This window comes from Rhinoderma darwinii, chromosome 4 (genome assembly GCF_050947455.1).
Source record: "Rhinoderma darwinii isolate aRhiDar2 chromosome 4, aRhiDar2.hap1, whole genome shotgun sequence".
Classification (NCBI taxonomy): Eukaryota; Metazoa; Chordata; class Amphibia; order Anura; family Rhinodermatidae; genus Rhinoderma; species Rhinoderma darwinii.
In genome coordinates this window covers 48,685,393-48,757,481 of record NC_134690.1, presented here as the reverse complement: position 1 = coordinate 48,757,481, position 72,089 = coordinate 48,685,393, and the positions used below count along the sequence as shown (strand labels likewise).

The following is a 72,089-nucleotide window of genomic DNA, read 5'->3' as shown; positions in this document are numbered from 1 at the left end:
AGAGTCTTAGGGAGGCCTCTCAGGTTTCTTCCAGCAGTGCCGCATGCCGCAGGACTTCTGGAAGCGAGGCAGTTGAAGAGCGGAATGCTGGTATAAAAATTATCCAGGTAGAGGTGGTAACCCTGGTCCAGCAGTGGTTGCACCAAATCCCACACAATTTTTGCATTAACTCCAAGTAAAGGGGTGGGCATTATGGGGGTTGAATACTGGTGTCCTTCCCTTTATATATCCTAAATTTGTAGGTATACCCTGATGCACTCTCGCAGCTTATACATCTTCACGCCATACCTTGCCCTCCTACCCGGCAGGTACTGGCGGAATTGAAGCCTCCCTTTAAAATCTACCAAGGACTCATCAATAGAAATACACTTCTCAGGGGTGAATGCTTGGGAGAAACGGTCTAATAGGGGTCTCCGTTTATACAAACGGTCAAAACTGGGGTCATCTCGGGGTGGGCACAGCTCATTATCAGTATAATGTAAGAAGCGAAGTATTGCCTAATTTATTTATTTTTTAGGTTACAGTTCAGTTCTGAAGTTGCTTTGAGGGGCCCATATATTAGAAACCCCTATCAAACACTCCAATTTAGAAACTAGACCCCTCAAAGTATTCACAACAGCATTTAGAAAGTTTATTAACTCTTTAGGTGTTTCACAGAAATTTAGAGCAAAGTAGAGGTGAAATTTAAATTTTGAAGCACCGGCCTCCGAAGCAAAGGAGCACCTAGTGGATTTTGAGGCCTCCTTTTTATTAGGCACCATGTCCGGTTTGAAGAGGTCTTGTGGTGCCAAAACAGTGGAAAACCCCCAAAAGTGACACCATTTTGGAAACTAGACCCCTTGAGGAATTCATTGTAGTTTTCTTGGGGTGCATGTAACTTTTTGATCAGTTTTTATTCTATTTTTAGGTGGTGTGGTGACTAAAAAACAGCAATTCTACTATTGTTTTTTTATTCTATTTTTTTTTACAGCGTTCACCGTGCGCTATAAATGACATATTCACTTTATTCTGCGGGGCGATACGATTACGTCGATACCAGATGTTTATAGTTTTTTTTTATGTCCTATGGCGTTTGTACAATAAAATACGTTTTGTAAACAATCATTCACTTTTTGTGTTACCTTATTCTAAGAGCCATAACGTTTTTATTTCTCCATCAAGAAAGCCGTGCGAGGACTTATTTTTTGCGTAACGAACTGTAGTTTCCATCAGTATCATTTTTAGGTACATGCGACTTTTTGATCTCTTTTTATTCCATTTTTTGGGAGGTGAAGTGACCAAACAATTGTGATTCTGATACGGTTTATTATTATTTTCTTTTACGGCGTTCACCGCATGGGATAAATAACTAAATAATTTTGTAGTTCAGGCCGTTACGGACGCGGCGATACCAATTATGTATAGTTTATTTGTTTGTTTATATATTTTTATTAATAATAAATGACTGATAAGGGAAAAGGGGGATTTTTACTTTTAATACTTTCAAAACTTTTATTTTCTTATTTTTACACATCTTTTTTTAACTTTTTTTTAACTTTATTACTTTGTCCCACTAGGGGACTTGAGGGCAGGAGGCCCTGATCGCTATTCTAATACACTGCACTACATGCGTAGTGCAGTGTATTAGAGCTGTCAGCTACTCACTGACAGCAAGCATAGGCTTCCGTCGATGGCAGGGCCGGATGCCATTGTTTGGTGTCCGGTTGCCATAGTCACTATCGCCAGCCGCTATCGCGTAGCAGGCTGGCGATTGTAGCTTAACCCCTAAAAAGCCGTTATCACTATTGAACACGGCTTTTCAGGGATTAATCAGCGGGGACACAGCGATCGGTCCCCGCTGTAGGAGCTGCGGCAGCTGCTGTACGAGACAGCAGCTGTCACAGCTCCTGTATGTGTCGGGAGGACGGCCGAAATGGCCGTTACCCCCGCAAAGTACTATTCCGTCGCTGAGCGCGAACGTATTGGTTAGTGCGACGGAATAGTAAGTCGCTGAGCGCGAAGGGGTTAATGGTATATTAATTTACGTTTTTTGGAGCAGCCAGATATTACATTAAAGGCTATAGTAAAATATAAAATGCACTATATACACTACGTTTTTCTTTGTGGCTTTTTTATTTTTTTACCTTTTTGTGATTAGTGGCATTTTTTCCTAAACGCAGCATACTGTGGTGTGGCGTCACACGGAAGTATATAATTTAATGGTGCCTTTCACATGGCCGTTGTTTCAACGGACCATGTGAAGCGTCCGTGAGAAAATAGGACATGTCCTATTTTTTCACGCTTCACGCATCCAGCGCAGGGGACTGAGGCGACGAATCCGAGATGCGCAACGCTCGTGTGAATCCGGTCTTATATGCATTTTTTTGTGCCCAAGCCAGGAATGGATCCTAAGAGAGGGAAAAATATGAAGAAAAGACTGATATGTCTCATCTCTTTTGGATCCACTCCTGTGTTTGACTGAAAAACTGCAGGTATGATGCTAGCCTAAACTCCATAAAAAATGATGTCATGTTTTAACTATCGCTAGCGTTTTAACATGAAGTTTAAAATACCAGATAACAATCTATGCAGAGGCCTAAAGTCCCTTTTTACAAGTGCTCATATGGACACTTGATCCTGATTATTTCCCTGTGTAATAAGGCAACCATCAGCCGAACAAATGCTCGTTCATCGGCTGATTGTATCATTCTTGCAGCAGAAAATATTATCGTTGTCGGCAGCACTTATACCTGTGTAAACAGAGAGATGATGGTTCTGCATGGGGATGAGCGATCGTGGTAACAATCGCTCTGCCCCATACATTAATGATCATAGCTCCCTGTGAAAGGAGTGAACGAGCGCCGATGAACGAGCTGTCTCGGACCATGTAATAGGAACCTAAAGGCTATAGAAAAATGTGAACCCTTTTTTTTTGTTAATAAAACAATATATTCTGCTGTTTAGTGCAACTTTGTTATTGTTTTTTATTAAAACAATGTTTTACTTTTTGAGATACAGCTTCTATATACCCTGAAGCTGTATCTTGCGCTCAATCCCGAATGTCACACACAGCCCCCCTTGTAGTTTGTGCCACACATCCACCCTTGTAGATAGCGCTACACAGCCCCCCTGTAGATAGTGCCACACAGCACCCCCTTGTAGATAATGCCACATAGCCCCCTCCTGAAGATAGTGCCTCACAGCACCCCCTTGTAGATGGTGCTACACAGCCCATCTTGTAGATAGTGCCACAGAGCCCCCTTATACATAGTGCCACGTAGCCCAGTGCCACACAGCGCCCCCTTGTAGATAGTGATACATGTCCCCCTTTGTAGATAGTGACACACAGCCCCCCTTGTAGATAGTGACACACAGCCCTCCTTGTAGATAGTGCTACACAGCCTGCCCAGTATATAGTGCCACAAAGCCCCCCTGTAGATAATGCCACACAGCACCCCCTTGTTGATAGTGCCACACAACTCCCTTGTAGCTGGAGCCACACAGCTCCTCTTGTAGATAGTGCCATACAGCCCCCCTTGTAGATAGTGCCACACAGCCCCCCTCTTGTAGTTAGTGCCACACAGCCCCCCTCTTGTAGTTAGTGCCACATAGTCCCCCTTGTAGATATTTCCCCACAGCCCCCCTCTTGTAGATAGTGCAACGTAGTACCCATTGTAGATAGTGCCGCGGTTCCGCTTGTAGATAGTGCCACCCCCTGTAGATAGTGCCACATAGCCCCCCCCCCCGTAAAGATAGTGCCACACAGCCCCCCTCTTGTAGATAGTGCAACGTAGTCCCCCTTGTAGATAATGCCAAGTAGTCCCCCTTGTAGATAGTGCCACATAGTCTCTGTTGTAGATAGTGCCACCCCCCCTGTAGATAGTGCCACACAGAATCCCTTGTAGATAGTACCACACAGCCGCCCCCCCTGCACAGCCCCACATATAAAATAAAAATGTTACTCACCTAGCCCGGTTCCCGCAACGGACAAAGCTGCTCCACCGCCTCGAGATGTCGAGACGGGATCCTTGCGTATCCCCCGGTGTGATCCAATGACATCATCACACTGGGGCCTGCACAGGAATTCCCAGCATCTTATAGGCTGCAGACCTAATGTGGCCTGTAGCCTCTTCAATTGTATCTGCGTCCTGAGGATGCAGATATAATTGAATGTGGCAGTCGCTGGCACCGAGGGCCCTTCCCGGTGCTATCGACGCCACCGAGCATAAATGACTTAAATGTTATGTGCCGGGTCGGCACGGGTCTCCTCATGCTGCGGGCCAGTGGTACTTCATGGCCGTGGCCCTAAATTTCTACTGGGAGACCGGCCCAACCACGTGCCCCCTTGCCCTCCGGCCCAACCCACTCCTGTACCTCTCGTCTCTAATAAAGCTTGGAAAATTCCAGCTCTAGACATGTTTATCTCTGCTGTCTATCACCTATCCACCCACAAAATAACTTAATTTTAAAAAAAAGTCAAGGGAAACTTTCCGACTTCCAAGAGTAAATGTTCTAGAGACAATTTATCATGAAGATTTCAAAGTAGAGAGCCAATTATTGCTTTATTTTTGGGGGATATTTTAAAATCTATAATTGGTGAGTTTCAATAATACAAAAAGAAGTGACAAACTAATACTTAAAACACATGATTAACATGTTAACGGTGAGGGTATCTTGCTTGACTACATACAGTATAAAAGAATTTCTGAGTAATAGTTTACTATGTAACCGTGTAGTCTAAGGAAATATGGCTAAATATATATATATATACTAAGTATGCAAAAAATTTTAAGGAATGGGCAAAGGGCAAGGCAACCTACAGGGCTGTTTTAAGGTTAGTGGATGCCTCTGGACAAAGAATCGTTCGGGGCCTCCCCCCTATCCTGCGGTATTATTCATTAGCAGCCACCCCAGACTAACCCCTGTAGCAAGAATAGGGGTAAATCTTGATTAGAGCATTGGAAACTAAGCTGCTGAGTACACAGTCAGTACCGTATTCACATCTCAAGAGCCAGTAGGCACAGATTGTCAAGCGCCTAAGACTCCGCCCATCAATAGACCACCTTAGTGACTCCTTAAGGAGGGCCCGTGAGCTCTCCTGACATGTCTGTTGTAGTAAATACTTGTATTCCCCATGAAATAATAATTCTGGAGCATGTTCTCTTAGAACTCTGGATTGTGCTGTTCCTCTGTTATTCCTCTTGCAAATGAATGAATAAATGGAAAACTGGATGTTACCCTTGTCAATAGGATGTATCCTTACACAGTCTGGCTCTGTCATCAGATTGGATAGTGTCAAACTGTGTAGGGAAACTCCTCATTGACAAGGGAAATGGTAACACCCAGTTGCCAATTTATTTATACATTTCCAGGAAGGATAACAGAGGAATGGCACAATGCAGAGTTGTAGATGCTCCAGAATTGTTATATTATAGGGAATGCTAGGTATTTACATAAACAGACATATGAGCAGAGCTGAGAGGTCCTTTTTAAGTCGTGTATGGCCAGCAGAACATAGTAGAGCGCTTTCCAAAACATCTAGCCCACTCTGCAGCATTCTCCTTGTCCTTCTCTGGGTGAGTTCTGGCATCAGCTAGGGCATCAATACATTGAGTGTGGCTACTGACAATCCATGGTTTCTAAATGGCAGATGTTACAACTTTCCATTCCTCTGTACAATCATGGGTGATTAGCGTATACTCCACTTCTTCTTACTAAGGGCTTGTCCATTGTAAATGTCGGCTGCTGCTGCAGGTGCACTAGGAATCCATTGTGTTGGCCGCATCTTTATCAAGACCCATTCATGATATTAGGACAATGTCTTTAATTGCCTCTCCAATGATATAGAGAAAACTACAATAATGAATCTTTTCTTCACATCTAGGGATATGCAGAGCATGGTTGCCACGTCAAGACATCTAGTCACAGGGAAATGCCAGATTTTTCTAGTTCTCGAAAATTCCCAAATGTCGAAATATGTCCCTGTACTATCCCATAATATTATTTATACTATAGTAGTATTATTATACTATACTCTATAGTATACTGTACTATATTCCTCTCATCTTTTATTTTCCATTGAATAGTTACATAGTTCACACCTTGAGAATTAGACCAATTTTGGCCTTGAGGACCTGACATTTTTTTATTTGCCTCTTTGCATTCTAGTAGATTATAAGCCCTTGCAGGCAGGATCTTCACTTCATTTGTGCCAGTCTGTCACTGAGCAAGCTTATGCTTATTATTCATGTTGTTAAAGAGGGTTTCCAGCCCCAAAAAAATTGATGTCCTATCCTCAGCCTATCCTACCCAATAGCCATCAAGCAAATGGGAGAAAAGGCTGCAATACTGTGAATTGCCACTAAATGCGTGTCTAAAATTCACAGTGAGCAAGAAGAAATGAAGGGGAAGCAGGGCTCGTACGAGCGCTGCGGCCCCTTCAAAACAGCTGATTGGTGGGGGTCCCGGGAGTAGGAACCCGACCCATCAGCTATTGATAGCATATCCTGAGGATAGGCCATCAATTTTTATTGGCTGGAAAACACCTTTAATGTCGCTTTAAATAAATAATAATTTCAGAATCTTTCCGTTTTTAGGTTGACGTAGATGTACGAGACCTTGTTTTTTCTGTGAAAATGAACTACTTCCTTTACTTGCCATTTTTTGGTACATATTATTATAATTATTTTTTTTTTACACTGTACACCAATCATTATAAAGTATGTTATATATTTATTGTACAGGTTGTTACAGTCTTTTTTGTTGTTGTTGTTGTTGTTGTTGATATAATGTACTGAGTTTGCTCGTCATGATGCGACTACTGCCTGATAATGAGAATACTCATCATACATATGCTCTGAAGAGGTTAAAGGAACAATCCATAAAAAATAGACACACTTTTGAATTTATAAACTGCTTTATGCCACTGCTCATAACATTTCAACTTTTGGTGCATGGACAGCCAAACATGCACTAAATTCATTAAGAATTGTGTGCCTCTTAATAAATTTGGGGCATTTTACCCCAGCGGAGAATGGATTAAGACTGGCGGAGGAAATACCAATCTAAGTAAATCTGCCCTAAAATGTTATGCCTAGTGTAGGCCCTGAGAAGATGGAGCATGAGATTGAAGGAAAACCAAACATAGACGTTTTACCTCCAGGGCAGTTAATTATACCTTCCTGGGCCCCACCCAACTTCTCTTCATGGCCGACAGCCCGCAGCTTTCAGCTTCATCACTGGGTCTTCTATGTAAATAATTGATGCAGCACTACAAGCCAGGGGCGTTGCTAAGGTCTTAAACCATTAGGGGCAATAGCCCCAATACATATGTTTTGCCCCCCCAAAATAAATGTGTGTGTATGGATTGTAGGATTACAACCCCTATAGCAATGCCACTGGATATAATAAGATACAGCAGCCCAGCAGAAAGTATCACACATATGAAAGTCTTAAAGAGGTTATCCAGGGACCAAAAATTGCACTGTAATAATATATTTATGTGAAACTAAGCTATTTACTAATATACTTGAATTAAAAATTCTGTACTAAATTGTGCAGTTCAAACCTCATGAATTATACATGTGTGATACTGTCTGCTGGGCCGTGTATCTAAGACTACCACATGGTAGGGCCCATGTTTGTTACTCTCTGCTGGGCCCATATGGTAGGCTTAGATACAGGGCCCCAGCAGACAGCAATCTTATACTTACCCTCCTCGCTTCTGAGCAGTGATGGCTTTGGGCGCAGAGCGGGCCCTGATGCCATTCAACGTCACAACGTTGTTCCCCAGTCGTCCAGACCAGAACTGCGCCTGAACCCGACTCATGAGCGGGAGGGTAAATATACTGTTGGCATAGTAACAGGGGCCAGTATAGTTTATTGCATAGACCCCAGTTACTATAGTAACTGTGAATAGACATGGTGCGGTGTGCCCCCTGGCTTCGGGGCCAAGATGTAATTGCAACCGCAAACACCCATATATATGCCACTGCCCCAGGGCTGCCGACAGAAAGATTATTTAGAGCCCTGGAGAGAGGTGGTGAGCAGAGCACAGTGTTATAGGTCACTGGGGAAGCTCCTTATAGGGTACTTAAAAGTAACGGCAGAAGATGTGGCCCCATACCTTAAGTCTTGTGACGTTCTCGTCATCTAATTCATCCTGGTCCTGCCTTCCAGCTCCCATGATTCCCTGTACCTGCATTACATCCCGGGATCTGAGTTAGGATAAGTGGTTGGAGCCCAGTTATGGATATGGTTGAACTGGGGCCCGTGCATTTTAAATTATATGAAGTAAGTGGGCCACACATTTACAATTCATGTACATGGAGTCCGTTCATTTCATTTAAGTAAAAATTGATTGGCTCTAGTGCTTTCATTCAGCCTGAGTTACAGGTCCCATTTTTTATCTGTGTCGCCCAGGCCCCTGATGCCAATACCATCTGTACTACCCTAATGTTGGTCCAGAAACCCCCTTTTAGGTCTTGCGCTAGGCATTGCACAGTGTATGAGTTTCTCCTGGTGTGTTCCTTTAAAGAGGTTAGACAAGACATTTCTCAAGTTTGAAGTCTTTCAGTGAAGGTTATTATTAATTTTTTTTATTCTCGCAGAGGAAAAATTCCTTCCTGACCCCTTAAAGGCCCCAATTTCTTGTATCAAGTCATTTCCATACATTTTCTTTTTAGCCATACTGTTTAACTGATCTTAGCATACAGAACAACTTCCTATATTGATGCTAAATCTCCTTACCTTCATGTACAGCTGATGCCCCCTAGTCCTTTAAACGTTTCTTGGAACAAAATATTCCTCGTCAAGTCTTTATATAATCCAAAGTAATACATATTAATAAGATCTTTTTTCATATGCCTTTTTTTCTAGAAAACCAGTCTTTCAACCTTTCAATGCTAAATTCTTTTTGAAAACTGTTACCCAAAGAAATGCCCTATATTCAACATATAGTTTCACAGTTCAATTATATCCATGTTCTCCAAATATTAACCTCTTAACACCTTTAAATGTACTGTACATGTATGTCCGAATCTTTAAAGTGAAAGTCTATTTTCTAATTACATGTAGTTTTTAAGGTTCAACATTCTGTGCTGATTCATTTAAATTTATATAGCAGAAAGAGCTCTGTTTTACTGGTACATTGCTCCAAATCCCCTGCATATACTTAGAGTAAAATGGTAAAAATCTAACTGCCTGCAGCCACCACTAAGGGGAGCTTAAAAGCTCACTTGGTTGCCTGCACCTTTAAAATTTAGTTGAGCGATTCTTTCCTGTGTTATGCACAAAAAGTTTGAAACGCCCCTCCAGGCACCCCCCCCCCTTACTTAGGTTCATTTGGTTCAGTATATGTGTGGCCATTGCTGAAATTGAGTCAGTCCTCCATGCACTGACTTCCTGATAAGCCTGTGATAGACCTGTTGTTACGACTGCGACCACGGACCGCCGCTGCTCACCTTCTGCGAACGGCCGGGACCGCAGCCTCCTGACCATCTTCCAGCGTCTCCCGCCCTGGAGGCGCCAGCTGACATGGTCTTCCCGTCCTGGACTGTGTTGTAGGGTGCTGTCTGACATGGTCTTCCCATCCTGGACTGTGTTGTAGGGTGCTGTTTATAGTCCAGGGTGATCTGGGGATAGGTTAGGGAAACTTTAGAGAGTCCGCATGCTGGCCATTTAAGGCCGGGGACGAGCGTTCGCGCACTCTCTAAAGTTTCCTTAACCTATCCCCAGATCATCCTGGACTATAAAAAGGGCTCTGCCATTCCCCTCCTTACCTGAGCATTGTTGTAGTTTTCCCAAGTTTGTATTGCAAAGGGTCACTTAGTGTTATCCTACACCCAGTGTTTTCGTGCTCTGCTTCCTGTATCCTGTATCCCATGCTGTGTTTAGTTCGGTCTAGTGTTGGAGACGTGTTGTGCCACCCGCTGTTATACACCACGTCAGGTGTCATCTGCTGTCCCTGATATACTCCGCCACGTCTGGCACAATCTGCCACACCTGCTGGTATACAGGTCTGGTGTCATCTACCACTCCTGGTACCATCCGCCATGTCTGGCTCAACCTGTCACATCTAGCCCCATCCGTGTCAGCAGAGCCTCTGCCATTGTCTGGACTATCTGAGGTACCCTTGTGCTACGAACTCTCTGTATAAGATTTTGCATAGACTGTGACATGGCCAGCTGCCTCTCCGCTACAGCCGAGCGTCCTAGTGGGTCCACATACCCCTAGATCGTGACCAGTGGCTGCTATGGGGCCTGCGGCTTGAGGGAACCAATGCCGCCAGCCGGCACACCCCCCATATGCCCCGTGGCGCCGCCAGCAGCCGTTATGGCTGCTACAGCGGTAGCGCCGCTACTACGGGACACGTGCCGCCGAGCCCTCTCTTGCCCCGCCAATCAGCTCCTTTCAACTACGCTAGCGGCGCGATGATATCATCGCGCCGCTTACGTGCTTGAAAAGCGCTGATTGACGGGGCAAGTTATTCTGCCCCGCCAATCAGAGTCATTGAACGATGCATCGATCAGTTCCAGCAGAAGAGAGCAGGTCTGCTTTGCCATCGGACTGCGTGGGAACTGGATCATGTGAATATGTAAAGTTTCTTGTTTTTTTTCTAATAAAACTGTGAGTGGCATTATCTATAGTGAGGGCTCTATCTACAGGGGGGGTCATCTATATGTGGGCCACTATATACAGGGGGGGTCTATATGTGAGGATGTGGGGCACTATCTACAGGGTTGGTCTATATGTGGGGATGTGGGGCACTATCTACAGGGGGTCTATATGTGGGGATGTGGGCCACTATATACAGAGGGGTCTATATGTGGGTCACTATATACAGGGGTGGTCTATATGTGGGCCACTATATACAGGGGGTCTATATGTGGGGAGGTGGGCCACTATCTACAGGGGGGTCTATATGTGGGGATGTGGGCCACTATATACAGGGGGGTCTATATGTGGGCGCTATCTACAGGGGGGTCCATATGTGGGGATGTGGAGCACTATCTACAGGGGGGTCTATATGTGGGGCACTATATACAGGGGAGCTATAGGGGAGATATTTTTTAGGGCACTTTCTATAGGGGTGGGCTATATTTGGGACACTATATACAGGGGGTGGGTTACCTGTGGGACACTAGCTACAGTGTGGCTATATGGAAGGCACTGTCTACAGGGGTGGACTATATGTGGGATACTATATACAGGGGAACTATATGTGAGACACTATCTACAGAGGTGGGCTATACGTGGAGCACTATCTATAGGGGAAGCTATATGTAGGGTAGCACAGTGGCTTAGTGGTTAGCACTATTGTCTTGCAGCTCTGGAGCCCATATGTGGGCAATATCTACAGAGGGTTGTATGTGGGACACTATGTACAGGGGCTTCTATCTAGGGCACTATCTACAGAGGCTCTATTGGGGACACTATCTACAGGGGGCTATGGGGGCACTATCTACAGGGGGTACGGTGTGTGTGTGTGACAGTGTATGGTACTATTATAATCAGGGACACAGTGTATGGTGCTATTATAGTTAGCGGTGCAGTGTATGGCGCTTTATTATATTTAGAGGTGTTGGGAATTGTAACTTTGTTTATAGGTGCAGAAATGTTTTAAAAGTGAGAAGCTGAAGACATTTAAGCAGAAAACTGCAGAAATGGGTCATGGCCGGTAGAAACCCATCATAGAGGTCTGGACCGGAGGGAGAAGAAAATAACTAGAATCTGAGATGTCACCGGTGAGTCACTTAATGTAAATGTTTATTCTGCCTCTAATCAGCACTGTAGTCACTGTATGATCTGCAGCGAGATGATGGGTGGTATGATTTTATTTTTTGTGTGAAACAGCATCTCCCAGCATATCCTTACCATTGTTCGGGCCATGCTGGGAGCTGTAGTTTTACGCCGTACAAACCTATATGGCAGGGGTTGCCTTAAATTGAGCTGTATTTGTTCTGGTGCTGTATCTCTGTACTGATCTTGGTTCTGATGCTGTATGTAAGTACTGAGCTTTGTTCTGGTGATGTATATATGTACTGATCTTGGTTCTGCTGCTGTATATATGTACTGAGCTTTGTTCTGGTGCTGTATATACGTATGTGATTGGTTTTGGTGCTTTATATATGTACTGAGCTTTGTTCTGGTGCTGTATATATGTACTGAGCTTGGTTCTAGTGCTTTATTTATGTACTAAGCTTGGTTCTGGTACTGTATATATGTATGAGCTTGGTTCTGGAGCTGTAATTATATAGGATATATTTATAATAACAAAATTGCAGGGCAGATGGAATTGTTCTCAATTCATTGTATATATAATGGGAATCTGTCAGGTAATTTTAACCCCTTGAACCGCCACCATTCGGTGATACATGACCTGACAATATTTCCAATCATTCCCTCGTATGTTTTTTTCAGATGCAGAAAAATCTTTAAAATCCACTTTGAAAACGGCGCACACTATATGCTAATTACTCATTAGAGGGTCATGGGCGGTGCCGCTATCCTGAAGAGTCACATAGTCCTGCCTCCAAACCCACCTTTCCATGTTTGAGTGACATCTCCCTGGCTGATACAACTTTCTCGGATGCACCATTGCCTTGTGGCACTATACACAAGGGGGAACTGTGTGGCACTATACACAAGGGGGAGCTGTGTGGCACTATGCACAAGGGGGAGCTGTGTGGCACTATACACATGGGGGAACTGTATGGCACTATTTACAAGGGGGAGGGCTGTGGCTCTATCTACAGGGGGCTCAGTGTGGCGCAATCTACAGGGGTCTGTGTGTGGCACTATCTACTAAGGGGGGGCTGTGCTGCACTATCTACTAAGGGGGGGCTGAGTGGCACTATATACAAGGGAGGGGGGCTGTGTGGCACTATATACAGTGGGGGCTTTATGGCGATATCTACAGGGGGCTGTATGGCACTATACAAAGGTGAGGTGGGGGCGCTATCTACAAATGGGGTGTGACACTGTCTATAGGCGGGGCTATATAGCACTGTCTACAGGTGGGCTGTATGGCACATTCTACTGGGGGCACTATTTATAAGGGGGGCTGCTTGTGGCACCCGGGGGCGGGGGCGGTCAAGAGTTTGCTATGGGGCCCAGTCTTTCCTAGTTACGTCCCTGATCGTGACACTTGTATTTATACACAGCAGCCAATTTGAAGAGGCAGAGCTGCTGGGAGAGGGAGAAAGCAGCAGCCTGAACCAAAAATGAGACAGAAGGTGTGTCTCAGACTACTTCAGACTCCCTGTAGGCAGTGTAGCTAAACTGTAGTCACAGATCACAGCTCTATCCTAATGTATATGAGCTAAAAAAAAAACCTTCAAAGCAGCAAGATCTGAGAGAAAGAAACTGCAGGTAATCATTCCCTGTAGGTTCTGACTTGCATATCATTATTAAGCTCCTGACTGGACAGTCGCTTTAATAACTTTAGAAATACATTGCGTTACTTAGCCTCTATGGATACTGTCTAACAGCCTGTATTATAATCCAGAGCTATATTCACAGTTCTGCTATTGGAAACAGTCAACAAGCTTGTAGACAGATCAAATCTATAACTACCGGGATCTGTAACCTACCAAATTCCATTATGATACTGTTGTCTAATTATGTGGTAGATTGGCCTTCGAGCTCCCTCAGGCACCAGGGCCAGGGTGTGACTGCTACCTCTGCACCCCCTATTGCCATGCCCCTGTTTTTTTTATATAGGTTAATTCTATATGATATTCATTGGTGAACATATTGTCCATTGTTAAAAGAAAAGCATTGTTGTCTAATAAAAATCAATAACCTATGATGATGAATATAGTGCTGTGAGGTTTTATAAGATACTATTATCATTTTTCAATTATGTTAACATTAATTTTACACATATTGGTTGGGTACATTCATATTTTCAGTATTGAATGTATAAACTTTTGCTCTTTTTGACTATTAGTGATTGTGGCAGATGGCACTTGCTGTGTTGCATTATTCCCGAACAGCAGGAGTATATTATTCATTCACTTGTTGTTTAGTCTTTAGAGCGTCCAGATGCTTGAATGTACAATGTACCTATCACCTTGCTGGTCCTGTGTGAGCACAGATCATAATTTTCCTCTAATACAGCCGTATGTCCATATTGCAGCAATACTCGTACACAGGGTATGACACTATAGAGTCATGTAGTTATTTTTTATATATAAAAGGGTTGGCTACATTCTAGTACATAGCTTTTATATGCCAAAAAAAGGAAAGTTATGAGACTTACTCATGCCATTTGTTATTCATTTCTGCTTACCCCACTCAATCTACAACATGCACTTCGGGACAGGGGTGCTTCTGAACAATTGCGTAGGCAAAAATGGAGGTGACCTTAGCTTCCATTGCTTGCTCATGCACAAGCAGGTAATGATATAGAAATATACAGCTAACACTCGTGGCGTATGGAATGGACTCATCCCGTGGGCCCGCTCCATACTCCCCCCCCCCTATGGACTATGACATACGTTTCATGGTGAGGAGAAGATAATATATAGTTAGATTTAAAATAATTTCATAGGGAGATAGATTTCAGAGAGAGAGATAGGAGTCAGTCATTCTCAGTGTGTTAGTTAGGCAGGACAGGCAGACATTGCTGTGAGTGAGTGCTGCTGCAGCTATACAATTATTACATTAATTTGTAAAAAAAAAACACTCTTTATCTCATCATTCATAAATCTTCTTTAATAATGTTAGTTCAGAGTGTCATACACAACTTTTCAGGGCAATCAGGGTACTTTTGATTCTACTGGGAAAATCTTCTCGAAAATTGCATATAAAAAGTTGCTGTCTATTCCCGTATAATGAAAAATGTAAAACATTTTAATTGGTGGCAAATTTACTTGTGAACGCCCATATTTACCAAGTGGGAACATATATGTTTTTTACAAATCTTTTACAAATATTAACCGCTAACAACATGTCACATACAGTTACATCTTTACATCTAAGGACTTAACGCAACATCACACAACTGTATGTGATAGTGATGGAGGGAGCTCAGAAGCAGAGCCTGCACCATCACCAGCGGGTATCAGCTATATGTTACAGCTGACAACCTGCTGTAATGGCCAGAACTGAAACTAGCCTCCGGCCGATTAACACCTTAGATGCCGCGGTCAATAGGGACCGCGGCATCTAGGTAGTTACTAGCCGATCGACACTCGTACGAATATATAGGTAGTGCAATGTATTAAAACAGAGATCAAACAGTTGGACCTTCAAGTGAAAAAATGTTAAAAAAAAGTTTCAAGTAATAAAATTTAAAAAAAATGCCCTTTTTCCCTTACCAAGTCCTTTATTATTGAAAAAATTAAAACATTAAAAAAAGTGCACATATTTGGTATAGCCGCTTTCGTGCAACCCAAACTATAAAACTCTCACTATTATTTTCTTGCGAGGTGAACACCGTAAAAAAAGAGAAACACAACGTGAGAATCGCTGTTTTTTGGTCACCACCCCTCCAAATATATAGAATAAAATGTAATAAAAAACATCACATGTAGCCCAAAATAGTATCAATAAAATCTACAACCAATCCAGCAAAAAAACAGGTCCTTACACAATTTTTTTGACTGAGAAATAAAAGCTATGGCTCTCAGAATATGGTGACACAAAAAATGAATTATTTAAAAAAAAAAAGTGATTTTATTGTGAAAACGCTGCAAAACATAAAAGAAAGATATACATATGGTATTGCCGTAATCATAACGACTCGTAGAATAAAGGAAATATGTAATTTACAGAGCACGGTGAACAGTCTAAAAAAAAAAAGAAAAACGCAATGTCAGAATTAATGGTTTTTGGTCACCTTGCTTGCCAACAAAATGAATATTCAGATTATCCTGTGAAAAATAAGCCCCCACACAGCTCTGTTGGAGAAAAAATAAAAATGTTCTGGCTCTCAGAAAATGGTGACAAAAAATGTGCAGTGTTGCAAAAGCGGATAAGATCGGGCACCATTTATTAGCGCGACACTGACCACAAATCTGAAGATTATTATTTATTTACCCCATTATTATACCCAGTGGCGTAACTACCGCCGTAGCAGCAGTAGCGGCTGCTACGGGGCCCGCGGCATAGCCGGAGGCTCCGCTAGCAGCCGCTATGGCTGCTACAGCGCGACACCTCTTAACACTACGGCAGAGCAGGGCCAACCATCTTGACCCTGGAGATGGCGACGCTGTCAGCCAGTGGTGTAACTACTGCTATGGCTGCTACAGCATGACGCCACTGAAGGGGTTGTTCCTACAAAAGACATGCATCCCCTATCCACAGGACAGGGGATACATGCGTGATCGCTGGCATTGATAGGGAGAACGGGGGACTTCCGGGGTCTGTGTCGGCAGCTCCGTAGAAATGAATGCTTGTGCGCATGCGTGACCAGCGCTCCTTTCATTTTTATTGAGCTGCGCAGACGCCGGAAGTCAGAGGTTAGTCATGGAGAACTTGGGGGGACTTTCGGTCCCGCGTTCTCCCTATCGCTGCCAGCGATCACACATGTATCCCCTATCCTGTGGATAGGGGATACATGTCTTTTGTCTTTTCACACTGTAGGTCGCATTTTTTTGGGGGGTTGGGGCTGTATGGCGTTCCCTACAGGAGGGGCTGAAAGGTGTTCCCTACAGGGGGGCTGTATGGCATTCCCTACAGGGGGGCTGTAAGGCGTTCCCTACAGGGGGGGCTGTAAGGCATTCCCTACAGGGGGGGCTGTAAGGCGTTCCCTAAAGGGGGGGCTGTAAGGCGTTCCCTACAGGGGGGCTGTAAGGCGTTCCCTACAGGGGGGGCTGTAAGGCGTTCCCTACAAGGGGGGCTGTAAGGCGTTCTCTACAGGGGGGGCTGTAAGGCGTTCCCTACAGGGGTGGCCGTACAGCGTTCCCTACAGGGGGACTGTATGGCGTTATCTACAGGGGGACTGTATGGCGTTCCCTACTGGGGGGAGGCTGTATGGCGTTCCATACAGGGGGGGCTGTACGGCGTTCCCTACAGGGGGGGCTGTACGGTGTACCCTACAGGGGGGCTGTACGGCGTTCCCTACAGCGGGGGCTGTATGGCGTTCCCTACAGACCCCCCCTGTAGGGAACGCCATACAGACCCCCTGTAGATAACGCCATACAGAGTCCCCCCTGTAGATAACGCCATACAGCCCCCCTGTAGATAACGGCATACAGCCCCCCTGTAGATAGCGCCATACAGCCCCCCTGTAGATAGCGCCATACAGCCCCCCTGTAGATAACTCCATACAGCCCCCCTGTAGATAGCGCCATACAGCCCCCTTTGTAGATATCTACAGAGGGGACTGTATGCCGTTATCTACAGGGGGGGCTGTAAAAAAGGCACTATCTACAAGTGGGGTGGGTTGTGTGACACCCAGGGGAGGGGGGCCCCAGTCAAAAGTTTGCTATGGGGCCCAGTCTTTCCTAGTTACGCCCCTGATTATACCCTCTTATTATGTCCTGATGTACCCCGCACAGATTACATATGCCCCCACATTATAAACTGAAATACCAGCAAAACCCCAGTGCGTGCAAACAGCAGTTTATGACCACATATGGGGTATTTCCATAATCGGGAGAAATTGCTTTTCATATGATGGGGTCATTTTTCTCCTTTATTCCTTGTAAAATTTTAAAATGTCTGCGATTTATTGGAAAAAAAGTTAGATTTTCAATTTTACAGCCAAATTCCACTACATTCAGCAAAAACCTGTGGGGACAAAATGCTCATTATACCCCTCTATAAATTACTTGAGGAGTGTATTTTGCCATATGGGGGTCACTTTTGTGTGGTTTCAACTGCTTTGACCCTTCAGGGGCATTGTAAATGTGACATGGCCCCGCAAACCATTCCAGCAAAATGTATTCTCAAAAAGCCAAATGGCACTCCTTCCCTTCTGAGCCCTGCCGTATGTCCAAACAGCAGTTTATTACCACATATGGGGTATTGCCGTGCTCAGAAGAGTTTACTTTACAAATGTTGGGGTGCTTTTTATCCTTTATCTATTGTAAAAATTAGAAAATCTGAGCTAAAATTACATTTTATTAGAAAAAAATGTGGATTTTCATTTCCACAGGCTAATTCCAATAAATACAGCAAAAAACCTGTTGGGTGAAAATGCTTACTATACCCTCGATAAATTCTTTGAGTGGTGTAGTTTTCCGAATGGTGTATTTTTTCCACTGTTTTGGCACCACAAGACCTCTTCAAATCTGACATGGTACTGTGACAACTTGGGGAAAATTAGCTGACAGCAGGGGCGTAACTAGGAAAGACTGGGCCCCATAGCAAACTTTTGACTGGGCCCCCCCCCTCTCCTGGGTATCACACAACCCCCCCTTGTAGATAGTGCCTCCATATAGATTCCGCCACACAGCGCCCCCTATAGAGAGCACCATACAGCCCCGCTGTAGATAACGTCATACAGCCCCCTATAGGTAACGCCATACAGCCCACCAGTAGATAATGCCATACAGCCCCCCTGTAGATAATGCCATACAGCCCCCCTGTAGATAACGCCATACAGCCCCCCTGTACATAACGCCATACACCCCCCCTGTAGATAACGCCATACAGCCCCCCTGTAGGTAATGCCATACAGCCCCCCTGTAGATAACGCCATTCAGCCCTCCTGTAGATAACACCATACAGCCCCCCCTGTAGATAACACCATACAGCCCACCTATAGATAACGCTATACAGCCCCCCTGTAGATAACGCCATACAGCCCCCCTGTAGATAACGCCATACAGCCCCCCTGTAGATAACGCCATACAGCCCCCCTGTAGGCAACGTCATACAGCCCCCTGTAGATAACGCCATTCAGCACTCCTGTAGATAACGCCATACAGCCCCCCCTGTAGATAACACCATACAGCCCCCCTGTAGATAATGCCATACAGCCCTCCCCAGTAGATAACACCATACAGCCCACCTATAGATAACGCTATACAGCCCCCCTGTAGATAACGCCATACAGCCCTCCCCCTGTAGATAACGCCATACAGCCCCCCTGTAGATAACGCCATACAGCCCCAAACCCCCCTGTAGATAACGCCATACAGCCCCCCTGTATATAGCACCATATAGCCCCCCCTGTAGATAACACCATACAACCCCCCTGTAGATAACACCATACAGCCCCCCTGTAGATAACGCCATACAGCCCCCCCTGTAGATAACGCCATACAGCCCCCAACCCCCTGAAAAAATATCCTATAGTTTGTTCTACAAAAGAGATGTATCCCCTATCCATAGAATAGGGGATACATGTGTGATCGCTGGCAGCGATAAGGAGAACAGGGGACCGAAAGCCCCCTCGAAGTTCTCCATGAGAAATGTCGGACTTCCGGGGTCTGCACAGTTCAATAAAAATGAAAGGAGCGCTGGTCACGCATGCGCACAACCGCGACCGGTGCACAATTCATTTCTATGGGGCTGCCGACAGACCCGGAAGTCCGAGGTTTGTCATGGAGAACTTTGGGGGACTTTTGGTCCCCCGTTCTCCTTATCGCTGGGCGTCCCAGCGATCCCACATGTATCCCCTATCCTGTGGATAGGGGATGCATGTCTTTTGTAGGAACAACCCCTTCAGTGGCGTCATGCTGTAGCAGCCATAGCAGTAGTTACACCACTGGCTGACAGCATCGCCATCTCCAGGGTCAAGATGGTTGGCCCACTTAAAAATTTTCACTTCAACACAGTCGATTTGGTTTGAAACTGGCTGATACCAGCTTTATTGTCTTCATACATGAAAAGCTGTTTTACAAAACTGTACAAAATAAACCCTAGGATGTCCAGCCTCCAACTAAACATATAGCTTCCCCAGCTATCAGGGTGAAAGGCCTTCTGCCCAGCACCTCACAACAAACATGAGTTCTTACCAGAACTTTTGACTCCCACAGGCTGGCAATGCCTATCTTCCTCAGACTGGGAGCATTGTGTGAATAGATCACACCTTTCTAAAAGGAGCCTTCACAGCTGGCAGCTAATGAGACTCATAAGGCAGCCCAAATCCTGGGCTGTCCTCAAGATGGAGTGGAACTTTATTTTTCTCTTCCACTCCAGCAACCCATACCCTTTTCTAGGTTTCTTATCTAATAAATAAGAAGAAATTACACTTTCCCTTATAAATTTCCTTTTGAATATTACATTCTGGGCTCAAATCCTTCCCCTTAGTAGCTGCACTGCTACAGTACGTAAAATATACTCTAATCAAAAGGATGCCCCAAAATCCACTAGGTGGTCCTTTCGTTCTGAGGCCGGTGCTTCAGTCTATTAGCACACTAGGGCCATATGTGGGATATTTCTAAAAACTGCAGAATCTGGGCAATACATGTTTAGTTGCTTTTTTATGACAAAACCTTCTGTCTTACAGAAAAAAAAATTGGATTAAAATGGATTTTCTGCAAAATAAAAATGAAATGAAATGTGTCAATTTCACCTCCACTTTGCTTTAATTCCAATTACAGACCTAAAGGGTTAAGAAATATTCTAAGTGCTGTTTTGAATACTTCGAGGGGTTACGTTTTTAAAATGGGGTGAGTTATGGGGTCTTTCTAATATATAGACCCCCTCAAAGCCACTTCAGAGCTAAACTGTTCCCTAAAAAAATAGGTTTTGGAAATTGCTGCTAAAGTTATAAGCCTTGTAACGTCCTAGAAAAATAAAAGAACGCTTAAAAAATGATGCCAACATAAAGTAGACATATCGGAAATGTTAACTAGTAACTATTTTGTGTGGTATTACTATCTGTTTTAGATACATTTAAATTGATTGAAATGTTAATTGTTACAAATGTTCTCTAAATGTTGGTGTTTTTCACAAATAAACACTGACTGTATCGACCAAATGTTACCACTAACATAAAGTACAATGGGTCACAAGAAAACAATCTCAGAATTGCTTGAAAAAAATAAAAGTATTCCAAGGTTATTACCACATAAAGTGACACATGTCAGATTTGAAAAAATTAGCATGGTCCATAAGGCTAAAACAGGCTGTCTCCTTAGGGCGTTAAATATTAATTTAATATAAATAAAACAATCATCTCGCACCTTCTCTGTCCTAACCTTGCTAGATTATCATAAATAGTCTAATAATACTTGGCGCATGGTCTCCATAAATTCCCACTTCTTCCTATAAGATAACTTACCTCTTAGTATATATATATATATATATATATATATATATATATATATATATATATATATATATATATATATATATACATTAATGCCTTTGAAATGATAAATAATGTTTCATGCTGCCCTTAATTGCTTGCAGCATCAGAGCAGTTAGCATATGTGTAAGTGTGACATGAAATCTGCTAACATCAGTAGGAAATTGATTGACCTTATCCCTGCCGGCACCAGGTTCAATCTCCACGAGACCTCTGTAAAACCTTCTTTTGACTTCCACATGAATGTATCTCTGGAAACGTATGGAATGATGATAGTAACGACATAAACAACCAGAGATGTGTCTGTTTGAGAATATAAATAGTAGCTGTCTTTTGCTTCTCTTTTGGCATTAAATCAAATGGAAATGTATTTATTATTTACAATGTTAGGCACTTTTTTTCAGTTTATGGATTAGAAAAGTCAAGAAAGAGGAATAATGGTGCAATATTGTTGAAAGTCAGGGTGGAATTACAGGTGTAAGATAAATAACAGGGAAGATGTCAGACGCTGTGGAAACACAATGAAAAAGCACAGCTTAATAGAACAAAAATATTAAAAATATATTAGATGGCCTATACAACGAGAGGGCGATCAAACAATTTTTGGAAAATAAAATATAATGTAACAGATAAAATAGATACATTGTAACAACTTGATTTGTCATTCTGAATAATCCCCAGTCGGGTGAAGGAGATTAATCTGTGTTGGTTTTGCAGTTACTGTAGCACAGAGAAGCAACAGTTCTGAGCATTAAAGACTAAAAGGCTTAGCCCTGGAAACCTTGTATTTCCTTTCAATGGATGGTAAATTGTATATATAATCTTCACTTTGACAATCTTGTTTTTTGGGATTGATGGGCGGCTTGGACATACGACATGGATTGATTCTGACAGACTATGGGATAGAGACTTGCTGGCATCAGATAGGTCATTGTCACGATGCGGGGTGTGGACCCACTGGGCCGTACCGTGTAGCGGGATGGCAGCTGGCCAAACAGGTAAAGTATAGAGTCTATAGTTCAGAGAGGATACCTTAGGCAATGTAGACAGTAGCAAGGCAGGCACGGCTGGGCCCAAACGGCCGATAGACGTCAGGCGTGGCGTAGCAGAACAGGCGTGGAACGCAGCACAACTCGGCAACAGCTCAGCACGGCACTAGACCAGAATAGCACGGGAACAGGATACAGGAACAGGGAACACTTGGAAGCTGGAAGACACTAGGGGACCATTAGCACGACAAACTTTGGGTAACAAACAACGCTCTGGCAAGGAACAAGAGGACAGAGCCCCTTTTATAGCCCAGAGCATTCTGGGCTAGATTGCAGACTTCCTGCAATTATGCGCGCACTTGCCCTTTAAGGCCGTGCACACGCGGGCGGGCACGCCCTCCGGAGACAGTCTCGATATCCGGAAGTGAGTGCCGGTGCCTCACAGGAGGACGACGCTGCAAGCAACTCAGATGTCCATGGCCACGGCCGTCGAGGGGTAAGTCAGAACCACGGGCCGTGGCCATAGACGTTACAGTCATCAATATTCCATAAAGAAGGATATGCTGACAATTCATGTACTTTAAAATCTACAAGGCCTCCTTGATACAGGGTTTTTGTCTGGCATTTTAAAATACTACCAATTTAGTGTCATCTTGTAAAAGCATTTTTCCTGGCACTTTTGAAGTCCTATAAAGAAGCCTATGGGAAAATGTCAGAAGAAATGCCATATCCAGAGCACGCTGCTTTTTGAAAACAAAAATGGGCACAAAAACGCAGTGACTAAAGGCCACTTAAAGAGGCTCTGTCACCAGATTTTGCAACCCCTATCTGCTATTGCAGCAGATCGGCGCTGCAATGTAGATTACAGTAACGTTTTTATTTTTAAAAAACGAGCATTTTTGGCCAAGTTATGACCATTTTTGTAGTTATGCAAATGAGGCCTGCATCGTGTCAGACGAGCGAGGACACATCGGCACCAGAGGCTACAGTTGATTCTGCAGCAGCATCAGCGTTTGCAGGTAAGTAGCTACATCGACTTACCTGCTAACGCCGATGCTGCTGCAGAATCAACTGAAGCCTCTGGTGCCGATGTGTCCTCGCTCGTCTGACACGATGCAGGACCTGTGAGTGACGTCCCAGCGTGATCTGGCAGAAGCTGGGCGTTCTGAAGAGAAGTGGATGATACTTCTCGTCAGAGCGCCCAGCTAGTAAAAGTATTAAAAAGTATTAAAAACGCCCCGATGTACGCACATAATACACGCCCACTTGGACTTTTACTTTTAAACACACCCACTTGGACTTTTGCAAGCCTCATTTGCCTAACTACAAAAATGGTCATAACTTGGCCAAAAATGCTCGTTTTTTAAAAATAAAAACGTTACTGTAATCTACATTGCAGCGCCGATCTGCAGCAATAACAGATAGGGGTTGCAAAATCTGGTGACAGAGCCTCTTTAAGACACGAGTAAATAATGTGTGTAAATTCATCCTACAGGTTTTTATTTGTTCCACGCATTTCAATGCTAGACTAGTGTCTTTCTCCAGACTCTTTGGGTACTTGAAAAGATGGCTATCTCAAGCCTGTGCTTTGTTTGTCATCACCGTTTTATTGTGCGACAAAGCAAACAAAATGGCATCTGGGCGGAATATCTTGGCGCCAGCAGTTTTAGATGCCAATTAACCATCATGCCACTTGTCAAAGAAAGAGAACCCTACAGTGTAAACATGGTAAACAACATAATATACATACAAGTCAGACTGGCCACATAACTGTAACATATATAGTGGCCGGACTAACCACTCCTTCTGGTGCGCCACCTAGGGGGAATAAAGGCCCGATGCAACAAAATCAGCACATTTTACCACAATGTCCATAATAAACTTAAAGGGGAATGCCCATCTGAGATATGTATGGCATATTCACAGAATATTTCACCTCATGAAGTAGCCACGGGCCGCTGATTCACCGAATAGGCTTTATAAAGGGGCTGTCATGTAGTTTCTATATTATTTTTTCAGTGAATGTTCAGTTGAGATAGTATTATAGGTGGTGTATTTACACTGGGGGACTCGTTTCCAGCAGAATGAGTGGTTTGCACTGCTGCTATGCATTATTGAAGTCAAGGGTGTACGTACCATAGAGGTTGATCATGCAGCGGCTATGCGGCCTCTGTTGAGAAGGGGCCCATTTCAAGTTGTTTCAAACCCATTTTTGTAATGGCAGGAAGGAGGTGAAGGGAAAGTGAGCCCTAATCTACCCACCGCCCTGTCCCTGCCTACTTGCAACGACCCGCGCTAGGCGACGGGGTACAACTGGGCGGCGGTCCCTACGCTGTCTAAGTGCACGGGAGAACAAACAGGGAACACGCAAGGGAAGGGGCAGTAGCCCACGGAACGCCGCGAGGAAACGGAGCGGTGAATGAGTAGTCAGGACCAGGATGAAGTGGAGTATACCAACGTGAGCACGGAGAAGGAAGCAAGCCAGGGGCAAAGCGAAGCAGGTTAAGCGGAACTGCAGCAAGGCAGAAGCACGGCAGAAGAAGGCTGGAGCAAGCAGCAGTGGGGCCAGGAATCCAGAAGAATTACAAGCACTGAGGAAGAGAACACGGCAGGTAATAAAGGTCATGGGGCGGAGCTAACTCCGACTGACCAGGCCGCGATAGGCTCTCCCACTCCTGAGCCTGCCACCCTGGTTGGTGGGAGACGGTGTCAGTCTAACAGGTCTGGCCTCAGGTGTGGATTGATTAATCCCAGGAGTATACCTAGACGTAGTACCTGGCAGATCCCTAACAGTACTCCCCCTTTTATGAGGGGCCACCGGACCCTTACTAAGAGGACCCGGTTTAGTAGGGAAGAGAAGGTGGAACCTCCTGATCAATACCCCAGCGTGAACATCACGGGCAGGTACCCAAGTCATCTCCTCCGGCCCGTATCCTCTCCAATGGACCAGGTACTGGAGGGAGCCCTGGACCATCCTACTGTCCATAATCTTGGCCACCTCGAATTCCACCCCCTCAGGGGTGAGAATGGGAACAGGAGGTTTCCTCGAGGGGGACCAGGACGGGGAGCAGCGTTTGAGGAGGGAGGCATGGAAGACGTCATGTATGCGAAAGGATGGGGGCAGCTCCAGACGGAAGGATACAGGGTTGAGGACTTCAATGATCTTATAAGGTCCAATAAATCGGGGAGCAAACTTCCTGGACAGGACCTTAAGGCGCAAGTTCCTAGACGACAACCAGACCAAATCCCCAACGACAAACCGGGGGTTAGCAGAACGTCTACTATCAGCCTGAATCTTTTGTGCGCTCTGGGACGCCTCTAGGTTCTCCTGAACCTGGGCCCAGACAGTGCACAGTTCCCGATGAACATCCTCTACCTCAGGATTATTGGAACAACCAGGGGAAACGGAGGAGAACCTTGGGTTAAACCCGAAATTACAGAAAAACGGGGAGACCCCTGACGAGTTACTGACCCGGTTATTCAGGGAAAATTCAGCAAGGGGAAGGAATGAGACCCAATCGAATTGACAGTCAGAGATGAAACACCTTAAATATTGTTCCAGGGATTGGTTAGTCCTTTCCGTTTGGCCATTAGTTTCGGGATGGAAGGCGGAGGAGAAGGACAGATCAATCTCCAACTTTTTACAAAAGCTCTCCAAAATAAGGAAACAAATTGTACCCCTCTGTCAGAAACGATATTGACTGGGGCCCCATGGAGATGCAGGATGTGTTTCACAAACAAAGAAGCTAACGTCTTGGCGTTAGGTAGCTTCTTAAGGGGCACAAAGTGGCACATCTTGCTGAAGCGGTCTACTACCACCCACACCACCGACTTGCCCTGAGATGGGGGCAAATCGGTGATAAAATCCATGGAGATATGGGTCCAAGGTCTCTGGGGAATGGGCAAGGAACGTAGTAGGCCCGCAGGTCGGGACCTAGGAGTTTTGGACCTAGCGCAAACCTCACAAGCGGCGACGTAAGCCCTAACGTCTTTAGGCAACCCAGGCCACCAATAGTTTCTGGTAATGAGGTGTTTGGTGCCCAAGATGCCAGGATGACCAGATAGAGCGGACTCATGGTTTTCCCTGAGTACCCTTAGCCGGTATTGCAGGGGAACAAACAGTTTGTCCCCAGGGACGTTCCCGGGAGCTGAACCCCGATCAGCCGCAATATCAGAAGCTAAATCAGAATCCGTGGCAGAAACGATTATACCAGGGGGTAAAATACAAGCAGGATCCTTCTCGGAAGGAGGATTGGCCATGAAACTACGTGACAGAGCATCAGCCTTAATATTCTTGGACCCAGCCCTATAGGTAACCAAGAAATTAAATCTGGTAAAGAATAGTGCCTACCGAGCTTGTCTAGGATTAAGCCTCCGGGCCGATTCTAGGAAAACCAGATTCTTGTGATCCGTAAGGACCGTTACCCGGTGTCTGGCCCCCTCCAGGAAGTGCCGCAACTCTTCAAAAGCCCATTTAATGGCTAGAAGTTCGCGGTTGCCAATATCATAGTTACTCTCCGTGGGCGAAAACTTCCTAGAGAAGTAGGCACAGGGGCGGAGATGGGTGAGGGAGCTGGTGGCTTGTAATTATGTAATGGCAGGAAGGAGGTGAAGGGAAAGTGAGCCCTAATCTACCCACCGCCCTGTCCCTGCCTACTTGCAACGACCCGCCCTAGGCGACGGGGTACAACTGGGCGGCGGTCCCTACGCTGTCTAAGTGCACGGGAGAACAAACAGGGAACACGCAAGGGAAGGGGCAGTAGCCACGGAACGCCGCGAGGAAACGGAGCGGTGAATGAGTAGTCAGGACCAGGATGAAGTGGAGTATACCAAAGTGAGCACGGAGAAGGAAGCAAGCCAGGGGCAAAGCGAAGCAGGTTAAGCGGAACTGCAGCAAGGCAGAAGCACGGCAGAAGCAGGCTGGAGCAAGCAGCAGTGGGGCCAGGAATCCAGAAGAATTACAAGCACTGAGGAAGAGAACACGGCAGGTAATAAAGGTCAGGGGGCGGAGCTAACTCCGACTGACCAGGCCGCGATAGGCTCTCCCACTCCTGAGCCTGTCACCCTGGTTGGTGGGAGACGGTGTCAGTCTAACAGGTCTGGCCTCAGGTGTGGATTGATTAATCCCAGGAGTATACCTAGACGTAGTACCTGGCAGATCCCTAACAGTACTCCCCCTTTTATGAGGGGCCACCGGACCCTTACTAAGAGGACCCGGTTTAGTAGGGAAGAGAAGGTGGAACCTCCTGATCAATACCTCAGCGTGAACATCACGGGCAGGTACCCAAGTCCTCTCCTCCGGCCCGTATCCTCTCCAATGGACCAGGTACTGGAGGGAGCCCTGGACCATCCTACTGTCCATAATCTTGTCCACCTCGAATTCCACCCCCTCAGGGGTGAGAACGGGAACAGGAGGTTTCCTCGAGGGGGACCAGGACGGGGAGCAGCGTTTGAGGAGGGAGGCATGGAAGACGTCATGTATGCGAAAGGATGGGGGCAGCTCCAGACGGAAGGATACAGGGTTGAGGACTTCAATGATCTTATAAGGTCCAATAAATCGGGGAGCAAACTTCCTGGATGGGACCTTAAGGCGCAAGTTCCTAGACGACAACCAGACCAAATCCCCGACGACAAACCGGGGGTTAGCAGAACGTCTACTATCAGCCTGAATCTTTTGTGCGCTCTGGGACGCCTCTAGGTTCTTCTGAACCTGGGCCCAGACAGTGCACAGTTCCCGATGAACATCCTCTACCTCAGGATTATTGGAACAACCAGGGGAAACGGAGGAGAACCTTGGGTTAAACCCGAAATTACAGAAAAATGGGGAGACCCCTGACGAGTTACTGACCCGGTTATTCAGGGAAAATTCAGCAAGGGGAAGGAATGAGACCCAATCGAATTGACAGTCAGAGATGAAACACCTTAAATATTGTTCCAGGGATTGGTTAGTCCTTTCCGTTTGGCCATTAGTTTCGGGATGGAAGGCGGAGGAGAAGGACAGATCAATCTCCAACTTTTTACAAAAAGCTCTCCAAAATAAGGAAACAAATTGTACCCCTCTGTCAGAAACGATATTGACTGGGGCCCCATGGAGACGCAGGATGTGTTTCACAAACAAAGAAGCTAACGTCTTGGCGTTAGGTAGCTTCTTAAGGGGCACAAAGTGGCACATCTTGCTGAAGCGGTCTACTACCACCCACACCACCGACTTGCCCTGAGATGGGGGCAAAACGGTGATAAAATCCATGGAGATATGGGTCCAAGGTCTCTGGGGAATGGGCAAAGAACGTAGTAGGCCCGCAGGTCGGGACCTAGGGGTTTTGGACCTAGCGCAAACCTCACAAGCGGCGACGTAAGCCCTAACGTCTTTAGGCAACCCAGGCCACCAATAGTTTCTGGTAATGAGGTGTTTGGTGCCCAAGATGCCAGGATGACCAGATAGAGCGGAGTCATGGTTTTCCCTGAGTACCCTTAGCCGGTATTGCAGGGGAACAAACAGTTTGTCCCCAGGGACGTTCCCGGGAGCTGAACCCTGATCAGCCGCAATATCAGAAGCTAAATCAGAATCCGTGGCAGAAACGATTATACCAGGGGGTAAAATACAAGCAGGATCCTTCTCGGAAGGAGGATTGGCCATGAAACTACGTGACAGAGCATCAGCCTTAATATTCTTGGACCCAGCCCTATAGGTAACCAAGAAATTAAATCTGGTAAAGAATAGTGCCCATCGAGCTTGTCTAGGATTAAGCCTCCGGGCCGATTCTAGGAAAACCAGATTCTTGTGAGCCGTAAGGACCGTTACCTGGTGTCTGGCCCCCTCCAGGAAGTGCCGCAACTCTTCAAAAGCCCATTTAATGGCTAAAAGTTCGCGGTTGCCAATATCATAGTTACTCTCCGTGGGCGAAAACTTCCTGGAGAAGTAGGCACAGGGGGGGAGATGGGTGAGGGAGCTGGTGGCTTGTAATTATGTAATGGCAGGAAGGAGGTGAAGTTAAAGTGAGCCCTAATCTACCCACCGCCCTGTCCCTGCCTACTTGCAACGACCCGCCCTAGGCGACAGGGTACAACTGGGCGGCGGTCCCTACGCTGTCTAAGTGCACGGGAGAACAAACAGGGAACACGCAAGGGAAGGGGCAGTAGCCACGGAACGCCGCGAGGAAACAGAGCGGTGAATGAGTAGTCAGGACCAGGATGAAGTGGAGTATACCAACGTGAGCACGGAGAAGGAAGCAAGCCAGGGGCAAAGCGAAGCAGGTTAAGCGGAACTGCAGCAAGGCAGAAGCACGGCAGAAGCAGGCTGGAGCAAGCAGCAGTGGGGCCAGGAATCCAGAAGAATTACAAGCACTGAGGAAGAGAACACGGCAGGTAATAAAGGTCAGGGGGCGGAGTTAACTCCGACTGACCAGGCCGCGATAGGCTCTCCCACTCCTGAGACTGCCACCCTGGTTGGTGGGAGACGGTGTCAGTCTAACAGGTCTGGCCTCAGGTGTGGATTGATTAATCCCAGGAGTATACCTAGACGTAGTACCTGGCAGATCCCTAACAATTTTAATGGGTTCTAAGAACCTGCATAGGGATACTGAAAAATATTACTTTATTTTATGAATAAGATTTATTGGCTATACCGTAAAACCTCTCTCTAAAAGACCACCCTTTCAGAAGACTTCCCCCTTCATCCAGTCCAGATTTTTATGCAACCAATTTTCAGTTTCATTATATCCCATGTTTACTGGCCCTCTTTAAAGGGAATGTGTTGCCAGAAAAACATGTTTTTTTAAAAAAAATTAAACATTTAGTGTGTGGGTGGTTAAACATTGTTCAAATTTTTTTTCTTTTTTTGCACGAGTCCAGGAAATATTATAAATTATTTCTAATTTATAATACTACCCATTTTTGGTCACTAGATGGCGCTGTTCCCAAAATTGCAGCATTGCAACATTGGGTTAACAGCCCTCGCTCTAGTGAGCTCTCAGTATCCCCCCCTCCTTTATCCTGGCTAGTGCCAGGATAAACGAGGGGTTTGAACGGTGTAACCTCCTACACTGTGTGTCGCCATTTTTTGAGTTAACCCACAGTGTAGTAGGTTTACATACAGTAGTAAACACACACAAACACGAACATACATTGAAATCTCTTACCTGCTCCTGCCGCCGCGGCTCCCTCCGGCCCGTCCGCTCCGTTTGCTGCCGCTGGTGCAAGTGCAGAAATCCGGAAGCCGCGACCGGAAGTAGTAATATTACTGTCCGGCCGCTACTTCCGGTCCACAGGAAAATGGCGCCGGACGGCGCCAATTTCGAATAGGACTGTGTGGGAGCGGCGCATGCGCAGTTCCCACACAGACGCCGTACACTGCAGTCAATGGGACGGGAGCCGTTCGCAGTCCCTATGGGACTGTGGCTGCCGTATTCCATGTCTGTATGTGTCGTTAATCGACACACACAGAAATGGAACAAAAAATGGCAGCCCCCATAGGGAAGAAAAAGTGTAAAAATAAGAAAAAGTAAAACACAAACACACAAATAAATATAAAAGTTTTTAATAAAGCACTAACATCTTTAACATATAAAAAAATAATTTCTGATGACACTGTTCCTTTAAATAGACCACTCAGCTTTCTAATCAAAGCACAAAGTCCTACTCGCCCACCAGAGTACTAAAGGATCCGATAGAGGGTCCAGGCTGTGGCACACTAATGACCAAATTTGGAGATGACTTTGGAGACTTGCAACTAATGTCTATTTGTTATGGGATGATCACAAATAACCTATTAGGTCCGACTCCTAATGATGATATGTCCTGTGTGCCATGATACCAATAAACATTACAATGTAACTAAAAGTGGACGTGTACATGTTCCGTATAAATGGTGGGTGAACCCTCGGAGGGGTGGGCCCAAGGAAAACCAGTGAGACACTGCTAAACATCATTTACTAAATACTTCCTGGCTTTAACCCTCAATTGAAAAATCCTGATGTTTGCATCTGGATATACAGTATTACAAGTGTCTTTGCAACCACAACCTCTGCATCCCCTATGGTTACGCCACTGGTACATCATTAAAGACCAGAAAAAATACAGGATTTTGATGTGTTTCATCATTGTATGCTTTTATTCATATAATGTATATAATTGCTAACTTTAGCCAGCCTTCTGTATGCTATGTTGTTTGAGAGGACCAATTCTCTAGATGAACATTTTTCATGGGGTGGGGGTTACACTGCAAGGCTATTGTTTTCTAACTATTTCTATAGCTTTGTTTGCAGAATACCTCCGTCAACATTAGCTGGCTGAGGACTGCTCATTGTATATACTGTATACTGCGTGGTTATAAGCCTGATGCCCAAGCGATAGGGCTGCTGAATTTTGGGTGTCCGGGAGTCAGAAACTGCTAAGGACCCTGGGGAGAAGGCAGAAGAGGTTTTCACCGCTTTTGTCTTTTCAGTGCTCACATACACAGCGCTCAATGATCGCTGGGATGCCAGTAGTAGGAGGCTGATGCTTGGTCTAACTAGACCCAGCACAGCCCTAACAGTGACAACAGTCACTATTAGGGTAAGTTCGCACGTAGCGTAAATACTGCGGACGAAATCCGTTGTGGAAGATCTGCAGCATAATACAGTAGCAGCAGAGTGGATGAGATTTAAACAAATCATTGTTGTAATATTATCCCTGACCCAATTACTCTAAAATGGACATAAAATATATCCAAATTTACAGTAGACAATAACGATCATAAATAAAAAGTCTATTTTAGGGTAACACTGTATTATTACCATAAAAAAATAAAATTGGTAAAAAAAGAAGCATATTTAAAATAAAATAAAAATTAAACTATAAGCCTAAAAATACTAAAAAAGCACTAAATTGTGTGTATAAAAATTATAAGAAAATAATGCTGTATTGTCCATGAAAAAACCATCACGTCGCTAGTCAAATAAAAGCGTTTTAGCCATTTAACTAAGACGCTAAAAATGGCTAAACGGTGCCCGGTCCTGAACTGGTAAATTGTATTGGATTTATACATTTAGCCTTTTTTCTGTTCCAAAAACAATATCCATCCCTGAGATATAGTATGTAAGTACATTGTAGATAACACCGCTGTGCCTGCTGGCGGAGATCATCAAAATGTAGCCTGAAGGCCAGGTTTACACATAAAAGTCTTCTAGCGTGTTCTCGTTGTATTTTCTTTACCACCTATGAGCTATTACATGTAAATGAAAAGAAATTTATACATTGCCATTCAGACTCATCTTTAGTGGATGCCATGGTTTGAGGGCCTTATGCCTTGTTTTCTTCATTTTGAGAGCACAGCACTGTATATTAGTCTTAGAGGTTTTCATATGGTTTAAACATGTATAGATATATTCCCTTAAACAATTAGAAAGGGTTTTCTTACGATTAAATATTAAAATATTCTGTTAGATTACTTAAAAACCTATTTTTCAATTGGAATCATTTTTAAAAAATGTCCCTATGTTTGGATATTGCTGATACGTACATCCTATGGTGTTTTTTTTTCTTATTCCCTAACATCCACCCAAAGTGCCCAGTGCACACATGCCCAATAGTTTCGTACCATGCTCCCGGATTCCCAAGTGGCGGAGTGATTCCTGATATTGTGCAGAATAACCAAAAAGAATGGGCACGCTAGAAGCTTCTTCTCACCAGCACTGGACATATTAGGTGGACGATCTCACAGGCTATCAAATGAACACCAGGCGGCCATGTTTTAAGTGTGTAACAGCAATTTCTACATACACAAACATTAATGATTCCATTGGAAAAAATTTATTCTAATGCTTTATGTGATGTAACGGACATATTTCGTATTTAATCATAAAACAACACCTTTAACTGTTTATAAAAATTAAAAAAAACATTACTTAAAAAATGCTGTTCTTAATTGCACCACTAGAGGCATGTTTTATGGCTTCCATGATCACTTAGTACCTAGATGTATATAAGAAACAGAAAACACGGCGCCACATAGTGAAGGTTACCCAGATGTGATGTAATGTAAATACAGATACTACTCACCTGGGATAGGATGATAACAGGCAATAAGTATTTAAATGCTGCTGCTGCCAGGACTCAAGACCGGTGTTCCAAGGAAAACCGCAGAAAGTGTGCTGGGTATGCAAGAAAAAAGGAGTCTCCAAGGGCGCTGCTCCATGGCCTGATGAAGATGCCAGTGCGGCATTGAAACGCGTAGCCTTATTGTTTAATAAACTTTTATTTTATTCTCTCTCATACATGACTTATCATTACTCATGTATTGATGCGTTAAACTAAAGTGCAGCAGCACCCTTGGAGACTCCTTTTTTCTTGCATACCCAGCATACCTAGATGTATAGAAATGATAAATTTTATTATCAGGGTTGGTAAAACCATCATAAAGTGCCTATTTTGGGACAAAACTTTCCAAATCCTTGCTTTCAAGAGTAATTTACAGTTAAATAGTGGGTGTTGCATCCAAGGACAGATGATTTTTATAATTTCCTATTAGAGTCAGATTGACCCCAATGGTTCAGCAGAAAAAAACAAAAAACTATTTATAGCTGATTTTGTAGACCATCACTTGTCACTAGAGTCTATTTCTTATGGGATTATTCACAAATAACCTATAGGACCTTATTAAAGGGAACACGTCATGTTAAAAAAACAGTCCTATCTGCGGGCAGCGTGTTATAGAACAGTAGTAGTTGAGGAGATTGATATATAGTTTGTGGGAAAAGATTCAGTATCACTTGTAATTTATTGATCTCAACCTCTGCTCATTCTGGGCTTAGGAGTTCAGTGGGCGGTCCTACTCCATGATTGACAACCTTTCTTGTATGAGTGTGCATAAAGAGATAGCTGTCAATCATTGAGTAGGACCGCCCACTGAACTCCTAAGCCCAGAATGAGCAGAGGTTTATATATTCTACGCAAATTCTACTCAATCTTTTCTCACAATCTATATATCAATCTGCTAATCTCCATGCTGCCCGCAGATCAGGCTGTATTTTCAACATGACAGGTTCCATTTTATATCATTTAATAACAAAAGTTTATGATGAAATGAAAAGTGGACATGTACATGTTCTGTATAGATGAAGGGTAGACCCTCAGGATAGTTTACTCGGGTGCGACCAAGGAACCTCAGTTCAACTCTGGTTAGTTTATGTTACCAATAAGTCTGGTTAAGATGGTCAAGCCCACTAATTAGAGGAACTGTACTAAGTTCTAAGAACATTTTTGTAATTCTTAATTTTTTAAGATTCCAACCGTGGCAAAAGTGTATGGCGTGCATATGTTTGACAGGTGTGGTCGACCTCAGCTTTTCCTAGGGATAAGCAGTTACCCAAGGGGAATCTGCAGATTAAAGAAGGAATTGTCCATATGGGACAACTCCATTAATGGAGAAAAACATTGTCCCTAAGGTAATAATGAGACTTATGCAAAGCGTAAAAAAAGTTTGAGGTTAACCATTAGGATTAGTTAGGATTTCTTTTGTATAGTCATATACTGTAAAATACTCCAAAAATGTGTCTACAGATTTTTATTTTATTTCAGCCACTAAACATTGCCCTCGGCACTTCGTAGGTCTCAGTACATCCAGTCATCTGTATATACATTTTACTGTACTGCTAAATTTTATCCAAACAACTCAATATTATTCCGACAGTCAAAGTAAATTTCACATCTAAGAAAGCATAAAAATGTAAAACGTGAAGCTAATGAGATAACCGGAAGGCATATCGCAGGCCTGGTGTTTATAATATATTTAAATGTTGGCTTTAGAAAATAATATATTCCCCAGTAATTACCTTATTAAAAGTATCCAGAGAGTAACATTATCATAAAACGTGGCCCCCTGCAGGATATACAGTAGATGTAAATGTAACCTTACAGATGAAATGAAACACCAGTGAATTATTTGCTTTTTGGGTAATGTATTATCGATTTTCTTTTGCCTCTTTGTGACTCCAAACAGATTTTACAAAGACAGACATCTAATCCAGTGATAAAAAGTAAGGTTTAAATATTCAGTAGTTTACGGAGATATTTAGATTGTTCCCTTGACTAAAAGCGGATATTCACCTGTTAACATAATTGTACAGTTTATATATTGATATAATCTACATAACAAAGTTGAGTAACTTTGTAAATACATTACTTATTTTGTACTGATCCTGAGCCTATATTACACTCCAGAGCTGCATTCACAATTCTGCAGGTTGCTAATAGAATCAGTCAAGAGCTTGATGACAGATACGCCCCAGCAGCTGCTTAGCTGAGCTCTAACAATGTCTACTGGGAGAACAAGTTTTGTATATGTTCTTTCAATGGTATGTATATCGACTCATTGGTCAATTAAGTTTTGCATATTTACCCATATTGTTCAGTTTGATCTGAGTGTTTTTCAATAGGATGACATGCCATAAGGGGCATAACTATAAGGGGTGCATTGGTAGCAGCCGCAACCGGGCCCGGGTGACTCAGGGGGCTCAAAGGCCCTTCTACCACATCAGAAGACACCAGTATTAGAAACAACACATGATAAGTGGGGGACCCAGGAGCTTCCAGTTACGCCTCTGCCATAGCACAGCTTGATTTTTTTTATTTTCTAACTCCGAATATGTGAATTTCTAAAATGTAAATGTCTTTTGTGCAGTTGCAGTTTAATTATGAATTCATATAGCCAGAAGTATCACACAGTATATACAATGACAGTTCTTTGCAGAATGTCTGCCCCCAGCAATACTGCACATTGGGTGTGATGTTCCATACGCCGCCTCTATAATTTGATCACAGACATCACGCATTTTACTAGTGCATAATAAAACTGTATAATAACTGAAGAGACAATAAAGCATTCCCATAAAGCGCCGGGCTGCTGGAAACCTGTCTGACACCAGGAGAAAGTGGAGAGGAATAGTTCAGCGGCCGAATGAATAGGAGCGTGGACTGGAGGGCTTTCAGCTTTGCCACACTGTGTGTAACATAGAAGTAAAGTCTACTTGTTAAAACAGACACCTGACGAGAAGAAGAATCGACTTGTCTCTTACACGCAATTGAGTCAGTCATTATACAGAATATTCATGTTGCGGCAGCCCAAAAATGCAATAAAAAAATTGTAATCTTAGGGACAATGTACTTTATGCCTCATTAATATTGCCGGTTTCTAGTAAAATGATCGTTTGCAGTCTCGCATTATTAGCTAAATATGTAAACATCATTTTTTAAGGAATTTTGAAATGTTGTTATATAGTCAACACTTGGCACTGTTATTTGAGCCGCATACTGTATGCCACCTTTAGGGTATGTTCACACGCAGAGTCAAAAACGTCTCAAAATACAGAGCTGTTTTCAAGAGAAAACAGATCCTGATTTTCAGACGTTTTTTGTGCCACTCGCGATTTTCGCTGCATTTTTCGCTGCTTTTTTATGGCCAAGACGTCCCAAGAAGTGCCCTGCAGTTCTGTTTCGCGGCCGTTTTTTTCTGTGTAAAAAATGCAGCGAAAAAAGCTCCGTCCGTTTTTCGGGCATTTACGGCACGAAAAACAGCCGAAAATAGGCCGTGGGAACATACCCTTAAAATGCTGCATTCTAACAATATGGTCAGGCTCAGGAGCTGAGCTTGCACCATATGTGGAGGGTGGTAGCTGTTTATACAGCTGACACCTGCCTGCAATGGCCAGGATCGGACATAACTCCCTTTTACCCCTAGTTAACATGAGTGGGCTCCCTCTGTACCCTAATCACTACCATTCGCAACAAATTTGTGGGGTGCCAATCTGTTACCATGAGTTTGCCAGAGGCAGAGCTTAATGGGAGAAACAAGCTTTCACACCACTCCATCGACGGAAATAAAAAATATTATTGGTCTGAGAGTATGGCGACAAAGCGAATGTTTTTTTAACAATTTTTTTTTACTTTGTAAAAGTAGTTTAACATAAAAAAAATTATGTATTTTGTATCGCCATAATCGTTCTGACCTGCAGAATAAAAGTCACATGTAATTTTTACCGCACAGTAAACACTGCAAACACAAAACGCTGAAAACTATGGTGGAATTGCAGGTTTTTTTCTATTCCACCCAATAAATACGTTACTAAAAATTACTCAATATATTAAATGGTGCCATTAAAAAATACAACTTGTCCCACAAAGTACAAGCCCTCATACGGCTCTGTTGACAGAAAAATATAAAGATAATCAAAAACCGAAAATTGGCTGTGGCGGCGGCAAGGGCTTAGTTAGGCAGTGTGTGGTATGTTTTTGGTGCACTGTATGACCATACAATATATGGGGGTAGCAGCAACAGAAGGTACCACACAGGGTAGTATCCAACGTGAGGCTGTGTTCACACGACCTATTTTCAGGCGTAAACGAGGCGTATTATGCCTCGTTTTACACCTGAAAATTGGGCTACAATACGTCGGCAAACATCTGCCCATTCATTTGAATGGGTTTGCCGACGTACTGTGCAGACAACCTGTTATTTACGCGTCGTCGTTTGACAGCTGTCAAACGACGACGCGTAAATGGACTGCCTCGGCAAAGAAGTGCAGGGCACTTCTTTGCCATGTAATTTGAGCTGTTCTTCATTGAACTCAATGAAGCACAGCTCAAGATTTACGAGCGTCTCAGCCGCCTCGCAAAATGCGAGGAGCATTTACGTGTGAAACGAGGCAGCTGTTTACTGTCTGTATTTTCACACGTAAATGCCTCTCAGCGTGTGAACATACCCTAAGACTGATTGTTTAACGAGAGTTACACACATCTATCATTAATCCACCAGGGCCTGATATATCAGCTGTTGCTTATTTTACGACATGAATGTTTAGACTGGGGCTAGACCTAGACTTTAGTTTAGTAGTAAGCGATAAATCGCTGTCCATACGAATGCATTAGGCTAGAGATAACTATCTCACTACACAAAATCACTGTGAGAAATCACTGTCCGCAGGCAGTGCCGCATCTACCATGAGGCGATGTGAGCCGACAGCCTCAGGCGGCGCAGCCCAGCTGAAAGTGAGGGGCGGCATTTTGAGCCAGAGACGGACTGGACCGGGGGAGGGGGATTATTTTTCTTAGCAGACGTGCCCGTCTGTGAGAACACTCCTGCTCCTCTCTGACGCTGTATGAAGCACGCGCCACCAGAGAGGAGCAGGTCTGCAGGAGGAGCGGTCCCACCGTCCTCTCCTCAAGCAAGTGACGAGACGCATGAGGTGAGCGTTGGACTGCTGTACATACAAGCTACGTCCTCTCCCTCCTTGTCCCTTTCCTCTGAAGCAGTCGGTGCAGAGAAGAGGGGGAGGGGAGAGTTCACAGCCTCAGCGTCTGCAGAGAGGAAGCTCTGTGTCTAGTCCTCCCCTGTGTCCCTCTCCTGTGCACTCCTTCTCTCCTGTGTCCCCCTCTCTCCTCTGCCCCTCTCCTCTCCTGTGTCACTCTTCTGTGTCCCCTTTCTTCCCTCTACTCTGCCCCCCCTCTCCTCTGCCCCCCTCCTCTCCTGTGTCCCCTGTATCGCCCCCTCTCCTCTGCCCCCCTCCTCTCTGTGCTGTGTCCCCCTATTTGTCTAACAGACCAGCTACTTCTGCAGCTGGTTATATCTGCTGTCCTGGGATGCCTCTGCTGCTTCAAGAGACTGCATGAGAGATCCTACATAGAAGGTAAGTGTGTTTATGAGTGTGTAAATGTTTGTTTGTGTGTAAATGTGTGTGTGTGTGTGTGTGTGTGTGTGTGTGTGTGTGTGTATATATAGATGATTCTCATCTATATATGAGACTGTCTGCATTAGAGATCCTACATAGAAGGTAAGTGTGTGTATGAGTGTGTAAATGTGTTTTATATATATATATATATATATATATATGTGTGTGTATATATGTATGTATATATAATCTGTGTGTATGTGGATATATATGATTCTCGTGTACATATGATACTGTAAGGACATTCACACATTGTAGTTTTGCAGCAATAATTTAGAAACTGTTTTTGCTGTGCTTTTGTGTAAATAGTGGGAAAAGTATATAGTGTATATACTGGTATTGTGTGTGTAGACTGTGTAGCAGTATTGTGCGTAGTGTATGTTGCAATATTATAGGCAGTGGCGTAGCTATAGGGGTCGCAGCGGTCGCAATTGTGACCGGGCCCCGAAGCCAGGGGGGCCCGCAGCCCCCCGCACCACATAAATAAAAAGTTACTATAGTAACTCGGGCCGCAGGCCCCTTTTACTATAGTAACTGACAGTACTTACACTCCTGGTTCCGGAGCGCAGTGGAGGTCCTGACGTCACAGCGCTGTGCGCAGCGCATGATGTCACAACGCTATGCGCCGCGCACAACATTGTGATCCTGGATAGAGTTAGGACAGAGCTTCCGCCGCGGCTGAAGAGGAGGGTAAGATTAATATCCGTCTGCTGAAGCTTACTGGCGGGGTCCGACTCCCGGGAGCCGGCCAATCAGCTGTTTTGAAGGGGCCGCAGGGTTCGTACGAGAGCTGCTTCCCCTTCATTCCGGTCACACTGTGAATCAGTGTCGGCGATTCACAGTGTGAGCAAGTAAGGGAAATGAAGGGGAAGCAGCTCTCGTACGAGTGCTGCGGCCCCTTCAAAACAGCTGATTGGCGGGTCCCGGGAGACAGACCCCGACACATCAGCTATTGATGGCCTATCCTGAGGATAGGCCATCAATGTTTAGGGACTGGACAAGTCCTTTAAGCCTACGATGTAGCAGGTTTAGAGGGCCCATGAGACAGGATCACAGATTGTGTGATGCTGTCTGCTGGGCCCTGTATCTAAGCCAATCACATGGTAGGCTTAGATACATGGCCCATGTGTGATCCTGTCTGATGGGCCCTGTATTACTGTATAAGATTACTATCTGCCTGACCCTGTAAGATTACTATCTGCCTGACCCTGTATCTAAGCCTACCTTGTGGTAGGCTTAGATACAGGGTCCCACAGACACATCACACATGGGCCCTGTATCTAAGCCTAACACATGTGTTACTAATCGTTTTTTTTGTGTGTTTTCTTACAGGTTCGGTCGTTGGACTACGTCGGATTCCAGGACTACTTTGATGATGGCTTTTTTTATTATCAATAAAATGATTAATGAGGGTTGTGTGGTTTATTTTTATTTCAATAAAACATTTTTTCTATGTCTTTGTGTTTTTTTTTAAACTATATTACTACCGCCTTAGTAATGGCCGCCGGCTGATTGACAGCATCCATTACTAAGGCGAGGCTTAGTGTTAGCCGATGCAGAGGCTAACACTAACCCCCTTTATTACCCCGGTACCCACCGCCACCAGGGGTGCTGGGAAGAGCCGGGTACGATCCAGTTCTTGACCATCTGTAGTGATGGTCGGGCAATGGGGCGGCCGCAGGCTGTGGAAGGCCTTATACAGTAAGCCGTCCCACCCTGGTAATGCTAGGCTGCTGCTGCTTTATTGTATCTGGCTGGTTATGAAAAATGGGGGGGACCCCAAGTCATTTAAAAAAAAAAAAATACAAAATAATTGGAAAGAACGATGTGGGGCCCCCCCCCCCCAATTTTCATAACCAGCCAGATACAACACAGCAGCAGCAGGCAGCATTACAAGGGTGGGAAGGGCCACTGTTTTTGGCCTTCCCCAGCCTAATACTACCAGCCTGCGGCCGCCCCGGTACCTGTCCGTCACTACAGATGGTCAGGTATTGGTTCGTACCCAGCTCTTCCCAGTACCTCTGGTGGCGGTGGATACCGGGGTAATAATGGGGGTTAGTGTTAGCCTCTGCATCGGCTAACATTAAGCCCCACCTTAGTAATGGAGGTTATCAATCAGCCAGCGGCCATTACTAAGGCGGTAATAATAAAGTTTAAATAAGCACAAGCATATAGAAAAAATATTTTATTGAAATAAAAAAACACAACCCCCATTAACCATTTTATTGAGAATTAAAAAAAACGCTGTCATTGAAGTCCTCGTATCCGAAGTCCAACAACCGAACCTGTAAAAAAACACAAACACACAAAAATAATCAGTAGCACATAAAGAAGCAAAATTATTATTCTTACCTTCCCTGGGTCCAGCGCTGGAGCCGCAATGTCAGCGAGCAGAGCCCTGTATCTAATCCAATCATGTGTGATACTGTCTGCTGGGCCCTGTATCTAATTCTATCATGTGTGATACTGTCTGCTGAGCCACTGTATCTAATCTTATCATGTTTGATGCTGTCGTCTGAGCCACTGTATCTAATCCAATCATGTGTGATATTGTCTGTTGAGCCACTGTATCTGATCCTATCATGTGTGATACTGTCTGCTGAGCCACTGTATCTAATCCTATCATGTGTGATACTGGCTCCTGAGCCACTGGATCTAATCCTATCATGTGTGATACTGTCTGCTGAGCCACTGTATCTAATCCTATCATGTGTGGTACTGTCTGCTGAGCCGCTGTATCTAATCCTATCATGTGTGATATTGTCTGCTGAGCTGTGTATCTAATCCTATCATGTGTGATACTGTCTGCTGAGCCAATGTATCTAATCCTATCATGTGTGATACCGTCTGCTGGGGCTCTGTATCTAATCCTATCATGTGTGATACTGTCTGCTGAGCCAATGTATCTAATCCTATCATGTGTGATACAGTCTGCTGGGGCTCTGTATCTAATCCTATCATGTGTGATACTGTCTGCTGGGGCTCTGTATCTAATCCTATCATGTGTGATACTGTCTGCTGAGCCAATGTACCCTATCCATAGTTTATAGGGTCGTAGTGCTATACACACACATTTTTTTGGCCAGACACATATATATTGGGGCTATTTCCCCTGACATTTTAAGTCCTTAGTGACGCCCCGGCTGCTAGTGCTGCATTGTTGGGTCACTTAGGAGACCCAGCGATGCAACTGAAAGCTGCAGACTGTCGGCCATGAGAAGTTTGTGGGTGGGGGGGACCCAATAAGAACTTTTGCATCGGGGCCCATGAGCCTTTACCTATGCCCCTGATTATAGGTGTATGCAGTATATAGCGGTATTATATGTGAGTGTAGTATATAGCAGTATAATAGGTGTGCAGTGAATATAATGGTACTATATGTCTACAGTTATAGCAGTATTTTTTTATACAAACAATATGTAGTGGTATTATATGTGTACACACCTATAACACCGCTATATAATGTACAGAGTATAAAGTGATTTGATTAATTATACTTGCAGCATATGTTGGACTCTATATGTACAATATATGGCAGCATTTTATATATATATATATATATATATATATATATATATATATATATGTATGTAATACATATACAGTACATGGGGGTATTATTCAGTCACTATGTGGTTATGGTGTGGTGGTATTATTCAGTAACAGTATGGGGGTATTATTCGGTCACTATGTGGTTATGGTGTGGCGGTATTATTCAGTAACAGCATGGGGGTATTATTCAGTATCAGTACGGGGGTATTATTCAGTCACTATGTGGTTATGTTGTGGCGGTATTATTCAGTAACAGTGTGGGGGTATTATTCAGTAACAGTATGGGGGTATTATTCAGTATCAGTACGGGGGTATTATTCAGTCACTATGTGGTTATGTTGTGGCGGTATTATTCAGTAACAGTGTGGGGGTATTATTCAGTAACAGTGTGGGGGTATTATTCAGTCACTGTGGTTATGGTGTGGTGGTATTATTCAGTATCAGTACAGAGGTATTATTCTGTCACTATGTGGTTATGATGTGGGGGTATTATTCAATAACAGTATGGGGGTATTATTCAGTAACAGTATGGGGGTATTATTCAGTAACAGTATGGGGGTATTATTCAGTAACTGTATGGGATATTATTCAGTAACAGTATGGGGGTATTATTCAGTAACAGTATGGGGGTATTATTCAGTAACAGTATGGGATATTATTCAGTAACAGTATGGGGTATTATTCAGTAACAGTATGGAGGTATTATTCAGTAACAGTATGGAGGTATTATTCAGTAACAATATGGGAGTATTATTCAGTAACAGTATGGAGGTATTATTCAGTAACAGTATGGTGGTATTATTCAGTAACAGTATGGGGGTATTATTCAGTAACAGTATGGGGGTATTATTCGGTCACTATGTGGTTATGGTGTGGCGGTATTATTCAGTAACAGTATGGGGGTATTATTCAGTATCAGTACGGGGGTATTATTCAGTCACTATGTGGTTATGTTGTGGCGGTATTATTCAGTAACAGTGTGGGGGTATTATTCAGTCACTGTGGTTATGGTGTGGTGGTATTATTCAGTATCAGTACAGAGGTATTATTCTGTCACTATGTGGTTATGATGTGGGGGTATTATTCAATAACAGTATGGGGGTATTATTCAGTAACAGTATGGGGGTATTATTCAGTAACAGTATGGGGGTATTATTCAGTAACTGTATGGGATATTATTCAGTAACAGTATGGGGGTATTATTCAGTAACAGTATGGGGGTATTATTCAGTAACAGTATGGGATATTATTCAGTAACAGTATGGGGTATTATTCAGTAACAGTATGGAGGTATTATTCAGTAACAGTATGGAGGTATTATTCAGTAACAATATGGGAGTATTATTCAGTAACAGTATGGAGGTATTATTCAGTAACAGTATGGTGGTATTATTCAGTAACAGTATGGGGGTATTATTCAGTAACAGTATGGGGGTATTAATCAGTAACAGTATGGGGGTATTATTCAGTAACAGTATGGAGGTATTATTCAGTAACAGTATGGGGGTATTATTCAGTAACAGTATGGGGGTATTATTCAGTAACAGTATGGGGGTATTATTCAGTAACTGTACGGGGGTATTATTCAGTAACAGTAGGGAGGTATTATTAAGTAACAGTATGGGGGTATTATTCAGTAACAGTATGGGGGTATTATTCAGTAACTGTATGGGGGTATTATTCAGTAACAGTATGGAGGTATTATTCAGTAACTGTATGGGGGTATTATTCAGTAACAGTATGGGGGTATTATTCAGTAACAGTATGGTGGTATTATTCAGTAACAGTATGGGATATTATTCAGTAACAGTATGGGGGTATTATTCAGTAACAGTATGGGGGTATTATTCAGTAACAGTATGGGGGTATTAATCAGTAACAGTATGGGAGTATTATTCAGTAACAGTATGGGGGTATTAATCAGTAACAGTATGGGAGTATTATTCAGTAACAGTATGGAGGTATTATTCAGTAACATTAAGGGGTATTATTCAGTAACGGTATGGGGTATTCAGTAACAGTATGGGGTATTATTCAGTAACAGTATGGGGTATTATTCAGTAACAGTATGGGGTACTATTCAGTAACAGTATGGGGTATTATTGGTAAAGTTGGTCTTACAATCTATGTACATTACTGTGGTGGGGGCTGTGGGGAAGTGTGAGTGGCAGCAGATGATCAGGCTAAGAGACAGTCTGCAGAGTGGCATGTGATGTACTTTGACATGTAGGTGATACTTACGTGTGGGATGTGAGCCCATAACTTGTGTACAGCCCAGGGCCTAAGATCATATTAACCCCTTAGCGCACCAGGACGTACCGGTACGTCCTGCATTGAAGTGCTTTAAGCCACAGGGACGTACCGGTGCGTCCTGGCTAAAAACTGTCACCCTGTCAAAGGACAAGGTGACAGAACTGTGCCGTCAACTGTTTATGACAGTTGACCGGCACAGTAAGACGGCAGGGGACCATTCATAGCGGTCTCCTGCCGGCGATCGCTGTGATTGGTCAGTCAAAGCAGACTGACCAATCACAGCTCTATGACGTGGGTATGTGATGACTCTGGCTCAGAAGCTGAGCCAGCGTTATCACCGCCGGGAATGAGATGTCCGGCACCCCTCTGCAACGGCCAGGACCGGAGCTAGGCTCCGATCCGGCCGATTAACCCCTTCGATGCATCGATCAACGTGATCGATGCATCGAAGTGGCTTGTAGCCTGTCGGCAACCACGAAGGTTGCCACGGGCGCGGGTGTCAGCTGTTTGTCACAGCTGACATCGTGCCCTAACGGCCAGGACCGGAGCAAGGCTGCGATCCGGCCGATTAACCCCTTAGATGCAGCTATCGCTGCATCTAAGTGATTAGATCGTACCCTATGATTGCTAATAACAACCATCGGCACCCGCGAAGGTTCCGATGGTTGCTATGGCAACCATAGCATTACAATCGCTTCCTAGTACGGAAGCCTATTAGGCCCCGCCGGGAGGCGAAGCCTAAGGGTATGTGCACACACACTAATTATGTCCGTAATTGACGGACGTATTTCGGCCGCAAGTACCGGACCGAACACACTGCAGGGAGCCGGGCTCCTAGTATCATAGTTATATACGATGCTAGGAGTCCCTGCCTCTCTGCAGGACAACTGTCCCGCACTGTAATCATGTTTTCAGTACGGGACAGTAGTTCCACGGAGAGGCAGGGACTCCTAGCATCGTACATAAGTATGATGCTAGGAGCCCGGATCCCTGCACTGTGTTCGGTCCGGGACTTGCGGCCGAAATACGTCCGTCCATTACGGACGTAATTAGTGTGTGTGCACATACCCTAATAGGCTTGCTGTCAGTACATAGCTGACAGCTCTAATACACTGCACTATGCAGGTAGTGCAGTGTATTAGAATAGCGATCAGGGCTTCATGCCTTCAAGTTCCCTAGTGGGACAAAAAAAAAAAAGTTAAAACAAGTTCATAAAAATGTTGTCAAAAAGTTAAAAAAAATACTTTTCATGTTAAAAAACACTACAACAGCCTTTTTTCCTATAATAAGTCTTTTATTATAGGAAAAACCCCAAAACATAAAAAAGTACACATATGTGGTATCCCCGCGTCCGTAACGACCCAAACTATAAAAATATCACGCTATTTTACCCGTACGGTAAACACTGTAAAAAAATGAAATAAAAAACTATTCCAGAATCGCTGTTTGCTAGTCACTACCCCTTGCAAAACAGAAAAAAAAAGGGATCTAAAAGTTGCATGTACCCCAAAATTATACCATTAAAAAACGCAGCCCGTCCCGCAAAAAACAAGCCCTCCCACAGCTTTTTTGACGAAAAAATAAAAAAGTTATGGCTCCCAGAATATGGTGACTCAAAAATAAATTATTTGAAACAAAAGTGATTTTATCGTGCAGACGCTGCAAAGCATAAGAAAAACTATATACATCTGGTATCGCCGTAATCGTACCGACCCGCAGAATAACGTAAAATCGTCATTCATAGCGCATGGCGAACGCCGTAAAAAAATAAATAATAAAAAACATCAGAATTGCAGGTTTTTGGTCACCTTGCTTGCCAAAAAAATGAAATACAAAGTGATCAAAAAAATCGCATGTACCCCAAAATGGTACCAATGAAATCTACAGATTGTCCCGCAACAAATAAGCCCTCACACGGCTCCGGGGAGAAAAAATAAAGACGTTTTGGCTCTCAGAATATGGCGATGCAAAATGTGCAAAGTGTCCAAAAGCGGATAAGATCGGGCGCCATTTATCAGTGCGACTCTGGCCACATATCTGCGGATTATTATTTATTTACCACATTATTATACCTTCTTATTATAGCCCTGATGTTTTCCGCACAGATAACATATTCCCCCACATCATAAACTCAAATACCAGCAAAACCCCAAACAAAACAACTAGCGAGCAAAATCCACGCTCCAAAAGCCAAATGGCGCTCCCTTCTGAGCCCTGCAGCGTGCCCAAGCAGCAGTGTACGTCCACATATATGGCATCGCCATACCCGGGAGAACCTGCTTAACAGTTTGAGGTATTTGTCTTCAGTGGCACGAACTGGGCACAAAATATTGTGCACTAAAATGGCACATACCTGTGGAAATTTGCAATTTTCACTTTGCACCATCCACTGAGCATTCATTTCTAATAGAAAAAAAAAAACCTGTGTGGTCAAAATGCTCACTACACCCCTTAATAAAATGCCTTTAGGGGTGCAATTTCCAAAATGGGGGTCACTACTTGGGGGTTTGTTTTCCTATTTGACCCCAGAGCCCTGCCATTGTGGGCTAATGCTGCGAAAATCACCATAATAGGTCTCACATGCGCCTTTCACTCCTAAGCCCTGTCATATATCCAGGCAAATGATAAATGCCTTGAGGGGTGTAGTTTAAAAAATGGGGTCACTTCTCATGGTTTTACACTCTACTCTGGTACCTAAGGGAGCTCTGCAAATGCGACATGGCGCCCCTACACCAGTCCAGCAAAATCTGTCCTCTAAAAGCCACATGGCACTCCTTCCATTTTGAGCTCTGCCATGTGCCCAAATAGCAGTTTAGGGCCACACATTGGGTATTGAAGGACTCGGGAGAAATTGGGTAACAAATTATGTGTTGTTTTTTCTCCTATTACCCCTTGTGGGGAAAAAACTTGGGTGCAAAACGACATATTTTTGGGAAAAAATTATTTTTTTCATTTTCACTGCCTGATTCTAATACAATCTATGAAACACCTGTGGGATCAAAATGCTCAGTACACCCCTAGATGATTACCCTGAAGGGTAAAGTTTCCAAAATTGATTCACTTCTCAGGGGTTTCTACTGTACGGGTACCTCAGGGGCTCTGCAAATGTGACATGGCGCCCAAAAAACAATCAACCAAAATCTACATGCCAAGTAGCACTCCTGCCATTCTGAGCTCTGTGGTGTATCCAAGCAGCAGTTTATTACCACATATGGGGTTTTTCCGTACTCGGGAGAAATTGCTTTACAATTGTTGGGGCGTTTTTTCTCCTTTATTCCTTGTGAAAATGAAAACAATTCAATATTTTAGTGGAAAGAATGTAGATTTTCATTTTCACTGCATAATCCCAATAATTCAGCAAAAAAACTGTGGGGTCAAAATGCTCACTATACCGCTAGATAAATTCCAAGAGGGGTATAGTTTCCCAAATGGGGTCACTTTTGCCGGGTTTGCACTATTTTGGCCCCTCAGTAGCTTTGCAAATGTGACATGGGGCCGCAAACCATTCCAGCAAAACTTGAGCTCCAAAAGTCAAATGGCGCTCCGTCCATTCTAACTTCCGCCATGTGTCCAAACAGCTGTTTATTACCACATATGGGGTATTGATGTGCTCAGAAGAGTTTGCTTTACAAATATTGGGGTGTTTTTTCTCCTTTATCTGTTGTAAAAATGAAAAAATCTGAGCTAAAACTACATTTTATTAGAAACAAATTAGATTTTCAATTTCACGGCATAATTCCCATAGATTCAGCAAAAACCGTGTAGGGTCAAAATGCTAACTATACCCCTAGAAAAATTCCTTGAGGGGTGTAGTTTCCAAAATGGGGTCACTTTTGGGGAGTTTCCACTGTTATGGTCCCTCCAGGGCTTTGCAAACACGACATGGCACCGAAAACCATTCCAGCAAAATCTGCGCTCCAAAATCCAAATGGCCCTCGTTCCATTCTGAGCCCTGCCGTGGGTCCAAACAGCAGTTTATTACCACATATGGGGTATTGCCGTAATCGGGAGACATTGCTTTACAAATGTTGGGGTGCTTTTTCTCCTTTATTCCTTGTAAAATCTAAAACATCGTATGTTTTTCCAGAAAAAAAGTAGATTTTCATTTTCACAGACCAGTTCCAATAAATTTAGCAAAAACCCTGTGGGCTAAAAATGCTAACTATACCTCTTGAAAAATTCCTTGAGGGGTGTAGTTTCCAAAATGGGCTCACTTTTGGGAAGTTTCCACTGTTATGGTCCCTCCAGGGCTTTGCAAACACGACATGGCACCGAAAACCATTCCAGCAAAATCTGCGCTCCAAAATCCAAATGGCCCTCGTTCCATTCTGAGCCCTGCCGTGGGTCCAAACAGCAGTTTATTACCACATATGGGGTATTGCCGTAATCGGGAGACATTGCTTTACAAATGTTGGGGTGCTTTTTCTCCTTTATTCCTTGTAAAAACGAAAACATCGTATGTTTTTTCAGAAAAAAAGTAGATTTTCATTTTCACAGACAAGTTCCAATAAATTTAGCAAAAAACCTGTGGGCTAAAAATGCTAACTATACCTCTTGAAAAATTCCTTGAGGGGTGTAGTCTCCAAGATGGGGGTCACTTTTGGGGGGTTTCCACTGTTTTGGCACCACAAGACCTCTTCAAACCTGACATGGTGCCTAAAATATATTCTAATAAAATAGAGGCTCCAAAATCCACCAGGTTCTCCTTTGCTTCTGAGGCCGGTGTTTCGGTCCTTTACCGCACTAGGACCACATGTGGGATATTTCTAAAAATTGCAGAATCTGGGCAATAAATATTGAGTTGCATTTCTCTGATAAAACCTTGTGTGTTACAGAAAAAACTGTATTACAAATGAATTTCGTAAAAAAAAATTGAAATTTGTAAATTTCACCTCTACTTTGCTTTATTTCTTGTGAAATGCCTAAAGGGTTTAAATAATTTCTGAATGCTGTTTTGAATGCTTTGAGGGGTGCAGTTTTTAAAATATGGTGATTTATGGGGATTTTCTAATATATAAGGCCCTCAAAGCCACTTCACAACTGAACTGGCCCCTGAAAAAATAGCCTTTTGAAATTTTCCTGAAAATGTGAGAAATTGCTGGCAAAGTTCTAAGCCTTGTAACGTCCTAGAAAAATAAAAGCACGTTCAAAAAACGATGCAAACATAAAGTAGATATATGGGAAATGTTAACTAGTAACTATTTTGTGTGGTATTACTATCTGTTTTACAAACAGATACATTACAATTTAGAAAAATGCAGATTTTTGCAAATTTTCTCTAAATTTTGGTATTTTTTACAAATAAATATTGAATTTAACGACAAAATTTTTTCAGTATCATAAAGTACAACATGCCACGAGAAAATAATCTCAGAATCGCTTAGATAGGCAAAAGCATTCCGGAGTTATTACCACATAAAGTGACACATGTCAGATTTGCAAAAATTCGCTGTGTCCTGAAGGCCAAAATAGGCTGTGTCCTTAGGGGGTTAATCTACCACTGGCATCGAGCCAGCACAGGCAGACCACTACAATACAGCAGGTAGAGCAAAGAAACCAGCCCAGGACGTGCCGCTTCACAACAGTGCTGAGCGCGATCCGTCCTGGACTGGCCTGAATGGAATTGCAGAGAGTGACGCCGCAAATGAGACTGGCTGCCGAGGAGAGATATGGGGCCGTGCAGGGCAGACTGTACTATTTGCACTGCACTGATTGGCAGTAAGAAGAATTCTTTAAATATTTTCCATACTTCAAACAGCACTTTAGGCCCTGTTCACACAGAGTTTTTTGCAGGAGGAAAATTCTGCCTCAAAATTCCGTTTGAGATTTTGAGGCAGATTTTTTCCCCTCCTGCACGTCGTTTGCCGCGTTTTTCGCCGCGTTTTTCGCTGCGTTTTTCGCTTGCGCCCATTGCGTGCTACGGGCAAAAAACTCCGCGAAATATGCTTTCTCTGCCTCCCATTGATGTCAATGGGAGGTCAGAGGCGTAAACGCGTGAAGATAAGGCATGTCCCTTCTTTCTCGGGAGGCATTTTCGGCTGTTTTTTGACGAGTTTTGCGGAGCGGTTTCCGTGCCAAAAAGCTTGTCAAAATACTCCATGTGAACAGGGCCTAACAAATAAACATCAAATGTTTTCCTATTTAAAAAATTTATATATTGCGTGTTTGTGTAAAGCTAGTGATATGAAAACTCTGATAGATTTGGGGGGGGCGCCTTTTTATAGTCCGCCTCAGGCAGCAGAGGGGCTAGGTTCACCCCTGTCCGCAGGAATGCATTGAGTAGCTAGAAAATCTCTTCACAATCGCTCCTGACAAGTCTGTGGCTCTGAAATGCCAGCGTGTAGCGGTTAAAAAAAATAATCGCTAGCAAATTGCTTGTTTGGAGCGACTAGAAAGAGATTTTTTTGTAGTGAGATAAATGCTTTGTGTGTAGTCCTAGTCTAATGCCTTCATATAGACAGCGATTTATCTCTTACTACAAAAAAAGTCTATGGGGGAATGTATAAAGGCTGGCACTTCATACGACAGTCTTAACCCCTTCAGGGCACAGCCTGTTTTGGCCTTGTGGTACTGCCGATTTTTTTCAAATCTGACGTGTGTCACTTTATGTGGTAATAACTTGGGAATGTTTTCACCTATCCAAGTGATTCTGAGACTGTTTACTCGTGTACTTTATGTTAGTAAAAAAAATTGGTCGATAAATTCAATATTTATTTGTGAAAAACACCAGAATTTAGAGAAAATGTGCAAAAATTAGCATTTTTCTCAATTTAAATGTATCTCCTTGTAAAACAGATAGTAATAGCAAGGACTTGTTTTTTGCAGGACAGGTTGTAGTTTTTATTGGTACTATTTTGGGGTACACGTTGTTTGTTTTGATCACTTTTTATTCTATATTTTGGGAGGGGTGGTGACCAATAAATAACGATTCTCGCATTGATTTTTTTTACGTAGTGTAATGTACTCTAACTGTGTGTACTCTAATTGTGACGCTGACAGTCACTCTGAAAGGAAGCCTATCAGGACCAGTCTCCGGCTGGTCCTGATAGGCTTCCGTACATGGCAGACCCGGAGGCCATTGTCTGGCCTCCAGTTGCCATGCCAACCATCGGCACCCCCCGCGATCACATCGTGGAGGCTGCCGATCTGCTACAAACCCCTTATATCCGGCGATCACAATTGAGCACCGCATTTAAGGGGTTAATTGCCAAAATCAGCGGTGATGGTCCTCTGGCCGGTTCCCAGTGCACACTGTCCATTTCCTATCTTCACCCATAAAATAAAAAAAATACTCACCTCACCGCTCCTCTTTTCTACTCTGTCTCCCCCATCACCCGAACAACGTCATGGCCTCATATGCGACACAGCAGTTCAACGTGATCAGTGCTGCCTTGCGTATAATATCCTGATGCTGCCCGGCGTCATTACGTTGCACGAGCAGCGCTGGAGTGATGAGGGAGTGTAATTTTTTTTATTTCATTTTTTATATTTTAAAAGTCCAATGGGGGGCAGGGGGTAGTTAGATAAGGGCCTCTACCTTGCTATACCCCATAGAGTGAAATCTACAACAGCTAGGAGCTGGCGCAGCTTACCACTGTAATTAATGCCAGTTTTTCAGTCGGGCTTCATAAGTGGCGGTGGTGGTGAAAAAGACTAAAAGCCACAATTGCACTGCAAATTGCGACTTTTTGGTCCTTTTGCAACTTTTCAATGGCAGAAACTGGCGTATAATTTTTTTTACATTACTCCCTATGTCTAGCCCCAGTCCAAATTTTTACTAGCTGTTAAATTATGCAATCCCCTCTTTACAGGTGAGGAAATATCTTAACTTGACAAGTGTAAGAATAGAAGTGTATAAAAGAGCTGTGGTCAGTGGAGCGTGACTACATGTGTTGTGTAACCAGCTAAATTGATTAGTCTGTACGCTTTGATCAAGTTTATACATTTGGAGGTGAACTTTTCACACGTCCTTTTGTCAGGATCAATAACTTTTCACTGATAACTTCTTCAGTCACCCAGAGCTAATACTTTTGTTAGAATGTTTTATTACACTGAACAGTGGTCACATTGAAACACTTCATTATAGGGCTGCACTTTGCAGGTCAATAACATAAAAACATAGCACTATCTTATAATATACCTGTTTAAGGTAACTTATCGTTTCCTTGAAAGATTTGTCCACCCGTGACCATTTATTAACCCCTTTAGGACACAGCCTGTTTTGGCCTTGTGGTCACAGATGATTTTTTCAAATCTGACATGTGTCACTTTATGTGGTAATAACTCCGGAACGCTTTTACCTATCCAAGCGATTCTGAGATTGTTTTCTCGTGACATATTGTACTTTAGGTTAGTGAAAAAATTTGGTCGATAAATTCAATATTTATTTGTGAAAAACTTCACATTTGAGCAAAAATTTGCAAAAATTTGCATTTTTCTAAATTTAAATGTATTTGCTTCTAAAACAGATAGTAATGCCACACAAAATAGTTACTAGTTAACATCCCCCATATGTCTACTTTATGTTTGCATAATTTTTTTTCACGTACTTTTATTTTTCTAGGACGTTACGAGGCTTAGAACTTTAGCAGCAATTTCTCATATTTTCAATAAAATTTCAATAGGCCATTTTTTCAGGGACCAGTTCAGTTTTGAAGTGGCTTTGAGGGCCTTATATATTAGAAAGTCCCCATAAATCACCCCATTTTGAAAACTGCACCCTCAAGGTATTCAAAACCACATTCAGAAAGTATTTTAACCCTTTAGGCGTTTCACAGGAATTAAGGCAAAGTAGAGGTGAAATTGACAAATTTCATTTTTTTTGCCCAAATTCATTTGTAATAAAAAAAAATCTGTAACACAGAAGGTTTTACCAGAGAAATGCAACTCAATATTTATTGCCCAGATTCTGCAGATTTTAGAAATATCCAACATGTGGCCCTAGTGTTCTAATGGACTGAAACACCGGCCGCAGAAGCAAAGGAGCACCTAGTGGATTTTGGGTCCTCCTTTTTTTAGGAATATATTTTAGGCACCATGTCAGGTTTGAGGAGGTCTTGTGGTACCTAAACAGTCGAAACCCCCAAAAAGTGACCCTATTTTGAAAACTACACCCCTCAAGGCATTTTTCTAGGGGTATAGTTAGCATTTTGACCCCACAGTTTTTTTGCAGAATTTAGTGGAATTAGTCTGTGAAGATGAAAATCACCTATTTTCCTGTGGAAACATAGAATTTTTTCATTTTTACAAGGAATAAAGGAGAAAAAGCTGCCCAACATTTGTAAAGCAATTTCTCCCGATTACGGCAATACCCCATATGTGGTCGTAAATTGATGTTTGGACCCACAGCAGGGCTCAGGAGGAAACGAGGGCCTTTTGGATTTTGGAGCGCAGATTTTGCTGGATTGGTTTTCAGTGCCATGTCGGGTTTGCAACGCCCTGGAGGCACCAAAACAGTGGAAACCCCCCAAAAGGGACCCTATTTTGGAATCTACACCCCTCAAGGAATTTTTCTAGGGGTATAGTGAGCATTTTGGCCCCTCAGGATCTTTTTTAGAGCTAAGGTGACCAAAAAACAGCGATTTTGGCGCTTTAAATTCTTTATTTATTACAGCGTTCACCGTGCGCAATAAATTATGTTTTCATTTATTCTGCCGGTCGGTACGATTACGCTGATACCATATGTGTATAGTTTTTTTAAAGTTTTGCAGCGTTTGCACAATAAAATTACGTTTCTATAAAATAAATTTATTTTCTGGGACACGCTATTCTGAGCCGTAACTTTTTTATTTTTTCGTCAAAAAAGCTGTGGGAGGTCTTGTTTTTTGCGGGACGGGTTGTAGTTTTTATTGATACCATTGTGGGGTAAATGCAACTTTTTGATCACTTTTTTTTCTATATCTTGGGAGAGGTGGTGACCAAAAAATAGCAATGCTGACAGTTTTCCGTTTATTTTGTTTGCGGCGTTCACCGTGCGGAAAAATTAACATTATAGTTTTATAGTTTGGGTCGTTACGAACACGGTGATACCAAATATGTGCACTTTTTTTTAACATTTTCATTTTTTCCCTATAATAAATGACTTATTATAGGAAAACAAAACCTTTTATTTTTACACTTTTATAAAAAAATTTATTAACTTTTTTTTTACTTTTTACACTTTATATTTTTGTTTATTAACTTTTCTTTTACTTTTTACACTTTCTTTTTTTGACCTGCAGCTTTGATCGCTGCTAGAATACATTACACTACCTAGGTAGTGTAATGTATTTCAACTGTCAGGGTATGTTCACACGGCCTATTTACGGACGTAAATCGGGCGTTTTTGCCCCGAATTACGCCCGAAAATAGCGCCTCAATAGCGCTGACAAACATCTGCCCATTGAAAGCAATGGGCAGAAGTTTGTCTGTTCACACGAGGCGTATATTTACGCGCCGCTGTCAAATGACGGCGCGTAACTAGACGCCCGCGTCAAAGAAGTGACCTGTCTCTTCTTTGGCCGTAATTGGAGCCGTTATTCATTGACTCCAATGAATAGCAGCGCTAATTACGGCCGTAATTGACGCGGCATTCAAGCGCCTGCACATGCCGGTACGGCTGAAATTACGGGGATGTTTTCAGGCTGAAACATCCCCGTAATTTCAGCCGTTACGGACCCCCGCCGTGTGAACATACCCTCAGTGTGACGTCCCAGTCACTCTGACAGTTGGTCTACGAGGATCATCAGAGGCTGATCCTCATAGGCTGACATACATGGCAGACCTGGGGGCCGTTGTCTGGCCCCCGGGTGCCATCACAAGCATCAGAAGCCCCCACGATTGCATGGGGGCTACTGATGCGCTACAAACCCGCTACATGCGGAGATCGCAATCGAGCCCCGCATGTAACAGGTTAATTGCCGAAATCAGCGGCGATGAGCCGCTGATCGGCAACACTGGAGTGTCAGCTGATCTCCAAGTTTCCGATGCACACTGTCGCCGACAGTGTGCATCGGGAACGACACAGTGACTTCCTGTCACTCTGACAGGAAGCCTATCAGGACCAGCCGAAGGTTGGTCCTGATGGGCTACCGTCCATGGCAGACCCGGAAGCCATTGTTTGGCTTCCGTTTGCCATAGTAACTATCGGCAACCCCCCCCCCCCCCCCCGATTTCGGACCGGGGTCTGCCGATATGTTAGAAACCCCCAAAATTTATTCGCCGAAATCAGCGGCAAAGGACCGCTGGTCGGCAAGAGGGGAGTGTCAGCTGTCGGTGACAGTTGACCTCCCGGTTCCCGGTGCACACTGTCGCCGACAGTGTGCACCGGGAAAAACTCAGTAACTGTACGTCCTCGTGCGGGAAGTAACCTCCCGCAACGACGGACAGTTAGGTCCTGGTGCGGGTAGGGGTTAATATTGCACCAATGTATTTAAAATAAAATAAAAATGAGGCAACTTTGTTATTTGTTTTGATAAAAAATCAAGGGTCATTGGATTTTTATCTACCTGATAGTTCAGTGTATATATTTCCAGATATACAACGTTCAGTCATAATTAAAATCTCCTGCCTAATATTCTGTAGATCTTCCATTGCCACAAAAACAATTCTGACACATCGAGGCATGGACTCCACAAGACCTCTGAAGGTGTCCTGTGGTATCTGACACCATGACATTAGCAGCAGTGGAGAGATGGGGACTTCATGGATTGGATGTGTTCATCCAATCCTCCCAATTGTCCCGGATTCAGCGAGACAGTCCCAGATTCCAGGCGGCGTCCTGCTGTCCCGGGTGGCCGCTGGTATGTCCCGGTTTCAACTGTATCTGCATCCTCAGGACCCAGTTACAGTTGAATCCAATGCTGAAGCAGGGAACCATCAGCTCCCTGCTACAGCATTCAACTATGGAGTCCCGGGCCAGAGCAGCGCAAGCTCTCTGGCCGTGGACTCGTCTTGGGAAATCCCTTGGCGTCACTGTCCATATATGGACAGTGACGTCAGTGGCTCCACCAGGAGTGGAATCCCCGGCCAGAGCGTTGCCGATGCCCTGGCCGGGGATTCCCCTCCTGGAGAACCCCTTGTGTCACTGTCCATATATATAGCCAATGCTGTGGCTGAGTATTCCGCTCCTAGAGGAAGCCCCAATGGAGCTATCTACAGGGGGTGTTAGCGCTATCTACATGCAGAGTGGAGCTTTCGACGGCGGGGGGGGGGGGGGGTTTGCACTATCTATATGCAGGGTAGTGCTATATTCAAGGCGGTGTGGCACTATCTACATGGGCACTGTAGCACTATATGGGCACCATCTACATGGGCACTGTGGGCACTGGCACTTTATATATGGGCACTGGTACTTTATATGTTGGCACTGACACTTAATATGTGGGCACTGTGGCAATATCTTCATGGGCACCATCTGCTTGGGCACTGTGGCACTATATGAGCACTGGCACTTTATATATGGGCACTGTGAGGGTATGTTGGCACTGGCACCATCTATGTGGGCACTACATACAGTGGGCACTGTGGCACTATCTAGGGCATTGTGGCACTATGGAGCATTATACCGTATGGGGGCATCTGTGTGGGTAATTATACTGTGTGGAGGCAGCTATGGGGCAGCATTATGCTGTATGGGGACAGCTATGGGGCATTATACTATATGGGGGGCATCTGTGTGGGCATTATACTGTACAGGGGCATCTGTGTTGGCTTTATACTGTATGGGTGCATCTATGGTGGCATTATACTGCGGCAGGCACTATGGGATCATGATATTGTGTGGGCTGAACTGGTTGTGTATAGGCGGGGATTGGGCGGCATTAGAGGCGTGTCTTAAAAGGAAAAAATTGCCACTACGTGCGCCTGATCGGATGTCCACCTTTGCGATATTTGATAGTTGGGAGGTATGGTTTATTCACCACATACCACAGATGCACCATCGGATTGAGATCCGGGGAATTTGGAGGCCAAGTCAACACCTTTAACTCTTTGTCATGTTCCTCAAACCATTCCTTAACAATTTTTACAGTGTGGCAGAGTGAAAAATTCTGATGAAAGATGACACTGGCAAAAGGGGAACACAATTGCCATGAAGGGGTGTACTTGGTCTGCAACAATGTTTAGGTAGTTGGTACGTGTCAAAGTAACATACACATGCATCCTGGTGCCATCTCTACCCAGGTTAAACAACGCACACGCACCGGGCCGTCCACATGATGTAAAAGAAATGTGAATTATCAGACCAGGTCTACTACTTCATTGCTTCATGGTCCAGTTTTCATGTTCATGTGCCCATTGTAGACAAAAAAACTCAGCCTTTTCCTGAAATTTTGTGACTATTGCGGCACAAATCCAAATACATAATGAACACAGATTAAATACCTACATTATAACAGATTCCCATATTAATGCTCTTTATTGTTCTCATAAGCCTTAATAAGCGAAAGCTTGTGACCTGATTTAACTTTTCAGATGGAAATATACATGAAGGACTCTGCAGGCAGAAAGAAGATGGGGGACTTTGGGGGGTCCAGTTCTTATGTCCTAGTTGTTTCAAGTTTTTCGTAATGAACAAAAGATTCTTGAAACTTTTTAAATTTAAGCATGAAGTAGAGGACCGGAGGAAGACAGTATGACTGCAACATTAGACTACACAGAGTTTATTTGCAGTCTGTGAACATAGAGACACATAGGTCTGCATAGGAGCTGTATGCACAAAACCATAGGATTATTTTTGTTTTAAATTAAGGCTATTTGCAAAGTTGCTTGATTTTTTATTTAAGATGCATTGGAGCAATAAAACAAATGGTTGTAAAGGTAGTGATAGCCTTTAGCGTTCCTAATCGATGTACATATAGTCATTGTAATCATTTGTTTTGTTTGCCCGCGTTTCATGTGGCGCATGTCCCCATTCTTTCACCACTTTCCAGCTTGTATCTTTATTTATTTCCTTCCTTTCTCCACCTGTTATATCAGTGATAAGACCTTATGCTATGTAATTATTCTCATTTGTCTCTCTTTTCCTTCTACTCTGTGATAAACAGGGCAATTTACTATACACAAAATTTCACATCTATTTCACTAGGTCGACACTGATAAGCTGCACTTATTTTTACAAATAGGACTTGGCTTAAGAACAGAAAATGTAACACTTCACTTAGCAAAGAGTGGACGTAGTCTAAAAAACATTTCTCAGCATAACTTTTTTTTTAGTATCCTTTTGAGTTGTTATTCGGGAATTTTTTTGTATTTAAGAATAAATTGGCAACTGTGTCTACCGTCCCTTTGTCTGTAGTGCGTGTCCCTACATCGTCTGACACCGTCAGCACTTATTGTATTGTGTCAGAGTGAGGAGAGACATACCCCATTGAAAGGGGAAAGGTAACCTCCAGTTGCATATTTACTCATACATTTCCAGGAGGAATGACAGAGGAACATCACAATGCAGAATTATTTTTATGGGGATTACAACTAAAACAGTCATGTAAGAAGAGCTGCCAGGTGCTCGGAAAAATTGACTTCTAGATTTGTACCTTCACAGACAACTACTAAAGTCCACAAGAGTTGTATCCTTATCTTACATTTAGCAAGCTGTAACACTATAAATGTATTTTTCTGAGTAAGGCAATTTTATGTTATTTACAGCCTAACAAAGCAAGAATTCCTAGGCTTTGAATTGCTTCTGATTCCCAATGTAATTATAACCCTTAAGCCTCATTCACACGGCAGGGTTTCCCGTCCGGGTGCCGGCCGTTCATAAATCGGCCGGCACCCGGCTGCATTAGGAATGATAGACCCCTAATGGGGCTATTCACACGACCGATTTTTTGACGGCCGGAAAATCCGGCCGTCAAAAAATAGGACATGCTCTATCTTTGCCCGGGCACCCGGCCGCCCGGCTCCCATAGAAGTCTATGGGGCCGGGTATTACACGGCCATCACCGGAATGTGTTCCGAGTGATGGCCGGGTTTCCCGTGGCTTGCGCTCTATCTCCTCCTCCTCACAGCGCAGAGTGCATGTGAGGAGGAGGAGTTGATGCCATTCTGACGAATGGCATCGCTGTACACGATGTGGCAGGGCCGGGGTGTACAGCAGGTGGAAGGGAGCGCTGCGCTGGCTCCCTTCTCCTGCTTGTTAAAAGCGCCCTGGCCCGGCGACACCTTTGATGGCGCCGCTAGCAGCTGCAGCAGCTACTGCTGCTGCTACTACTGTAGCGACGCCACTATAGCAGAGCAGGGAGGTATCTCCCCGCTCTGCTATGTGCTAGCCGCACTTTAGCTCCTTGAAGGAGCGGAATCCCCGTGTGTTCGGGGATTCCGCTCCTGGACAGAGCGCTTGATGTCTCTGTCCATATCTGGGCAGTGACATCAGGGGAAACTCCTGAAGCGGAATCCCCGAACACATGGGGATTCCCCTTCAGGAGCTGCCGCTGATGTCACTGTCCGGATCTGCCCGGCCCGGCACGGATGCATAACTTTATGCAAACCGGCCGGGCAGAATGGCCGATTTTACCGGCCGGCACTCGGGCTCGGACCCGACCCGGTCGTGTGAATCCCGCCTTAGAGAAAAATCACTACCTTGATGCAAACCTATGCCTGGAGTGAGGCAGAAATAAAAAGCTTATTTATACTATGACCTGGAGGAACTATAGAGCCAAAATATTCAAACATTGCCCTAAACATGTCGGTCTATAGGAAAAAACAGCAAACTGTAATTTAGTGGTATGGTTGACCGCGCAGTAGGTTATAATAAATATATATATTGATATGTAAATGGTGCAACCATTGTTAAATATTGTAATACCTGAGTTGATCCATGTATCCATTACCAGTGGCAAATAAATACTAACATTGGCCTTGTGTTGAGCTCAAGGGTAAAGTTTTTAGAAGGATTCAAGTCATCCATAGATAGCAATGGACATACAGTATATTGTCCACATACAGGAGGCCTATAAATCTAGACGCAGACCTATCAGGTTACTAAATATACTCATGGTCTATATTGGGGAGTTTGACTACTAGAAATTTATTTTTGCACTTTTTACAGGGAAATATTCATAAATGAATGAACCTGGTTTCAATAGTAATGGAAGTTCCTGTGTCATCAGAGGTGTACCTATGCTTTTCAATACAAAGGGAACCTGCAAAAATAACAAATTCCGGAATACAATCGCAGTCAATGGGTGACATATGTTATTTTATTTCATATAATTTAGAATATAAATCAGGAGATTTTTCCTGCATATATGCTGAATTTTCACCGCAAACGTGGAGTGACCACAACTTTATGCACCATGCACACGGCCATGGTTTTATGTCAGCGTGCTAGCCGTTCTCCAATGGATAGCACACGGAACAATTCATTTCTAATGGCCCCATGCATACGACCGTGGTTTCCACTGATCTGTTTGCGGGCCGTGGGACAGAGCCGCAAAACTAGGAACAGGTCTGATTCCTGAATCCTGATGGGAAAACCTATGGAACATACAGAATGGATGCAGAGGACACACTCATAACACACGGCATGTAGCCCTATTGATCAGGAGGGTTGTGCTCTTGAAGGGCTAGGAGTTTAACGTCCTCTTACACAGCCCGACATGGGCCGTGTAAAAGAGCGCCGATCAACAAGACAGCTATGGAGCTAAGGTGCTTTGATCAGTATTGTATAGGGTTGAGCGATCGTTACTACTATAGCTCGTCCTCATACATTTCTATCATGTCTGTAGCACGTCTCCCTGTTTACACAGGGAGATTTGCTGCCGACAACGATAATATTTTCAACTGCATAAACTATACAATCAGCTCATGAACGGCTCGTACATCGGCTGATCGTTGCCCTATTTACACAGGGCAATGATGGGGAGCATTTGCCCGTTTAAAAGGGCCCTTACTAAAGGCCCTATTACACTGGCACATTTCGGCCGGAGACAGCTCTTTGATCGGCGCTCGTTTAGCCCTGTCACTTGGAGCTATGTGTGTTGATGAGCGCTCGTTACTCTGATCACTCATCCCCATACATTATTATGATGTTGGCAGCGCGTCTCCCAGTTTGTGGGATGTGCTGCCAGCAACGATAATATTTTAGTTTTTTAAAACCATACGATCAGCAGATGAACGAGCGTTTGCTTGTTTATCTGCTGATCGCTGCCCTATTTACACACGGCAATTATCGGCAACGATTGTTCTGTGAATGCTTGTCTGCCCAGATTTTGCAACCCCTATCTGCTATTGCCTGTGACAGGCGCTGCAATGTAGATTACAGTAACGTTTTTATTTTTAAAAAACGAGCATTTTTGGCCAAGTTATGACCATTTTTGTATTTATGCAAATGAGGCTTGCAAAAGTACAACTGGGCGTGTTTACAGTAAAAGTCCAACTGGGCGTGTATTATGTGCGTACATCGGGGCGTGTTTACTTCTTTTACTAGCTGGGCGTTCTGACGAGAAGTATCATCCACTTCTCTTCAGAACGCCCAGCTTCTGGCAGTGCAGACACACAGCGTGTTCTCGAGAGATCACGCTGTGTCGTCACTCACTTCCTGCCCCAGGTCTTGCAAAATCTGGTGACAGAGCCTCTTTAAGAAAGGCTCATTTGCATAATATAAAAATGCTCATAACTTGGCCAAAAATGCTCGTTTTAAAAAAAAAACAAACGTTACTGTAATCTACATTGCAGCGCCGATCTGCTGCAATACGAGATAGGGGTTTGAAAATCTGGTGACAGAGCCTCTTTAAGCTAAGCTACTGGCCCTTAGGCTTCTATGGACCCATAACGTACGTCCAAGTGGCTCCGACTTTATGTGGAGACAGTCTAAGGAAATTATTTGATACGGAGACACACTGAGGTTCTGATTTTATACGAAGACTTGCTAAGATTTTATCTCACAGATAAAAAAGAAAAATATGTAGCACATTGCAACGAATCCTGTTATATGGAAGTATATTCCTGGAGGCACCACATAGCAGCCCATAAAGTGCCAAGGGACTCCATGTGCCACCTTACAAGGTCCATGCACCTGTCTTTGCTGTGTATAGGAACCCTTTATAAGAATATATACATTATAGACTGTATTATGAGAAAAGTATTGCTGAAAGTGATAGATTTCCAGTAGCAAAATCAGGGCAAGCCTATAAAACTATGACAGAGGAAAGCCTTGAAGATAAATGTATTTTGTGGTCTAATAATGAGTCTTTTTTTTAAGGAAAAAAACATGATTAAAATGGTGTTATATTTATTTTACTACCACACGAGGTCATTTTCTTAAAACCACAAAAGGCAAACATCCACACAGAGAAGGTGCATGCCTAGCAATTTACATTAAGCTGATATAATCATAAAAAACTCACACAAGAGACACACAAATATATTCTTCAAGCATTTTATTATAGTTAAGGCCATGTTAACACCACGTTTGATATGTGCATTTAGCGTATGTGCCTGGAATAACTCCTGGCACATGCGCTGAACATATCAGTAGATCCGACCGATGCCAAAAGAGAGTCTTTGTGGCATCCGCCAGCAAGACATACTGTACGTTGGTACCTTTCTACTGTATAAGAAATCACAGCTTTCTTCTAATACAACTGGCCCCTACAAAAAACCTATACCGCACATTACATTTTTCTAACATGGCAGCCTATGCCAAACAGTTGTATACATCAGGTTTACATTCGATGCAAATTTCAAGAAATTGTACTGGCATATGTGCTAAATGTAACCGTTTAACTTGATGTGAACAGAACCATAGATACCAAGTTCTGAATTCATGGATACTCAATTGAGGACATTTCCAGTAGAACAAATTAAGAATTGATGCCGCTATATAAGGCCTCATTTACACGAGCGTAATATACGCGCGCGCGACGCGCGTGCTTTTCACGCGTGTCGTACGCACCTATATTACTCTATGGGGCAGTGCAGACGATGCGTGAAACTCACGACATGTTCTAAAATTCTGAGTTTTTCTCGCATCACGCACCCATTGAAGTCAATGGGTGTGTGAAAACCACGAAGGTCGCACGGAAGCACTTCCGTGCGAACTGCGTGATTCGCGCAAGAGCTGTCAAACTGAATGTAAACAGAAAAGCACCACGTGCTTTTCTGTTTACAAACATCCGAACGGAGTGTCTTACACATGAGCGAACCGACCTTTACCGGGTTCGGCCGAACTCGTTTTGATCGAACCCGGCAGGAGACAGTCACTGTGCAGGGTGCTGAAAGAGTTAAACTGTTTCAGCACCCTGGACAGTGACTTCCGATCACAATATACGTGAACGTGTAAAAAAAAATAAAAGTTCTGACTTACCGATAACTCCCGGCTTCTTCCTCCAGTCTGACCTCCCGGGATGACAATTCAGTCCAAGTGACAGCTGCAGCCAATCACAAGCCAAGCACAGGCTGCAGCGGTCACATGGACTACCGCGTCATCCAGGGAGGTGGGGCCAGATGTCAAGAGAGGCGCGTCACCAAGGACGCGTCACCAAGGCAACGGCCGGGAAGTTCTCGGTAAGTACGAACCTCTTTTTTTTTCAACAGGTTACTCGATATGGTGATCGGAATGCACTGTCGAGGGTGCTGAAAGAGTTACTGCCGATCAGTTAACTCTTTCAGCACCATGGACAGTGACTGACGTCGACTAGCCTCATCTCTATGATGGCGGCTGCGTGAAAATCACGCAGCCGCGCATCATACACGGATGAAACACGGAGCTGTCAAGTGCCTTTTGCGCACGCAAAACGCTGCGTTTTTTGCGCACGCAAAACGCTGCGTTTTTTGCGCGCGCAAAACGCTGCGTTTTTTGCGCGCGCAAAACGCACACGCTCGTGTAAATGAGGCCTAAGGCATAATGAAGTTTACTGTTCTGGAGACTAACCTACAAAAATAGGTAGCTAATCCAAAGAGGGGCTATAAAAATAGTGCATGGTCTGAATCAGAAAATGTGTTGTAAAAGACTTGAGAAACGTAATTTGTATGTCATTAAGGAGAGAAAAAAGGGGTGTGTGATTTAAAGGGGTTATTTTATAAATTAACGATGACCCCTTTCATTTTGAAGTAAGCCTAGTGATCAGATGATCTCTGCGTGGTTGGCTTCACAGACTCCAGCATTCAGCTGTTATAATCGGGGGAAGCTGCTACCAATTATTCATTTCCCCTGCAGTCATCGACCATGTAACACATACGGGGCTGGGTCCCCTAGAGCGAGCTGCTCTTTGTGATCGCCTCCCCTCTGGCTCATGGAATTTCTCAGTGACAGGAATAGGCAACCTTTTTTGTATGGTGTGGCGATAAAAGGAAAAAAAATCAATGATGAAGTACTCAAACACAAAAGTCATATAAGATAAACTGTTGCCACGTTTATCAGTTAATTAACACATGAGGCTACCGAACACCAGCTGGGCAGGTGGGGCAAACATAGGAGAGACCATGGCTACCGAACACCAGCTGGGCAGGTGGGGCAAACATAGGAGAGACCATGGCTACTGAACACCTGCTTGGAGTGGTTGCAATTAGGAGAGACCGCGGCTACTGTATATCAGCTTGGGAACGCTGCACACAGAAGAGAGAGTGACTACTGAACACCAGCTTGAGGGGGTTGCACATAGGAGAAACCGCGGCTACTGAACACCAGCGTAGGAGGGGTGCACATAGAAGAGTGATCAGCACTGCCAAGCGCATAATGAAGTGATGCTCTCTCTTCCTGTGTTCGGCGGTGCCAAGCACACAACGGCACTGGACACTGGGAAAGGAAAGTGTGCCAGAAATACAAGCCCCATGTGCCGGCTGTGCCACCGATGCCGTAGGTTGCTGACCCCTTCCCTGTGATGTTCATATGCCCTAATGCCCTCCTGATAAATGGGGATGATAGAGAATTTTACATTTGGTGGAGTGAATCAATGTACACACAGTTATTATTCACTAATGGCTTCACTTCTGTACATCACAAGTACCAACCCTGGATTTGCAGGTCCACTCTGCCCTGCAGTTATTGTGTGTTCCAGGCCAGGGCCGGCCCTAGGATAGATGGCGCCCTGTGCGAAATGATCTTTCAGCGCCCCGCCCCACCCCATCATTAAAAAAAAATGCCCCATAAAAAATTATAATGCCCCTTTAGTACCCCCATACAGTATAATAATAATATTTAATAATATAATATATTATAAGCCCTTCAAGGACACAGTATTTTGTCCTCTAATTGTGCCCACAGTATTATGTCATCTGTAGTACCCCTACACAGTATAATGTCCGCTTAGTGGCCCCCACACAGTATAGTGCCCCCTGTAGATTTTGCCATACAGCCTCCCTGTAGACATTGCCATAATTCCCCACCTCCTTTTTGTAGATCGTGCCATACAGCCCCCCACACCCCCTTGTAGACATTGCCATAAAGTCCCCCACCTCCCCCTTGTAGACAGTGCCATACAGTCCCCCACCTCCCCCTTGTAGATCGTGCCATACAGTCCCCGCACCTCCCCCTTGTAGTCAGTGACCCCAAACAAAAACAAAAATTTTACTCATCTAGGCCCCGCTCCCATGACGAACTGAGCTGCTCCATGACAGGACCCTGTAGCCTACTACAGAGTTTCCCAACCTTTTCGGACTCGAGGCAGCACTGGAAAAACAAAATTTCCTCAGGGCCCCCCTACCAAAAATTGTTTTGAGAAAGACAGAAAATGGCTAAGAACAAGCACTCCACTTGTAGGGCATGTACACAGACGTTTTTTGTAAGGCAAAAAAAATCTGCCTCAAAATTCCTTCAGCAACTGACAGCATGTGTGACTTTTTTTTGTGTTTTTTCTTAAGCTGTTGAAGCGAATGCAAAAGACGCAGGAAAAAAAGCTTCAAACGGGTGCCGCAGGTATTTTCTGCCTCCTTTTAATTTCAATTGGAGGTCAGAGGTGGAAACCACTTGAAGACCATCAGCCCCCCACTCACAGTAAAATGACCATCAGCCCCCCACTCACAGTAAAATGACCATGAGCCTCCCACTCACAGATTCCCCCTGTAGGTAGCGCCACACAGCCCCTTGTAGGTAGCGCCACACAGCCCCTTGTGGGTAGCACCATGCAGCCCCTTGTAGGTAGCGCCACACAGCCCCTTGTGGGTAGCGCCACAGAGCCCCCTTGTGGGTAGCACCACATAGCCCCTTGTAGGTAGCACCACACAGCCCCCTTGTGGGTATTGCCAGACAGCCCCCTTGTAGGTAGCGCCAGACAGCCCCCCTTGTAGGTAGCACCACACAGCCCACTTGTAGTTAGCGCCACACATCCCCCTTGTAGATAGCGCCACACAGCCCCCTTGTAGATAGCGCCACACAGCCCCCTTGTAGATAGCGCCACACTGCCCCCTTTAGAGTGCGCCAAACTGCCCCCTGTAGGGAGTGCCGCACAGCCCCCTGTAGGGAGTGCCACACAGCCCCCTGTAGGGAGTGCCGCTCAGCCCCCTGTAGGGGGTGCTGCACAGCCCCCTGGTAGGAAGTGTCGCAAAGACTCCTGGTAGGGAGTTCCACACAGCCCACAGCCCCCTGGTAGGGAGTGCCACACAGCACCCTGGTTGATAGTGCCATACAGCCCACTGGTTGGTAGTGCCCCACAGCCCACTGGTTGGTAGTGCCCTAAAGCCCCCTGGTTGGTAGTGTCACACAGCCCACAGCCCCCTGGTTGGAAGTGCAACACAGCCCACAGCCCCCTGGTTGGTAGAGCCACACAGCCCCCTGGTAGGTAGTGCCACACTGCCCCCTGGTTGGTAGTGCCACACAGCCCCCTGGTAGGTAGTGCCACACTGACCACAACCCCCTTGTAGGTAGTGCAAGGACTACGAAATGACCCTGATAGCTGGCGGGCAATAGACATTCAAAAAAGGACAACTGTGCAGGAGCACACAAAATACCCAGCTTTCCCAGCTATCAAATAAATGTGTGGAAATAAAGTAAGATATAACTTTTATTTAATCTGAGTAAAGTATTAATCCTTTTAGCTAGAATAAGTTATATCTTAGTTTATTTCCACACTTTTTTTAGATACCCGGGAAAACTGGGTATTTTGTGTGCTCCTGCACAGTTGTCCTTTGTAGGTAGTGCCACACAGCCCACAGCCCCTGTAGATAGCAACCCCCCCACCCTTCCAGTATAGATAGCGCCACTGTAGCTCCCTGAAGGAGCGGAATCCCCGTGTAGCCAGGGATTCCGCTCCTGGAGTGCTGCTTGATGCCTCTGTCCATATATGGACAGTGACATCAGGGAAAACTCCTGAAGCAGAATCCCCGGTCACAGCGTTGCAGACGCTATGACCGTCGATTCCACTCCAGGAGAGGCTCCTGTCGTCTATGTCCATGACGTCATTGGCTTCTCCTGGAGTGGAATCCCTGGTCATAGAGTCTGCAATGCTGTGACCGGGGATTCCGCTTCAGGAGTTTCCCCTGATGTCACTGTACATATATGGACAGAAACATCAAGCAGCGCTCCAGGAGCGGAATCCCCTGCCACACGGGGATTCCCCTACTTTAGGGAGCTACAGTGGCGCTAGTAGATAGCAGAGCAGGGAGATACCTCCCTGCTCTGCTATAGTGCCGTCGCTACCGCTATAGCAGCCGCAGCAGCTGCTAGCAGCGCCACCGCCCTCATGCCCGGTGTCACCGCTAGCAGCCGCTATGGCTGCTATTGCGGTAGCGACGGCCAAGTGAAGAAGCACCCGGGTGGAAAGGCAACTGCAGTGTGTGTATCCCCGCTGGTAGTTGCAACGGCGCGGGGATACACACACCTGCTGGCGCCCCTCTTGCAGTGTGGCGGCTGGCGCCCTGTGCGACCACACTGGTCAAACATGTTCCAGGCCAACACTGCGTCTATGGCTATTCAGTACTGATGGAGGTACATAGAATATGATGGACAAGAAGTGCGAAGACGGAAATTATAATGTAATGATTTAATAATAATTATTGTTACTTATATAGCGCCAACATCTTCCGCAGTACTTTACAATTCAGAGGGAACATGTACAGACAATATCAGACATTACATAGTGCCAAAACGATTAACAATTTAAACAAAAGGACTGAGGGACCTGCACAAGAGCTTACAATCTATGTCTGTGGAGAATGCCTCCATGGTGCTAAAAAATCTGTGGGTAATTTTAGATTTTGTCTACTTTTTATTGTCTGAAAGTAATTTTCACCGCTGTAAAACTGGTAGCTAGGTTTACTTCACCTGGGCAAAGACTCAGTTCACTGCCCTAACCCTGTATCTACATAAGTACCCTGGTCAAAGCAGAGTTGTTTGTTGGCACCCCCTTGGCACCTAACATTGGGGGCCCCACCAGCCCGCCACCTTCCCCAGCTACACTCCTGCAGTATGTTGAGGATCTCAAGAAAGTTCAGGCTCACATGGATTTCAATAGAAAGTGTGTTGCAGAATTTGTTTTATCTGCGAAAAAGCTTGAACTCTATGTGAGAATATAGTAATTAGAGAAAATACACAGTAGGATACAAAATAACAGGGAACAATGATACACCACCTGCTGTGCGTAAGGGTGAGCTCAAGGGGATCAAGGTATATGACCTAATAATAGTACATTGAAAAGATATAATTTACCAAAAATGTGGTGGATGCTTGGAACTGTCAGATGTCAGTTAATATAAAGAGGGTCCCCATTTTGGAGATACTTTAGAAAACAAATCCCTCAATTTACAAAGTACTGGTTCATATATGAATCAAAGAAACCTGGCTCTAGATTTTAGACCAATAAACAACTAGCATGACATTATACAGCTGGGGTTTAGTCTCCTAAACATGCCCCTCTCAAAATTAATTACCACAGAAGAGTCCCGAACTGAGTCCAATTGTACCGGGCTTGACTTCATCTGTGCGCTGAGCATTTGAAGGATGTCGTTGGACTCCATGCAGGACTTTTCTCCTGTAATTTACATATAGCGCATTCTGTATTATAACTTATTTTTAGACAAATTGCTAAAACGGAGAGTTTTGAGAGAGGCATGTTTATGACGCTAAGCAGTAAATATAGCAACATGCTGGTGATTTAGTAATCTTTAATCTGATTAGAGGTTCACTTTAAGTGTTATATAATGTAGTTATTGGGTAGAGTGGAGAGCACCTACAAAGAGCGCCTTTCACTCTGGAATATCTATAATGTTTCTGCATTACATGGACAGCACATTAGTTTCATTGAAACAGTGTAATACTTAATTTATCCTGTGGAGGTGCTGCAGGATTCTTCCATAGATTACAGCTGATGGCTTGGGGTCCCAGCATTCACTTTGGAGGATCCAGCTTCTCCCTACATTACACAGACACCACATTAATTTCAATGAAAACATTGTAATACTTAATTTCCCTGTGGTGGTGCTGCAGGGGTATTAAAGGGGTCTTGTAGGGACTAAAAATTATTAGCAGTGTACTCACTGCATTATGTGAGTACACTGCTAATATACATTCCGGTCCCCTGTCGTGCTGATTATGAGATTTTCATAGCTTTTTATAGCGCTGCCGGGGGACCGGAAGTCTAGTTGCACAGCCCCCTTAAATGACGATACAATTCCTCGTCACGTGACCGACCCATTTGTACTCTATGTACTCCATGTACTACTATTCCTGCTTGTACATACACAGCGGAGTCGGTCACGTGACGAAAAGTCATATCGTGATCAAAGAAGGCTGTGCAACTAGACATCGGGTCCCCGGCAGCGCTATAAATATCTATGAAAATCTCTGAATCAGCACGACGGGGGACTGGAATGTATATTAGCGAGTGTATTCACATACTGCGGTGAGTACACTGATAATAATTTTTGGTCCGCACATAAACCCTTTAAACACTTGCTGCTGAGTTCCCTCACAGATTACATCTGATCACTTGGGGTCCCAGCAGGGACAAACTGTGATCAATTTATTGAAGGATAACGCTTCTAACAAAAAGGAGTTGTCCAAAGCAGAAAAACCCTTTAAGTAAGTTGATATGGTTCAGAAAGGCAAAATCAGAAATGGATAGAGGGAAAGATTTTAGGAAGTGCAATTTTACTGAAAGAGTAGTGGATGCTTGGAAGTGATTCTAGCAGACGTAGTAGAAAAATCTACATCAAATGCCTTGGATGAGCACAGATGGGATCTATGCTGAGAAGCTCATGAATAATAAATAGGACCAAATACAGACTAGATGGACCACTTCATCTATTTCTGCCGTCAATGTTTCTTTAACAAAAGACTCTCCTTTATTTAGGACTCTCCTTTATGAAGGGGCAGCTGTCAATGTCATTAGTCAATGCCTGGGAGTAACAATGATAGGCACAGTTTGCTGCCTGCCCGCCTGGCAATGCCTGCAGAGAGTTAACAGCCACATCTTGATGCTGGGAAATAAAAAGAGCAGCTAACAACTGCAAGGTGCAGAAGAGAAGGAGCCAACCTGAAATGAATGAGTTTGTCACTAATCTCTATCTGCGCTGCCCATGACAAACTACAGATCAAAGCGAGGGGGGGGGGGGGGATTTACAAGATGCCCTTCCTTCTCATTCTGTGATTGACAGCGGAGAGGCAGGGGCATTGTTCACAAGCCTCGCACAACACCTCCTTGCACTTGGAAGCCAATGAAAACCTTATTGGGCGTACACTGAAAAGTCATAGCCCATTGTAGTTGCACTCACAAGGGCTGCAAGCCCAGTAGCTGCTTCTTGTTGCAGGTGAAGCTCAGTTCTGTTAAGGGAAAAGCAGAGAAGTGGCCGGGGGGGATATTCCCTACACCTCTGCTGCAACCCATGGAGAGAAAAAGGAATCTATAGGAGTTTTATATCCTCCCCTGCAGACAGATCCACAAGGGTAAGACTGGATTTATTCCTTACTGCCATAACTAGATGAGTTTTCGTTTCCTTCACTTATTTGTTTCCCATTGCTTCTATAGGACCAACATATTCCGCAGTGCTGTACAGAGATTGTTACCATCTTTATTTCTTCATTTTTATGGCACTGACACATTCCATGGCACCTCACGTGCTTTATTGCAAAAACTATAGAACTTTGATTTGCAACATTTCCCTGTAGAGGCTCGAAGATTCCCAGTGGCAATGGAGATGCATCTGTTCCAAGAATTGATTGTAGGTAATAACTGCTGTGTATTGGGAAATAGATTGAATCAAGGACTTGTGTGCTAACCTTTCACTGGAATTGTCAGTAAAGGGTTTGCAGCCCTTTCACATTTTGCTTATGCAATGTGAATTGAATAAATGGATGGAGAGTAGAAAGGATGCCTGTGCCAGTGTTTGTAGTGGCCTGATTGACTGATTGATACATGGCTATTCTGGCAGAATGTGAAGAACTCCTAGGGATGGCACTAGACGCCTTCGATTATGGCCGGAATATATATCGCTGTGCCCTAGAAGGAAAGTTGTAGTGCGGTGATCAGAACATAGGATTAGCAGCGAGGGTGC

At 44.2% G+C, this 72,089-nt stretch overlaps 1 protein-coding gene across 3 annotated transcripts in view; it reads left to right on the top strand.

Moving 5' to 3' along the window:
• Positions 1–71,280: 71,280 nt before the first annotated feature.
• Positions 71,281–72,089, top strand: part of LRATD1 (LRAT domain containing 1) — a 4,281-nt gene continuing 3,472 nt past the window's right edge. The window contains exons 1-2 of one of the 3 annotated variants that reach the window (XM_075863877.1): positions 71,281–71,481; positions 71,564–71,756. The gene's annotated coding sequence lies outside the window, so the exon portion shown is untranslated. Of the gene's footprint in view, positions 71,482–71,563; positions 71,761–72,089 lie in introns of all 3 variants that reach the window. The other 2 variants (XM_075863878.1, XM_075863875.1) reach the window with 2 other exon arrangements.